This window comes from Rousettus aegyptiacus, unplaced genomic scaffold (assembly GCF_014176215.1).
Source record: "Rousettus aegyptiacus isolate mRouAeg1 unplaced genomic scaffold, mRouAeg1.p scaffold_m13_p_15, whole genome shotgun sequence".
NCBI classification, from domain to species: domain Eukaryota; kingdom Metazoa; phylum Chordata; class Mammalia; order Chiroptera; family Pteropodidae; genus Rousettus; species Rousettus aegyptiacus.
This window is the reverse complement of record NW_023416290.1, coordinates 19947984-20020072: the sequence shown is the minus strand read 5'-3', so window position 1 is coordinate 20020072 and position 72089 is coordinate 19947984. Positions and strand designations below refer to the sequence as shown.

Below are 72089 nucleotides of genomic sequence, written 5' to 3'. Positions count from 1 at the left end.
GTCTCTTTTCTTTCTGATTTTTTTCATCTTTTTACCTCTCCGAGCTGGATTTTTAAATAATTTCTTTCTACTTGTTTTGAGTTCAGTAATTTTCTTTTTATCTGTGTCTAATTTACTGTTATATCCATTCATTTGGTTTTTGTATTTTTCAGTCTAGAAGTTTATTAATTGAGGGATTGATTTTTAAAATGTAGTTTCTTATTCCCTTTTTTAGTTTAATAGTATTCTTATTTATTTCTTTAAACATAGCAAGTATAGCTAATCTGTTGCCTGTCTGATTATTTAAATATTTTAAGTCTTTGCAGGTCTATTTTTGTGTGTTGTTTCTCCTGGTTCTTCTAAAAGTGTGCATGTGTATCTTTAGGTAATATTTGAGGGGAGAAACATGTGAATAATTTGAAATCTAGAGTGATACCACCTTTGTCTAGGAAACTACTTTTGTTTCCTTCTGGGTACTATCTATTCTTACTCAAGATCAAGGCTTGAAGTTTCTTAAATTATGTAGGCAACATGAACATAAGTTGCAAGTTCAGGAGGTTAGGTTACTTCACATTCACTCATATTTCGGTGATATAGCCCTTTACATTCCAACTTTAATTTGAGAATTATCCATTTCTCAATTTCGACTTAGCACCAGTTTGATTTTTCTGCCTTTTTTCTATAAAGCTACCATAGTCTTAATTCCGTTTTGCAGCTATTTATTTAACACTTTGGATTCTCACACTTTCCTAGAGTTTAGCTTAATAATGTCTCATCAAGTTGTTAGTTTTTTTGATACTTTTAAGAAGCTTTGTTTATATTATCAACTATTTGACCCCGAAACGCAAGAAAAGTAAATAAAATTGTCATAGGTACAAGGAAAGAATATGTGTGGAAAACTTCAGGCTAACTTCACATTCTCTCATGTAGCCTAAATCTACTTCCCCTTCTACCAACTTAAGGTGTAAGACCTAAAATCTGAGTAAGATGCTCCTATAATTTAATTACTTGAACATTTTGTATATGTGGATCTAGAATGAAGGCATCCCATATTAGGTGGAGAACAAGGAGAAGAATCAGAAGACACTGGTAGTAATTTGTTTTCCTAAATAATCTAGAAATAGTTTAGTCTTTCATGAATATAATATAGTTAGTTAAGTTGACATAACAGTGGAGAAATATGCTTCTAGTAACAAAAGGCCTAGTAATTGTGGATAACTCACTTTTTTTTTTCATTTCTTTCACATGTAAAATTGTGGAATTTCCTGTTCTTTTTTTTTAATTAAATTTTTTGGTTAATAAAATTGTATGGGTTTCAAATCTACAACACAGTAATACATCATCTGCATATTTCATTTTGTGTTTACCACCCAAAGTCAAATCTCCATTTTTTTACCTTGTTTTTGACCCCCTTTACCCATCTACCTATTTCCTCCCCGCTTTCCCTCTGAAAACAACTAAACCGTTGTCTATGTTTCTGAGTTTTTGTTTGTTCGTCTTGTTTGTTTGTTACTTTCAGTTTTGTATCCCACTTATGAGGATAACTTTTTTATTTATAAAATTGCAGTTACAAGAATCATTGCTTATAAAAGCATAGCATAGATTTTGCCCTCTTAACTATCTTAAAGCATCTATTTTTAAACTTCCAAGTAAATTTTTTTTCAAACTATAGAAATGGTAAGACTCTCTTGAGCATTACTCTTTTGCAATATGATAGTCGTTAACAAAGAAATTTTTCTATAGTCTTCCTTCGAACATTGTTATCAAAATTAACAACAATATCTACTCCAAAGACTTCAGTGGGAATTCTTTAAAACAATTGGAAGGCTATCATAATTTCATTATTATGAATAGATGAACAAGTTAAGTAGAAATGAAGATGATTTTAAAGCTGAACAATTTTTGAAGCTCCAAAAATTATTGAGTTTATATAGTTTTGATTTTTAATTATCATATTCCACTACTCTTTCTCTATTATATGCCTATTCTCAAGCAATGTTATTGCTATGGAGGCACACAACAGTATGAGAAGAATTTCATCTCATATACTTTAAATCTAAATGAAATTATGAAAAGCATTATTGAAGAAGAAGAGCCTAAAGAAAGCTAAACTATCAGTTATCTAGAATCTTCATTTATTTCAGCTCACTTGAGAGTATATTTGATGCTAACATATTAATTTGTGACTATTCAATACACAGCACAATTTCTGTTCTTCCACATCCAAAGTGAGCAGTGGGTTTTTTATTTAAATAGGTTAAAACAAAAATTTAACATATTCACTCGATGTAATTTATATTAAAACTGGCATTCCAGAAAGATATTTTCCAAAATGGCTATGTAGACTGGGTTGTCAGGGCTAATAATTAACTTTACAAGTAAATGGTTATAGCTTCAGAAACCTAGGTGTGCCTGCTCCATTAATTTTTCTCATTCCTCTACTGATAATATAAAAAGACATTTTTAATGGAATCCACTTTGATATTGCAATAGAAAAGTTAATTTTATGTCATCCATATGATTTCAGGCAGGAATTCCTTTTAGTACTTATGTGCTGTTACCCTGCAACAGACCTTAAGCAAGGCATTGAGGTAACCTCTAAATTAAGGGTCTAGATAACCATGGGCCCAGAGCTACATGTTCCAGGTCCCGATTGCTCCTCTGTGGCATTGAACTCACTGTTTTACAATATCAGCAAGATATTCCTTGGTATAGGGCTTCATGAGTCTACATCACACTTCAACTTAATGTGCAGAATTTATGTCAAATAGCATATTCAGATTCCTGGTCTCAGAACGTAGAAGGAACAAAATAATTTCACTTTACTTAGGAACTACTTTCAGTTGTTTTAAGATATTTTCCCTTTTTGTCTCTGTCATTAAGAAAACTGTCTTTATGTACACTAGCAAATACAAATCTAATTAGCAACCATGTTTATCTTCACTATTTAAAGGCTCATTAGTATCTAAGTTTTTCAGAAATACGAGTTCCAGTGCTGTTGGAACATTTCAATAAAATCAGCAGTCTTAGTAAAAATAAAGTTGTAGACAGATGTTAAGAGTCATACTACATCTGTTATAACTGGAGGAAATAAGAATCAGGAGGAGATATTATATTACTGGAATATTTACAAGGAAATGCATAAACTAAACATTTATATCCCAAAATTAAGTTTTTCCTTCATGGTAAAAGAAAATTTCTCATACTCAAAATAGTTTGAAGAGAAATCCATTCCACCGAAAACTGGTGACGTAATTATTAAAATAATAATTACTTTGTTTCTAAATTAATATAAATGTAAACTAACAAAGAGCTCTTTCTCTTATTTGTCTAGCAGTTTTGAAACTGCTGTTATTAACCTAATAGAATTAGTAAAGAGAAGATATTAAAATAATTGATTCAAATAGCTGGCTTTCACCTTGAATAATTATCTTGATGTGTTTTTTAAATGTTTGTTTTGGCAAAGGTATTTTTAAGCTTTCTATAATTAATCAGGAATACAGACTTTAGGACAATCATTTTTATTATATAAACATTTAGATTGCAACATTCACTTTGTTTTGCTAAGGCATATTTTAATGAGGCATTAATCTAATATAATATATAACTTCTTCCAAATTATTACAAGTTAATGCAAATTTTTCTATGAGATTTCTAAATATCTGAAAGAAACTGGATTTTAAAAAGGCCCTCAGAATAAAAGTAAAAAGTTGTTATCGTACAAAGAACATTGGATTTGGAATCAGATGATTCAGGCTTAAATTTTGGCTTTTGGGAAAAGTTGTTTAGCAAGTTAGTCTGTTCACTCTCCCATTTATGAACTCTTGTTTCTCTATCTGCCCCTTGAGAGTGATACCCAAAACTGCATGGTCTGAGAGCACCTTTCAGGGCCACAAACGTCATATGAAGCTTGAAAGACAGCATCATCCAATGTTACAAGATTAATTTCACTTATGAAATTGAAATTCATCAGTTCTATACTTAACTCATAAACAATAACTTCCGGGCCTCAAAATGTTTCCCTTATACTACATCTATTGATCTCTTTTATTCTGTTAAATCCCTGGAGTAAAGCATAGATTTATCACAAATGAATGTTTGATAAATTTTTGTTAATGTTTGTTACAATTAACACAATCATCAGGAAAAAGAAATTGTGTCAGAATAAAATTCAAAATTCTCTATTAAAATTCTCTATTTGAATCCCACCTCATCGCTTCTTCTGATTCTAAGTACAATTTATAAGAATTTATATGACTTCTGATATTTTTACATAGATAATACTGAGCATATCACTATCATGTTTGTTACTAGTTTTTTTTTTTTAAAGGCACCCCAAGAACCTCAGTTCGGGGAAAGAAAACAAAAGGCCATTAGAATTCTTACACAAAATATCTGCTTTACTTGGGTTTGTACCTCAAAGACCTTGTACTTGGTGTCCCTCTTCTTAGAAGATTTTCTGCAGGTCTCCATATGGATGCTCCTTCTGTGCCTTCATATCTCTATTCAAATCCCACCTCATCGCTGACATCTTCTTGAGGTCCTAAAAAGTATTCCCATTCATCTTTTTTTCTCCACATTGATTTCTTTACTCTATAGCACATATCCCTCTCTTATATTATATTATGTATCAATTTTTGTGTGTTTATTGTCTATTTCCCTCACTAGAATGGAAGTCACATGAAGTCAGAGAATTTTTTCTTTCATTTTTTGAATTAATTACTAATTAGTGATAAGACCAGCACATATATTTGTACTCATATTTAAGAAATTAAAGGCTTTGGATTTTGTAATTCTATTTAGAAATAACAAAAACTATAGCTTTAAATATCACGTGTTTGCTCAGATAGTGGCCATTCAGGTCTCTTAGTTTTAAAACTTCATGTTGTAAGAACTGGGTACAATGAAAAACATTCAATTCATTGCTATTTATAGTCAAAACTTCCTAGAAATTTCACTTTTATATATTTATTTTATATTATTTTATGTAATTATATAATTTTATTATGTATGTTCATTTCATTTTACTTATATATTTTTAATATGTGTACGTATATAGAAATATCTCCTGGATATGTTGGTATTTTATTATAAATCCTTGAGCACATTTGTGAGATGTCTAATTGCAGTTTTGAAGTTCTTGCCTGATAGTTCCATCATTTCTGGCTAATTTTTCTACTGCTGTGAGTCAGAATTTGCTAATTCTTTGCATAGCTAGTATATTTTGATTGAATTCCAGACACTGTATGAGTTACGTTATTAATTTTTTTTTGTTTTTTTTTTTACTTTAAAAATATCAGTTTTCATTTGGGGTAGCTATTGATTTTCCTCTGGATTATGCCAACATTTTCGAGGAATTATTTTAAAATCTGTTTAGACAGTCCTAGAGTATCCTATTTCTAGAGCTACTTTAACCATTCTAATACCATTACTGATTTCCCAAAGTTTACAATGTATTTGTACTTTGGTTGGGCAGAATTCAAATGACTATGTGAACTGTAGGAACCATTCACCTTACAGCTGCTAGAAGTTGCTCTGTGGATGGACTTGTAAAATTTTACCCTTACACTTGTGGATTAATACTCTACCAAAGGCTCAAGAGGACACCTTTGCAAATTTCTGGACCAAGTTTTCTGTGTAGTTTTCTATTATCTGATGATTTGCCCTGATTATTTCTGCTACACGTACCTCTCTGAGTTCCCATTTGTCTCTTCAAATCAAGGTCATGACCGTGCTCTGCTTGTGATTCCCCTCCTTACTCTGGTCCAGACTTTTGCCTTCAGGCAGAAATCACTGCCAACTGCAGAGCTCATGTAACCATTTTTCTTGCCTCTCAGGGATCATTGTACTATGCTGCCTGATTTTCAATGTTTTGAGATAATCGTTTTACATATTTTGGTTAGTTTTTAACTTTTTATAATGGGAACATAAATCTGGTAACAGTCACCTTAGCAGAAATATAAGTCAAATTTTAGCAATAGTTGAATGCCATCAACAAAATGGAAAGAATGTGAGAGAAAAATAAGAGGCAAGTATGTCTCCTACATTTTTATGCTGAGAAAATGGAAGGATGAAGGTACCCTCAACTGAGGTAGGAGTTTGTGGAAGAAGGAGGTTTTTAGAAAAAAAACCCCTCATTTTGGCTATGTTAATTATGAGGTAATTATTAGCTAGTCAAATAAAAATATTGAGCAATCCATTAGATGTACAGTCTACTGAGTTCAAGAGAGACATTGGCTGCAGATATATTTGGGGCTATCAGTCCAGATGGTACTAATGTACTCTTTAAAACTCTATGTGGTTACAAGGGGAATCGGAATAGATGGCAAAGGGTAGAAGTTCCATGACCAAGCCCAGGGCACTCCATCGTGAAAAGAAAACATGGCCTGGGAGCACCCTGGTGGGTGAGGCAACTAGTGTGAGGAAGACGAGCAGCCATGGTGGGTGAGGAGCCAGGCCGGAGCTGGAGCTGGGTTGCTAAGCTGCCATGTCCTTCATGATGAGAAATTTGGAACTCTTCTCTCTCCTTTACGTAGTTGATAGTTTGAATGTTGACGAGGTGGCTGAAAATTCTCCAGGATCTTGCCAAGGGAATCGAGGAGTCTATCTGGGATATTTGTCTGCGCCACTCAAAACAAATCCTCAAATCCAGGGAAGAAGGGAGGAGCAGCATTGGAGAATAGGAAGTGGAGTTCTGGCGCACCAGAGAGACTGTAGTATGGAGCAGAAGCATGAGAATGACCCCATATTGTCACTGGAATTTTCCAGTGCTGCACTTGGAATGACAGTGTATTCTGGGTCAGTCTCTTTTTGTTTCATCGAATATTTCTTCCTGTGCTTCAGTCAGTAACAGCACAAGTGATAGGTGATACAACACCACATGGAGATGTTTGGCCATGGTAGGAATTCTTCCTTACTTTGATTCTCAGGGTTCATTGGAGCTCCCCCTGTCTTGCTTAACAAAGTTGTCCATGCTGTTTGGTTTGAAGATACAGCTGATATGGCATTTGAAATATCAGGAAGGAAGCCTCATCCACTCTTCACTGTCAGCAAAACAATTGTTCATGTGCTCTTCAGCTGTTTGCTGCAGGCTCTTTTCTTCATGCAAGGGATATTCGTAAGTTTCTTTCCCATCTCTTTTTGGCCATCTAGTTGGTCTTTTGCATATGTCTCTGCTCACTATACTGCTTTGAATATCTCTAGTTCAATAATGGAATCAAAATACACCAGTGGTTGTCACACCTAGCTTTACTAGCTTGGATTTGGTTTGCCCTTTGGATTTGGTTTGCCCTTGGCATTCCTCATAGCAGTGCAGTCCTCACAAATTGTTGGTGGCTATCCCTTCTTTACCCTCTTTCCTTTCTTTATGATTAGCTTAAAAAAAATGGCAAAGAGCCAGTGGTAAGGAGCCAGTCACACCTCTTCTTAGGTAAGAGACTCTTATACAAGACTACCTACAGTGTGCCCTGAGCTCAGCCTTCACAGATGAGTTCCATCTGTGTCCTGTTAACTGAAGGCTGTTGCAGGCTGCTGAGTCACCTGCACTCCAGGAGGGATGATGACATAAAAGACTCTGTGGCAGCTCTTCTCTCCTCTTCACCCCTCCCCACCCTCGGAGAGGCAGGACCCATTCTGCCAAGGACCCTCTCGATATTCCCTTCTCACCAGGGAACTGGGATTTTTGTTTCTAGTGCATGCAGAGAAGAATCTTTCCGACATCAGTCTGTGACGGCTCCTCCCACAGGTGAGCCAGACAGGACAGGACCACAGGTTTTTCTACAGCTCTTCTTTAGCATTTGTCAGACCAGTGCCTGGACCGATATTTTGGTTTGCCTCTCTGTGCCATTTACCCTCCAACCTCTCCTCCTGCCTTCCATGACCCTTGAATGAATGGATTTTGTAATTCTAGCTGTTATATTTTTGTAATATAACGGAATTTGTAATTTTATTTTTCTATGGAGCACATTCGTGGGGGTGAAGGAATGTCTCAGCTGTTTCATGTCACACCCTTTACAACCACCACTGTCTTATATCCTGAAACTCAGGTTAGGTTTCGGTCTCTCTTGTTCCACTGGGGGAAAAAAAGGACCAAAACATCCTGCAGAGATGGGACAGGAGGAAAAACTTCCTTGCACAAAGATCTGCTGGGTTTTGAGGAGTGTTTTTTCTTCCTTCTTCAAGGAAGACCTTTTTTTGCTGGTACATTTAATGCTCCCCAACTCTAGGGAAGTACTAATTTTGGACAAGTGTCACTATAACAGAATACTCAGAGGCCCTGAATTTTTCAACACAGGAAATCAGAAATTCACTGTTGGTCACTGCCAGGCCTGTCTGGTATTTCAAAGAAATACTGAGTACAGCAAATAGAAACTGAAGGAGTCAACTTATTAAATCCCCAAACTCTGATTGCTTAAGATTTTTCTGTCATTTTAAAAAACTAAATAGGAGGGGTTGGCACAGGTGAAAAACAATTGTACAATTTAAAAATATCATCATTAAGTCTCTTCTATGCTTCATGACCCCTATTCCATGCACACATAACAATGAACCTGCCCCAGTGATCAGCATAGCCATTGGTGATCCACTTTACCTGTGTCTCTGCTGCTTCACATGTAAGTGAACCAGGTGAACTGATAACATCCAAGTTCTCTTTTAGCTTTCTACCTTTTTAACCTGTACAGGCTATTTCAATCAGACAGAAAACTTAAAATTTAAGTTCCAAGGTCTTTCAGTAATGGTCGACAAAGGTAATTTAAATAAATTAAAAAATTGTAAAGACACATCAAATTAATGGCTCTGAGATTTCAAGATCTATTTCATTACTTGCTGGAAGGAAATTATACCAAAAAATAAAGCAGCAAAGATCAAGATTAAAAGTAGAAAAAAGAGTAGGTGATAGACTTTATAATTTTATAGAAATTTAAGAAGTACACAGATTAACAAATGAGTTTAATATCAAAATGCCAAAGAAAGAATCTGAAATGGATAATTGAAGGTCAAGAGTAAGCCAGAGAAACTTTGACTACACAGCCATACTATACAGAACAGGAAGAAATACAGGAGATATAAATCTATTAAAAATGTTTATTTAAACTAATGAAGGCTATAAAACTTGTGATGAATAAAATAAAGAGTAGAGAAGCTAACTAGCATTTACCGATACCTGTTATCTGTCAAGCATTTGACCTACATCTTCTATATAATTTGTAAATTTATTAAAGATTTAAAAAAAAAACTAAGACAGTCATTCAGGGAAGTCTTGGTTGGTGGTTCTGAATTCAGTAGGATTTATGTGTAGGCTTGTCATCTGTTTGAATTGTTTCTCAGGTGATTTTGATACATAGTCAAGCCTGAAAATCACTGGTAGAACATACATCCATCATGTTGGGAGAGCTGTGGAGAGGTGGGAAGTCCTCAGGAAAAGCTGGAAAATAGAAAGGGGAGAGGAAATAAAAGCAGTTCTGGACTGGACCAGACTTTGCCTTAGTGTGAATTTTAATTAGAGTAAAACTAGAGAGGAGGATAATGTCATAATTGACTAGTCATAACTACTGGTCAGGAAAATATCAGACCTGGCAAAGTAGGGCTAGGTGGTTAAAGGGTTCTAATGGGAGTAAGTACAAATTAGGATATACCAAAAGTTTCACCCAGGTTTATATCTGAGACTCTATGAGGTATAAGAGCAGGCACCTCAGGCAGGTACCAGAGTTAAGGTCTACAGCAGCCAGGCAGTACATAGGCCATTCTTCGAAGTGTTTTGTGGGGAGAGGGTATGGAAGTAACAAAAATTAGGCACATTAACAGGGTCCCAGACAAGGGGATGGAGTCCAGATCTCTGTGGCTTTTATAGTCACCAGGAACTAGAAAACACGAGTCAGGAGCCCGCGCCTAGTAAATGGAAAGACGGTGACATTGAGGGGGAAAACTGAAGCTTAGCAGGTATGCATCTAGGAGTAAACACCAAGACCCCAGAGTCCAGGCCACTCCTGTGTAGAAGACAAGCCCATGCATTTCAAAGGCAGGTGACCTGTTCTGAATCCCAACTTTGCCACTTATACTGGTGTAAACTTGGCCAAGTATTGTAACCTCTACAAGACCTAACTTTCTACCTGGTAGATGTGAATCAAAATAATAGTATCTTCCTCATAGGGTTTTTGTTAGGATTAATTGAAGTAAGATATGTACACCTCACAACAAAGAACGATTGAAAAGTGTTAACTGATGTTTTTGTTGCCATAAGCTGGTGAGGAAGGTTAACTTGGCAGCAGCTGTAGAATTTTTTGTGGGGAGAGGGGTAGGGAGTAGAAGTGGGAAGAGCAGGAGAAACCTAAGTTGAGAAGAAAAATAGGAAATGAGAACTTGAACTACAGAGGTGGAAGAGAAGCTTTTAAATCACATGAAAAGGACAGGTTAATAGGTCTTGGTGACGGGCTGCAGAGAAGCAACAGATATGTCGAAGCTGCAATAAGAGTTGAAGACTTAGTGACTGTAATAATTACAGTAACTGTGATAGAAATAGGAAATTTGCTAGGGAGAGAGGGTTTGGGGAAAAGAGGAAACTGAGTCAGATAGTATGATTTAAAGTTAAAATATAGAGACTAGGTCCAAGCCCAAGAGTGTTGAGATCTATCCCTAAAGAGCTGGGAGGGATAATAAGTTCATGAGGGGAGACAGAAACACAGAGAGGAGCCTTGAGAGGAAGGCCCATAAAGTGGTTGCAGTGAAGTAGAGATACATGGAGGGAGAGCAAAACTCCAGCAGCATGCAGTGCAGTGAAAACCAAAGAAGAAATAAACAACAGTGTTACAGCTAGAAGTTGGTGGACCTTCCAGAAGGAACCCTGATGAGGTGTGCAGACACATACACTGAGTGCATATGGAAGAAACAGCCCCACTCAGGTCTCAGCCTTCCTCTTTGCTGAAACAAGAGTTAGCAAGTGATCTCTTAGTTCCTTTCCACCTGTGAAATGCTATGCAGAATCAGAGTGCTGGGGCAGAAACCAGGTTGTGTACAATTAGAGACACAGTGCTTTTAAAAGGAGAAAGTGAGTGAAGACTGTATTTCTCAGAATTTTAAAGGTAAAAGGAACTTGTATAACGGTTTTAAGGACTAGCAAAGTCAAAGAAAAGTGATTCAGTAACCATGGGTGTAGAGCACTACACTGTGTTCCAGTGGAAAAATAGAGCAGGCTAAAAAAATGGGCACAGTAGAAAAAGTCAGCTAAATCTTATGAGAGATGCCCTTTCCTTCAGATAGTCTCTGTGAAACTCTAGTTCTTACAAATTGAATTGAATCCACAAAAGGCTACAGAGGTAAGAGAGCCAGGATCATGGAGTGCCATGGAAACCAAGCAAGTTCTTTTTGGAGAATATAAATACACATTTAAATATCTTAGGATTTGGGTTAACTGCTTATGATTTCCCATGGACTAGTTTTAAAACTACGTTCTCACTTTTATATACTATATTCACCTTGTAAATTATAGGACATTAAGTTTGTTCCTTGCCACTAAAGAGTTCAGTCTGCAACTCTTTCTATATGTAAAGTGTGCTTGAGACTTCATATTCAGGAAGTGGAATTATTGTGGTGTGTTGACAATGACAAAACTAACAGTTTTATTGTTATAGCAATTTACTTCACTATAAAATTTTCCATATAAAAGTAATCTTAGTTTAAGGCCTCTGCAATACATGAAAGTGCATTTAAAGGAAAATAGTTTAGAAAAATCTCTCAGCAGATAGTCATTCAGATCATTTAGTGGGCTTGGACCTATAACAACAAACAGAAGATTTCTTCAAAGAAAAATTTTTCTCAGGAAAAGATTGCTTTTTCATGGATGATGATATTATTCAGAAAATGTTTTGTGTTCAAGAACGAAAACCTTGGACTTAACAAAAACCCATTGAATTCTAGCCCCAATGATCTGTCTGGATTTTGATTTAACATTTACCAAGTTATCTGATATACAGATCTAGGTAGGGGTTGCCAGACATACCTCAATATTGTGAGATTAGAGTTTCGGAATTTATTTCTTCCTTTAGGTCACACCGACTTTAGTTTAAGCATAGTTTTATTCCAAAAGGCAAAATTGACTCTAGTCAGATTACTTAATTTACTATAGAAAAAAGACAATAGGAAGTCTTAATTTTGATATTCAGAAAAGTTGCTTGGTAGCTAACCCACAGATCTTTATTTAGTAGGTTAATAATAACTTTTTTGTAGAGAGTTTGAACATTTACAAATCATTTCAATGTAAATCATCTTATTATCTCTTAATAACCATCCTCAGAGGAGGTTATTACTCTCACTTTCTAGATGGGGAAAACAGAGCTCACCTGAGGCTGTTCACTTAGTAAATGATTCAGAATATAATTCTGCTGTTGCCGTAGCACCATGCATTTTCTACTTTACATAATCCATTCATTTGTTCATTCATTTATTAAACAAACACTTATTGAGTGCAAGAGAGAGAGAAGACACTGAAAGGCAAGTCTTCCTCACAACTCCATGAGTTTCTTCTATACAGATAGTTTGAAGTTCAGTCATAATCTTCCAAAAATGACCCCTAATATTTCTAGCAAATTAAACGATAGAGATGGTTTTACTAAGAACCAGTATGAAAATAAATACAAGTAAGTGTTATTTTCTGGATTCCTAAGGTGACTTTGTGTGGGAGATGGAGTCAAAAGAGTCCTAGTTGCTGATAAATTTGCACAGAAGACAAGAGAGGAGCAAGAGACAGGTGAGAATCTGATGATTTGCTGCTGCACCTGATTCTTTCTTCCTGGATCCACGTCTGGTCAGGAAAAGGGGTGACCACCTTCTTTGAATCTATAAGCATGATACCTAATCTGAAAATTAAAACGGAAACTGTCAAGGAAATATCCAGGACATGTCGTTGACATAGACATATAGTTGACGCTCTGGAGCTGAATTAAACATTGAACCCACGGACTTTTAGTTGTTTTGACCTTTAGAATTTCCCCCATGGTTTTTAGACTTGCAAGCGTTAATATAATAAAGCATGGATCTTTTTTTTTTTGGTGGGGCGGGGGGATATGATTTTAATATAGTTAAAGTTAAAACCGTGCTAATGTTCTAGAAAACCTATGGTTCTCAAAATTTAAGTGTGCCTTCTCCATGATAAGATTATTGTAATAAGAACCAGTCCATTTTATCGTTTTTTGTTTTTTGTTTTGTTGTTGTTTTGTTTTTTTTTTTTTTTACTTGCTAGATAAGTCTTCTTTGAGCATCTGCTAAGTGCAGGGCATTTTGCTGGGTTCTATGGGGAATATAAAGATGGATATTACCTAAGTTTTTAATGGTCATTTCTTTATCTCCGAAAATATTAATGTGAAGCACTTGTGAAACACAACAGTCTTAATTGAAATTACTTGAGTGTTTAGATTTCTTTACCTAATATTTGATGTATTCATTAAGGCAAAGTAAGCACATTTAATATTAAAGCCACAGTGTTTAACATCTCAGTTCAATAAGTACTGTCTCACATATTCCCTGGATTCCACACTATTATTTGAGAATAAGCAGATAGGTAAAACCTCCTTTTGTCATTAATCTCATTTGAGACTCAGGGTCATGGCTATTAATACCAACTACTTGCAGAATTTTCTGTGATGCTTTAGAAGAACAAGGACCTCCCCCTGGACCCCTCAGTGTTGGCTTGGGACAGGGCTTGGTAGCCACTGTTTTTATGCTCTACAGAGGATTTTAATGCTCAGCCAGTGAAAAAATTACTAGCCTCATGAAAATTATTTTGCTTATGACCTCTTCTTTTGCATTTCAAAATATTGTTTCTATGCAGTTTCTCATAAAACTAAAACAGACCTTCCTTACCGCCTAGCAATTTTACTCCTAGTTACTCAAAACAAATAAGTATATTTGTCCACAAAAGGACATGAACAAGAATGTTTATGAGACTTTGTTAATAATAGCTCAATAAAAAAAATTGGAAAAAACATATGGTATACTCATACAATGGAATTAAAAGGAATAGACTACTGATAGATCAACAAGAATATTCAAAAATGTTAAATAAAAGAAGCATTACACACACAAGAAAAACCCAAAATGCATGCAGGATCATCCTATTCTTCCTAAGTTCTAGAACAGACAAAAGTAATTTATGGTGGAAAATAATCAGAACAATGATTTACTTGGAGAGGTTGGTGGTTGGGAAAGGCCAAGCAGATGCTTTACAAGGTAATAGCAGTATTCCGTTTATTAATAGAGATTTGGTTATACGGGTGCATGCATTTATCAAAATTTATAACATGCTACACTTAAGATTTATGCATTGGGTTTTATTTAACATTTACCTTAAAGGAAAAAAATATATATTTAACTCTGATGATATGTATGTTGAAGTATTTAGGGAGGTAATGTACTGATATTGATGGATGTGAAAATGAGGTAGATTGATGGATATAGAACACGATAGATAGGAATGTAATAAAGTAAATAAAATAAAACATTATTGTGGAATCTAGATGATGGGTATATTTTTGTTCACTATAAAAAATTGGTTCAACTTTTTTGTATATTTTGAAATTAACATGATTAAATATAAATTTAGGAAAGCATTTGAAAGCATTTCTATCATCCTTAAGGTGGCTAGTATTATTCTAAGTGCTTTATACATGTTAACTCGTTTATTTGGCATAAGTCTTATGACAAAGAGTGTCTAGTTGTTCACCAAATTCACTTCCTCCTCCCTCTCTGGTCACACAACTATTTTCTAACCAGTTATATGCTTAAATGTGGCCACATGACTGAGTTTTGGCCAATGGAAGGGGCGTGGAAGAGATGTGTACCATTATCAGGCCTGACTCATAAAAACTTTTCCTGTCTGAGACCAAATGAAATGTCAAAACCTTGGTGCCTCGCATTGAAGGCAGTAGAACTACAACACGGAGAGGCCTTGACTCACTGAAGCAGTAATGCTTGCCTATAAGAAATATCTGTTTTGGACTTTCTGTTAGAAATGTACTTCTCCTAGTTAATATAGACATTTGTAGTTTTATCTATTATACTAGCCAGTTCCAATCTAGCTTGTACATAATTCTACATGATAGGAACTATTAGTATCTTCATTTAACACATAAGCACACAGTCCAGAAGTCAGACACACAGCTCAGCAGACATCATGGATTCAAACCCAGCAATTTGGCTCCTGACCCCTGGCCTAGACTCCTAAGTATTACATTACTGTGCCTCTTTCTTCCTTGCCAGTACAGGTATAAAATAAATGATTATTTGTTTGTTTCTTCTTCAAGCAAATGATGTAACTCAGTGGCAGTGGATCACCTTTCAAAATACAAATTTGTATTCTCAGAAGCAGACTTTTCTTAATAATGACCTAGCATGCTGGTCAGCTAATTCTTTCCATGTCAGTCAGGACATTTCAGCCAGCTGGAAGCTGCCAGCTATACAGTGTCTGAGGAAGGCAGGAAGGAAGAAGAGGACATAAATATCAGCATCATGGACCTTGGAAGATACTTTATTTCCACTGTTAGTTTAAATAATTTTCAAAAGGGAAGAGTCTTTACCCATTGTATTTACCTTTATTGGCATCTTTTTGGTTGTTATATTCTGTGGCCTTCAAGAAGTCATTTCAAATTAGGGAGGATTGGGCTCTCTTCTTTGACCCCCCCACTGAGTATGCCTCATCAGGAGTGATAATAGCAGAAAAGGGAATTTATTCTCTCCAGATCAATAATAATCATGTATATTGATTTACCGAACTCCCGGTGATTAATCAGATGCCTGCAGGACCCAAAACATAAAAGGGAGTGGCCAGAAGAGACCACTGATATTTTGCTGAACTGAGTTTTGATGGGTTCACTGTATCCCAAAGAAATAGAGTTAATGCCTAAAATACAGCATATGATTCTCCAATATGCAGATACAGGAAGAAAAAAAAAATTATGTACAGACCTGTTACTCTAGTGTCTCCGGAACCTGTGCTAAACATCAGGCTCCTAATTACCAAATGCCATGTAGCTCTGAGTGACATTTAGGAAATTACCAAAGTCCCCAAATTCACATTTAAAGAGAATAACAAGGTATACAGCAATATCAAATAAGCTTGTGAATCAAACATAGAAACCAATAAAATCTGCCCATGGCTCATCTGTTTTCATGTTTGTGATGCATTATCCAGTCACTGAATGTGAAAATAAATCCATATAGATCCTTTAATTTTTTTATGTGTAGTCATAGGATGCAAGGCAGCAAACAGTTGACAAGAGAACTATTGCCAATCATTTTAAATACTAATAGTTAAAAATTTGTGAGTATCTAGATGATATGAAATAGATTAGATTTCAAAATAAAACCTTCAGCTTTCTCAAGATAACTAGCATCAGAATAGACATTAACCAATCTTACACTTTAAACTTTAACTTTAAAAAACTTTTACAACCTGAGTCTGAGTAAAACAATGGCATTTTGTGAAGATGTTGACACTGCTCGCAGTTTTTTCCTTTTGTGTCAGAGGTTGGGGTTTGGTTTGCAAGCATATATCAGTTGGGTCCCCAGAGATCACTATGCTGATGTGTGGCCCTCTGGAGCTGCTCTGTTGGTCACTGTGATGAAGAAGTATTGGATTCCAGACTCTCGGCTCTGCTCTACCACAGAATTTCTGAGGGGCAATATTTACTTAACTACCCAACTCCTAAATAGTGTCCCCACCAAAAATCATGTCTACCCAGAAACCCAGAATATGACTTATTTGGAAATAGGGCTTCTGCAGATATAATCAAGTTAAGAGAAGGCAATATTGAATTAGAGGGGCCCCTAAACCTAGTATGCATCGTCTCCTTAAAATAGGAGAAAACAGAGACAAAAAGACCCATGGAAAGAAGGCCACCCATGAGAGAGGCAGAGATTGAAGAGGTGTGTCTTCAATTTAAGGAACACTAAAGATTGCCAGCAACCACCAAAAAAGCTAGGAAGAGGCAGGGAAGGAGCCTCCCCTGGAACCTTTAGAGAGAGCATGGTCTGGCAACACCTCGATTTCAGACTGCTAGCCTCTAAAACCGTAAGACAAAAAAGTCTGTTGTTTTAAGCTACTCAGTATGTGGTACTTTGTATGACAAGCCTAGGATCGAATACAGGAAATATATGGTAAAGAGATAATGTTTTCAAAGATTTATTACTAAATATTTGAAATAAAATCAATATGAAATACACAATGAGGTTTTCTTCTTGCTCTCAAGCCATCCTCCAAAAGTAAAAAAAAATAAATGTATTTTTTTTCTGAGTCTGTAGCTACAGATATCATCTAGCCGATTGTAGGCCATTGCTCATTCTATTATTGTGTCTTAAGTAATAAAGGTCTTCCCATGGTAAAGGGTAGGCAGAGGGTAGAAGAGGCCCTTTGTGACCAGCAGTGGCTTCTGAGATTGTGCCTGTGAGACTCTGAATATGAGATCACCCTCAAAGGTTAAAATCTCAAAGAACAGAGGCATCTCTTTGCAAAAAACATTTAGCACCTGACTCCAGAACATGAGTTTGTCATGCCACTTGTTATATAAGGGGTGGTTAGTGCTTTGTGAGTTTTACCTCTAGTTTCTCATGGTGAAGATCAGGGAACAGGCCCTGCTTGCTTCAAGAAGGAGGGGGAAATGTAACCATTTTGAAATAGATCCAGAGCATCTGTTCTTATTAACAAAGGCCTGAGTTTTAAAGAGGTAACTTTATCTCTTGCTTCTGCTGCCTGGCCTTCTTATTCTGTAGAGCTTTAATAAACTTGCTCCTGTATATGATTATATAATATCATATACCAAGCTACCATTAATTCAAATAGGATAAACTAGTCATTACTCTGACAGCAAAGCTCTCTGATGCTTTGTTCGGTCTATTAAACTTTATATAATTTGCCTTTGGAAATATATTCAATATTGTACCAAAATGTACATATTTACTTGTATTCCTGACGTCAGATAATGTAATTTGATAGCAAACTATCAAAGTATATATTATCTTTCTTTTTTTAGTACATCTAGGACTGAGAACTGTCAATTAACACGTTTAAAGTCACAAAGCCAGTAACTGGAAGTGATTCCAAATCCAAATGACTGACTCCCGAAACCATGATCTTTCAACTTTCCCCCACATTGTCAGTGATTACAATTGCATAATTTGATAAAATAATGTTTAGGCTTTGCATATTATATGCTATAATAAACTTATTTTTAACTACCCATATCTAAGAGAAACTTATTTTCTGTCACCTTTTAAAATGTCTACATTCATTGCTTATTTCCATTGTTAATAAATTAATTGCAGGGTTATTTCCCACTACTCAGCTGTTTATGGTTCAGTTTATGGTTCAGCAGGAAGGAAGGGGATTTCATGTGAGTTTCTTAGAAGCCTTAGTATTTATTTCTGTTCCTTGGAAAGGATGAGAATTAGTGCATTAATAAGATTGGGAAGAAGAACTAAATCTGCTCAAGATGCTTCTTATCACTAAGAAGTAGTTTTTCCCATCTGCTGTGTGGAGAGGTCAACTGGGAAGTTTTGAGTAGAGGAAGGTGGGGGTGAAACTGCTCTGTGTTCCAATCGTTGTTGCTACGTAACAAAGTGTCACAGAACATGGAGGTGTAAAACAGCCATTTTATTATGCTCATTGATTTGTGGGTGAGAAATTTGGAAACAGTAAAGATAGTTGGCTCTGTTTCACAATGTCTGGGTTCTCAGTTGGGACTGGAATCACATGGAGGTACCTTTAAGCACTTGCGTTGCAGTCAATGCCATCTGTTGGCTGGGGCATCAGCTGGACTCTTACACCTACCCTCAGCTTCTCCATGAAGTCTCTCGGCAAAGGCTTGTTTGAGCTTCCTCATAAGATGGCAGCTGGTTCCAAGAGCAAGTATCCCAGGAAATAAAGGCAGAAGTATATGGTGTTTTATGATTTAGTCTCAAAAGTCACATGGCATCATTTTCACAATATCAATATTAGTACAATATTGAAACAGTAACACTGGTTAATCCATGTTCAAGGGAGAGAGACTCAGAACTATATGAGAAGACTGCCAAGATCACATTGTATGATGATCACTTAGAATAAGAGATATTGTCATGTCATTTTGGAAACTGTAGTCTACGACAATGAGTCAGATCTTAACAATATGCTTTTAATAGTTTATAAGCCATGTGATTCTCTAATAGCAGAAGCATGAAAGGAATCAGTGATCTAGAATTATTTGTCAGTTAAACTATTCAAATGATGCATGGGCCTCACTGTAGAGACCATGAAACTTGGTTGTACTGTATATCAATTTTTTATGGCTGGATCTTTGTTCTTTCTGTATTACTATGACATAGAAAGTATGATATAAGATGGTGAATACTTTACTCCTTTATTGCCAACCATTAGTAATGGAAAGAAAGAAACTAGTAAAGCCTGGTCAAGTAGATGTAGCCAAGAAAACTCAGTTTAACATGCAGCTGAATCACTAAATATGAAACCCTAACAATTCCTGAAAGTGATTCATCAATAAAGAGAACTTTGACCTGCAATTTTTTTTATTGCTTGACATATAGTTCTTTGGTTGGGGAAGGTGTTGTATAAGTTCTTAATTGTATTCGAAGTGATATTCGACTGACATAATCAAGAAATTTTCCATAAGTTAAATAAATTTTGTATGAGTACTGAGCTAAATGAAAATACCCTCTATTTCTTAAAAAGTAGTCCTGAGAAACAAATACTTATGTACAGGGAATGATTTCAAAATATAACCTAGAACACTGAGATCTATTTTTAAATCTGAAAATAAAGTTGGGGGTAAAAATATCATAGAATAAAGAAAGCATAAGGGACAAAGGACCTTGAGAAGATTATCTTATTAAAATGTGTTCATCTAAGTAGAATTCCAAAGTGAAAACAGGCTATGACAAAATACCTTCCAGTTTTTTAAAAAATGATGGGCACTAAGAAAATAATCTATTCACTTTTTATTGGTGCACTATTCTCCAAATTACCTCGAAATATAAACATTTCTAATTTTCACCTAAGTGAAAGCATGCTCCAGCTAGCAGTTGTCATAGTTTTGTGTGGGGTTATAAGGAAGAATAGGAGAAGCCTATCTCTGTATACAGAGTGAAGACACATTATTTTATCTGTTCACATCTCTGTCTATGCATCATTTCTTCTCCATGACAGTAAAATGCCTAGATCTATCCTCCACAAAATGATGTCTAATTTAGACCTGGTAGTTACAGGATAAACTTAGGTACAAATAGCCACTGTATGACAGAGTCTCATCTTTATGAAAAATGCAAAATGTTTGAGAGGTGGAAGATACAGGAGGTATAAGAAAATAATTTAGTCAGCGGAAGTAAGCAATTACACATTGTGTTTTGTATTAACAGTGAAATTTTTAGTATTATTCCAAATATCTTCAAATATTAATTTTATTCCAACAGATGTCACCTTGTATTATTTATAAAATATTGTCAGTGTTAGAACTCTTTATAACTATTACTTTGATGCTTATGTGTTTAATTGTACTTACTAATTTTAAGAATATTCTATTCTCTTTTATTATTAGAAAATTTATAAATTTGGATACTAATCGATATTTAGAATTAATAATTAGGAATATAAATATTGTTAGTGTGGGTTTTCTTCTTGGCGATACGTAAATCTGGAGCCCATTCTCAGAACAGGAGGTGAGAAGTGACTGAGTTGTCAGAATGCTTGTCCCTCAACCTTGTGGAAGCCTATGCTAATGATACTACTGCTCTGATTCTCCACTCATCCTAGACCTCAGCTCACCTCCACCTGCAAATACTTTTTACATGCATATTATTTTCAAAGGTACTGTCCCTATTTTTCTATTCCCACCAGATTTTCCCCCTTTCTTTCTGTAGAATCATTGAGTAAAGTATAAACATTTGACTAGATGGATGCCGTGATAGATAGCTGTTGTATTTTTCTTTCCAGAGTCCCTTTTCCCTTTTCTGGTAATAGAGACCCTCTTTCTAATGGAAATCTATTCTGTGAGGTTCAGGGAAAACTAACTTTTCCTGACTTCTCCCAGCTAGTAGACACATGGGGCTAGGGAGAACACATAACCAAGGGCTGGCCAATCGTGTAACTTCATCACCCACCCCTATCTAGTGATAATAACTAATGTAGGTATAGGAAAATTAAAATCCCCTCTTTTAGATATATGGGTTCTTGAAATGAGAGTGTCTCTATGTTCCTCAGATATCATGAGCTATATGGACCATATGAATCTGGAGCTTGCCAAAAAATGAAGTCAACATAGAAGGTGCTAGAACAAAGAAATGAGGAAACAGGGCCCTGACAACATCATTTAGGCATCGAATCCATCCACATCCATCATCTGAGACACTCAGTGTCCCTGAACTACACCACAGGTGGACTCCCCACACCTTGTGAGCCAGCATCTGGGTACTCCCCTTCCAGTGAGAAAGTGAGGTCAATCCTTCCAGTGAGGTCAGTCCTTCATGGTCCCAGTACAAACCATTACTTACAGGAGAGAGCAACAGATGATGATAAGGCAGTCTGTCAGAAATTAATAACTTTTAGGTTTGAGGAAGGAAAGAAAGCCCTTGGACTAGTCTTCTCACCATGTTAGAAGACCAAACCTGTATGTCTCATATGCTAGAACACTAGGCCCTCTTCCCAGGACATGGTAGTATCCAGATTTTATTTTGTAGCTGCTGGTTGTACAACCACAAAATGAGTTATATCCTCACTACCCATTAGACCTCATGTGCCCATCATATGTCAGGTGGCTCTGGGAAGCATCCCACAGGGAATAATGTAATTTTAGTATGAGAAGAAATCATAGAAATAACTGAATCCATTATTTTTGCAGAATAATAAGTATTATATTAACTAATACTTAATCATTGCTAATTATAGTTATATGAGCCCAATGACTCTATGTAGCAGATATTTTATTTTTGGTCAATATTTACAGAGGAGACTATTGCACAGAAGAGATAATACATTGCATAAGACCATACAAATCTCAACTAGAGCTAGGATTTAAAACCAGTCAGTCTAATTCCCAAGTCTAGATTTTATCCTCCCAGTCTCATCTATTACAACTCACCAACCTCCCTTGAACACGACTCTGAGAGGTCCCAACATTTTGCATGTAATAATCACATTTTTTTCCACCTCTGCCAGTTCATATGAGTCCCTGGCAAGTTTACTTGGCATCTCCATTTCATACAACTAACTCAGAGCCTTGTTGAGAGGATTAACTTAGGACATGTAAAATAGTATAGCAATAAATATAAGGTATTACAATTATTTGTACTAGCTATAGCAGCACTGCTATTTTTAAATCAAAGCCTAACTGATATTTTCCTCTAAGAAAATAACTCTCAGATTAGAACAGCATATTTTTAGCCCGAATTTCTGGTTGCAGTCCATTAGGACTTGGAAATATCCAGTTTTATTGGAAGTTTCAAGGATATGAAGTAGAGACCTCTGAGACTTTAGGGCTGGTTCTCTGATCCTTCTTTGCCATATCAGACATGGATTCTCTTCCTCTAAATAATAGTTGAAGTTTCTCATGAAATTGCAAGTCACCTCCAAAATCAAAAAGAACATTTAAATTATGAAACACATCCATCTTATACCTCCCAAACCATAAACCTGCATAATAAAATATAGACTTATTACAAATAATCCCCTAGTGAAGGGCATCCTGCTAAGAGCATACTGTAGGTAATATCTCTTCTACCTAGCAAAAATCATTATTTATCAGAGTTCAGTTGAGAAGGATATTAGACAATCACCTGTCTTCTTTCTTCTCAACACCTGGTTGAGGAGACTCATCCACAAGGGGAGTATATTGGTTTCAGACCAGCTACTTCAACTCTATCTTCCCAGTTCCACTAAAAATAAATAAAAGCAACTACACTGGACCCTGTAGTTCAGTCTGTTTTACACACACCTTTATGGCATAGCTCATAATTAGCAATGTCTCATGCTCTGGTATAACTTAAAGCTTTGTTGTTTTCTAAGTTATTTGGCTTCCAACATATTGGTTTCCTTGACCATTTCAACTCAAGCCACTTAAATTATTTACTATTTAATTGACATTTTAACTATCTCCAAATATTGGAATACTGTTACTTTCACTTTTCTAGTAGTTTCAAGTGTAACAAAGAAATAATAAAAATATATCAAGTAGACAGGTAGATCATCCTTTTAGAAGTTTGCATTCCACTAATGTGTGCCTCCATTGCCATACATTGTAATTACTTTCTTAATTGCTTAGCTTTCTTAGATTGTAAACATCTAAAGTTTATCTGTTTTGTTTACCTGTCTATCCAGAATCTAGCATAGTTTCTGGCATAAATAAGTTAACATCTTCTTAAGCACCAATTATTGAAAAGATTTAATTATAATACATTTATAATTATAATTACAATTAATTATAATACACTACTATCACTAGTTCCCACAAGCATGGAGACCATCGGCAGGAATGTTTAATGCTGCAAACTAATTACAGAGAGGAAAAGATATCATATTTCCTAAAACTCGCTGCATATTGTTTTCTCTCAAGTCAAATATATTGACCATTTCCATCAAAAATAAATTTCTACATACATCATATTCCACACACTCAGATATTTTTACAATGAAATACATAGCATCTAGCTCAAGGAAAGTTTCTTGTTTTAAATTAAAAACTATTTCTTCCTTAGACTTTTTCTAATATATTTTTGTTCCTCTTTTATTAAATAAGCCAAATAATCCATAAAATGGAAGTTTATAACACCCTTGAGCTTTAATCACATCTAAAGTTATCAATTAAAGATAAACAGCAATAAGAAATTTGTTTTTTAAATGGGAATAGGATCTGCTAGTGTGTTCTTGCCAGTTATCAAGAGGAGTCCCTTTACTTACCTTCCCTAAGTTTTTGCTTCTACTTGTAAAAAACAACTCTTTTGTCAGGATACTGGTTTTTATTTATTTTATTTTATTATTGATGTTTTATTAAATTTATTGGTGGTAGCATCAGTTAATAATGTCAAATATATTTCAAGTGTACAACTTTATAATATGACATCTGTATACTGTATTGTATGCTCACCACTGAAGTCTAGTTTCCTAAGGTCACCATGTATTTGACCACTGTCACCTCTTCATCTTTTGCCCACCCCTTTCATCTCTGATATTTATGTCTGTATCTATGATTTTGGTTTTTTGTTTGTTTTATTTGTTCATTTGTTGTTCTCTTTGCTTTATGTCCCACATATAAGTGAAGTTATATGGTTCTTGTCCTTTTCCATCTCAGTTATTTCACTTAGCACAATACTCTTAACACCCATTCATGTTGTTGCAAATGGCAATATTTCATCTACTTTATGGCTGAGTAGTATTTCATTGTATATATGTACCACATTTTCTTTATCCAATCATCCATAGAAGAACGCTTAGGTTGGTTCCATGTCTTGGCTATTGTGAACAATGCTGCAATGAACACAGGGGTATCTATATCTTTACAAATAAGTGTTTTCCAATTCGGGGGAATAGATATCCAGAAGAGAAATTGCTGGGTCATGTAGTAGCTCTATTCTTAATATTTAATGGAAACTTCATAAAGTTTTCCATAATTGCTGCACCAATTTACATTCCCACCAGTAGGGTGCAAGGGTTCCCTTTTCTTCATATCCTCTCCAACGCTTCATATATCTTGTCTTACCGATACCTATTCTAACAAGTGTGAGGTGGTATTTCATTGTATTTCTAATTTGCATTTTCCTTATTACTAGTTATGATGTCCTCTGTATGTTCTCCTTGGAAAATTATATTTTCAACTCCTCTGTCCACTTTTTAAATTGAATTTTTTAATTATTAACTTACATGAGTTCTTTATGTATTATGGTATTAGTCCCTTATCGGAGATATCATTTGCAAATATCTTCTCACATTAATTTAGCTCCCTTTTGTTTTTTTCTCTTTTTATTAATTTTTTATTTTTTTAAAATTAAGTTTATTGGGGCAACATTGGCTAATATAATCATATAATTTTCAGGTATACGTTATCATTTGACATCTGTAAATTCTATTGTGTATTCACCACCCAATGACCAGTTTCCTTCAGCTACCATATATTTGATTCACTTTACCCCGTCTACTGCTCCCCGCCCCCATCCCACCTCCCCCACCCCCTGATATTTGATCCCCTTTACCCTATCTACTTCCCCCCTCCTCCACCACCCCACTAGTAACTACTACTCTATAGTCCTTTGGTAACCACTAGTCTATAGGCCATGTTCATGAGTCTCTGTTTGTTCTGTTCATTTGTTGCTTTTAGGTTTATATCCCACATATAAGTGATATCACGTGATTTTCTACTTTTTTCAATCTGACTTATTTCGTTTAGCATGATTATCTTGAGATCCATTCATGTTGTCGTAAATTGCAGTATTTCATCTCTTTTTATGGTTGAGTAATATTCCTTTGGATATATGTACCACAGCTTCTTTATCCAATCATCTATCAAAGGGCACTTCAATTGATTCTGTGTCTTGGCCACTGTGAATAATGCTGCTATGAACATAGGTGTGCAAATATCTTTTTGGATATGGGTTTTCAAGTCTTTAGAACAAATACCCAGTAGTGGGATTGTTGGGTCATATGGTAGATCAATTCTTAGTTTTTTAAGGAAACTCTTTCCATAGTGGCTGTACTATTTTGCAATCCCACCAGCAATGTATGAGAGTTCCTATTTCTCCACATTCTAACATTTGTTATTGCTTGTCCTATTGATTATAGCCATTCTAACAGGTACGAGATGGTATCACATTGTGGTTTTGATTTGCATTTCCCTAATAGCTAGTGATGTTGAACATCTTTTCATATGTTTGTTGCCCATTTGTATGTGCTCTGGGGAGAAGTGTCTGTTCAGGTCCTCTCCCCATTTTTTGATTGGATCATTTGGATTTTTGTTGTTGTTATCGAGTTGTATGAGTTCTTTGTATATAGTGGATATTAGGTCCTTATTGGAGGTGTTGCTTGCAAACATTTTCACATTCGGATGGTTGTTTCTTTACCTCATTGATGGTTTCTTTTGCTGAGCAGAAGCATTTTAGTTTGATGTGTTCCATTCACTTATTTTTGCTTTTACTTCCCTTGCCTTTGAGGTCAAACTCATAAAATCCTCTTTAAGTCCAAGGTACCTGAGTTTAGTTCCTGTTTTCTTCTATGCATTTTATTGTTTCAGGTCTTATATCCAGATCCTTAATCCATTTTGAGTTAATTTTGGTGTGTGGTGATAGACAGCAGTCTAGTTTCATTCATTTGCAGGTGGCTTTCCAGTTTTCCCCGCACCATTTATTGAAGAGACTTTCCTTTCCTGTTTTTGGCTTTTTTGTCAAAAATTATTTGCCCATGTAAATATGGGTTTACTTCTGGACTCTCAATTGTGTTCCACTGGTCCATGTGTCTGTTTTGCTGCTAATACATGCTTTTTCAATTACTGGCACTTTGTAGTATAATTTGAAGTCAGGTCCAGTGATTTCTCCAGCCTTGTTTTATTTTCCTCAGGATGGCTTTGATGATTCAGGGTCTTTTGTGCTTTCATACAAATCTGATGATTTTTTGTTCTATTTCATTAAAAATGCAAATGGGATTTTGATGGGGATTGCATTAAATCTGTATAATGTTTTAGGTAATATGGTCATTTAAACTATGTTGATTCATCCAATCCAAGGAAATGGAATATCTTTCCATTTTTTTTGTATCTTCTTCAATTTCTTTTAATAGGATCTTGTAGTTATCATTATATCAATCCTTCACATGCTTTATTAAATTTCTTCCTAGGTATTTTATTCTTTTTGTTGCAATTGCAAAAGGAATTATTCTTTCAACTTCTGTTTTTGACACTTCATTGTTAGAGCATAAAAACAGTATGGATTTTTGAACATTGATTTTGTATCTAGAGACTTTACTGTATTTGCTAATTGTTTCTCGTAGGGTTCTTGTGGAGTCTTTAGGGTTTTCTGTATAGAGAATCATGTCATCCAAAATAGTAATAATATGACTTCTTTGTTTCTTATTTGGATGCCTTTTATATCTTTATCTTGCCTGATTGCACTTGCCAGGACCTGTTATGTTGAATAACAGTGGAGATAGTGGACAGCCTTGCCTTGGTCCTGATCTTAGAGATAAAATTTTTAGTTTTCACCATTAAGTATAATGTTGGCTGAGAGTTTGTCATAGATGGCTTTTATTATGTTAAGGTACTTCCCTTCTATACCAACTCCGTGAAGTGTTTTAATCATAAATGGATCCTGGATCTTGTCGACGGCTTTTTCTGCATCTATTGATATGATCAAATGACTCTTATTTTTTAATTTATTTCTGTTGCGTATCAATTAATTGATTTACATACGTCGAACCATCCCTGTGCCCCTGGGATGAAGCTCACTTGATCATGGCGTATAATATTTTTAATATGTTGCTGTATTTGGTTCACTAGTATCCAATTTATGATTTTTGGATCTGTGTTCATGAGAGACATTACTCTGTAGCTTTCTTTCTTTGTGTTATCTTTACCAGGAATTGAGAAGTATTGCCTCCTCTTTGATTTTTTGGAAGATTTTGAGGAAAACAGGTATTAAATCTTTGAATGTTGGTAGAATCCACTGGTAAAGCCATCTGGTCCTGGACTTTTACTTTTTGGTAGGTTTTTGATGACTGTTTCAATTTCATACTGCTGATTGTCTATTTAGATTTTCCAGTTCTTCTTGATTTAGTCTAGGAAGGTCGTATTTGTCTAAGTAGTGGTCCATTTCTTCGAGTTTATTAAATTTGGCGTTATATACTTTTTTGTAGTATTCTTGTATGATTCTTTGTATTTCTGCAAGATCAGTCACAATTTCTCCTCTTTCATCCCTGATTTTCTTTATTTGTGTCCTTTCTCTTTTTTCTTTATTGAGTTTAGCCAGGGGGTTGTCAATTTTATTAACCTTCTTGATGAACCAGCTCTTCGTTGCATTTATTTTTTCTATTGTTTATTGTTTTCAAATTCATTGATTTCTGCTCTAATTTTGATTATTTCTCTCCTTTTGCTGACTTTAGGCTTCCTTTGTTCTTCCATTTTAGTGAGTGTTTTAATCACAAATGGATATTATAGCTTGCCAAATGCTTCTCTGCATCTATTTATATAATCATAATGATTTTTATTTTTTATTTTGTTAATATGGTGTATCACATTGATTAATTTGTGGGTATTGCTCCATCCTTGCCTCATTGGAATGAACCCCACTTGATTATGATGTATAATCCATTTAATGTATTGTTGCATCCTATTTGATCATATTTTACTCAGATTCCTTTTTTTTTTTTTTTACATCTATGTTCATCAGAGACATTGGCCTGTAATTTTCTTTTTGTTGTTGCTGTTCTTGCCTAGTTTTGGAGTTTTGGTATCAGAGTAATGTTGACCTTGTAAAATGAGTTAAGAAGCATATCTTCTTTTAAAGTTTTGGAAGAGTTTGAGGATAGGTATTAAATATTCTCTGAATTTTTGGTGAATTCACCAGTGAAGCCATCTGGTCCTGGACTTTTGTTTTTCAGGAGATTTTGATTACTATTTAAATCTCCTTACTAGTGATCAGTACATAGGTTTTGCAATTCTTCACAGTTTAGTCTAGGAAGGTTATATATTTCTAGGAATTTGTCTATTTCTTCAGTTATAAAATTTGGTGGCATATAGCCTTTCATAATGTTCTTGTATAATCCTTTGTATTTCTGTGGTGTCCATTATAACTTTTCCTCTCTCATTGCTGATTTTGAGTCTTTTTTCTGTTTTCCTTAGTGAGTTTAGCCAGAGGTTTGTCAATTTTATTAAACTTTTCAAAGAACCAGATCTATATTTCTTTTTCAATTTATTTCTATTATCTTTTGTTTTCTATTTTATTTATTTCTGCTCTGATTTTTATTCTTTTCTTCCTTCTACTGACTTTGGGCTTTTATTTGTTCTTGTTTTTCTAGTTCTTTAAGGTATAATGTTACATTGTTTAATTGAGATTTTTGCTGTTTCCTGAGGTAGTCCTGGGATACCATCAACTTCCCTCTTAGTACTGTTTTTGTTGCACCCACCCCCCCAAAATTTTGATATGTCATATTTTTATTTGCATTTGTCTCTATGTATCTTTTGACCTCTTTTATTTCTTCTTTGACCAAATAGCTGTTCAGTAGCATGTTGGTTAATGTTCACATATTTGTGGTTTTTCCAGCTTTCTTATAATTTCTTATAATTTATAATTTTCGGTTTCATACCATTATATTTGGAAAATATTCTTGGTATGATTTCACTTTTTTTTTTTAATTTGTAAGGACTCATTTTGTCCCCCAACATATGATCTTTTCTTAAGAATGTTCCATGTGTGTTGGAGAATAAAGTATATTCTGGTGAGTTTGGGAATGGAAAGTTTTAAAAATATCAATTAAGTCTATTTCATCTAATGTATCATTTAAGGTTAATATTTTCTTATTAACTTTCTGTCTGGATGATTTATCCATATTGCCACTGGGGTAGTCAAGTCCTCTATTACAATTGTATTTTTGTCAGTTTATCCCTTTAGGTATGTTAGTAATTGCTTTACATATTTTGGTGCTCCCAGGTTGGGCGCATATATATTAATACCTATTACGTCTTTTTGCTGAATTGTCTGCTTTATTATTATAAAATGTCAATCTTTGTCTCTTGTTACCTTTCTTATTTTGAGACCTATCTTGTCTGATACAAGTATTGCTATACCTTCTTTTCTCTGGATGCCACTTGCTTTCACTATAATTTTTCACCCTTTCACTTTGAGCCTATGTTTGTCTTTAGAGCTGTCTCCTGCAGGCAACATATTGTTGGGTCTTGTTTTTGTTGTTGTTGTTGTTAGTTTCAAGTATACCATATATTGGTTAGACATTTATAGAGTTTATGAGACGATCCTCCCAATTACTCTGGCTCTCTATATAGCCATAACATTACTACTGACTGCATTCTCTATGCCGCGCTCCCCATCCCTGTGAACATGTACCAACTACTAATTTGTACTTCTTTACCTCTTCGCACCTTTCTCCTAGCCCCCTAAACCCTTCCCCTCTGGCCATCATCAAATTGTCCTCTACATTGTGAGTCTGTTTTTGATTAGCTTGGTTTTTTTGTTTCTTAGATTCTACATATAAGTAAAATCATATGGTATTTATACCTTTCTCTGTCTAACTTATTTCACTCAGCATAATAACCTCTAGGTACATCCTTGTCAGATTTCATTTATTTATGGCTGAGTAATATTCCATTGTATATATGAACCATAACTTCTTTATCCAATCATCTGTTAATGGGCATTTAGTTTATTTTTCTTGCATGTATCTATCCGATTTTCCCAACACCGTTGATTGAAGAGACTGTCTTTACCCCATTGTATATTTTTGCCTCCTTTGTCATATACTAAATGAACATATAGACATGGATTTATTTCTGGGCTCTCTATTCTGTTCCATTGATCGCTGTATCTGTTTTTATACCATAACCATGCTGTTTTGGTTACTGTAGCCTTATAATATAGTCTAATATCAGGTAGTGGGATATCTCCAAATTTGTCCTTCTTTCTCAAGATTGTCATGGCTATTTGGGATTTTTTATGGTTCCATATAAATTTTTGGATTATTTGTTCTAGTTCTCTGAAGAGTTCCATTGGTATTTTGATAGGGATTGCACTGAATCTATAGATTGATTTGGGTAATATGACCACTTTAATGATGTTGATTATTCCTACCCATCAGCACGGTATATGCTTCCATTTATTTATATCTTCTTCAATTTCTTTTTTCAATGACTTATAATATTCTGAGAACAGGGCTTTACCTCCTTGGTTAATTTCATTCCCAGGTATTTTATTGTTTTTAATGCAATTGTAAATAGGATTGTTTTCTTAATTTCTCTTTCCAAAAGTCCATCATTAGTGTATAAAAAAGCCACTGACTTCTGAATATGAATTTCGTACCCATCGACTTTACTAAATTCATTGATCAGTTCTAACAATTTTTTAGTGTATCTTTGTGTCATCTGCAAATAATGACAGTTTTACTTTTTCCTTTCCAATTTGGATACCTTCTATTTCTCTTTCTTGTCTGATTGAAATATCTAGGAGTTCCAATATATTGGTGAACAGAAGTGGTGAAAATGGGCATTCTTGTCTTGTTCCTGATCTTAAGAAAAATGCTTTTAGCTTTTCCTCATTGAGTATTTTTTTAGCACTAGGTTTGTCATATATGGCCTTTTATGTTGAGGTTTGTTCTCTCTATTCCCACATTGCTGAGAGTTTTTATTATATGGGTAGTTGATTTTGTCAAATATTTTTTCTGCATCTATTGACATAATAATATAATTTTTGTCTTTCTTTTTCTTAATATGCTGTATCACATTATTTGATTTGTGAATATTGTACCAACCTTGCATCCTAGGAATAAATCCAACTTGATCACAGTGTTTACTATATTGTTGAATTTGGTTTGCTAATATTTTGTTGAGGATTTTTGCATCAATATTCATAAGGAATAACTGGCTCCAGTTTTCTTTTTTGTAATGTCTTTGTCTAGTTTTGGAATCAAGGTAATGGTGGCCTCATAAAAAAAAATTAGGGAGCCTTCCCTTTACTTGAATTTTTTGAAATAGATTGAGAAGAATAGGTGTTAATTCTTCTTTGAATGTTTATTAAAATTTGCCTATGAAGCCATCCAGTCCAGGACTTTTGTTTTTTGGAAGTTTTTTTGATTACTGATTCAATTTCATTGGTAGTAACCAATCAGTTCAGATTTTCTGTTTCTTCTTGACTCAGTCTTGGGAAATTGTATGCTTCTAAGAATGTATCCATTTCTTCCAGATTGTTCAATTTGTTGGCATAAAATTGCTCATAGTATTTTCTTATGATCTTTTGTATTTCCGTGGAGTCCATAGTTCTCTTCATTTCTGTTTTTGTTTATTTGAGCCCTCTTTCTTTTTTCCATGATGAGTCTGGTTAATTATGGTCAATTATGTTTCTTTTCAAAGGCCAATTCTTGGTTTCATTAATCTTTTGTATTGTTTTTCTAGACTCCTATTTTTCTGCTCTGATCTTTATTATTTCATTCCTTCTATTCACTTCAGGTTTTGTTTGCTGTTCTTTTTCTAGTTTTTTTGCTTTAAGTGTAAGGTTAGATTATTTATTTGAACTTTTTCTTGTTTCTTGAGGTAGGCCTGTATTGCTATGAATTTCTCTCTTAGGACTGCTTTTTCTGTGTCCCTTAGATTTTGAGTTGGTTTTCATTTTCATTTGTCTCCAGGTATCTTTTGATTTCTTTCTTGATCTCATTGTTAACCCATTCATTGTTTAGTAGCATGCTATATATTCTACATGTGTATTTTCCATTTTTTTCTTGTAGTTTATTTTGTTTTAAACCATTGTAATTGAAGAAGATGGTTGATATGATTTTAATCTTTTTGAATTTATTGATACTTGTTTTGTAGCCTAACATGTGGTCTGTCCTAAAAAAATGTTCCATATGCAATCAATAAGAATGTATATTTTGCTACTTTGGGGTAGAATACTCTGAGAATATCTATTAAATCCATCTTGTCTAATGTGTCTGTTAGGCCCATTGTTTCCTTGTTGATTTTTTTGTCTGGAAGACCTGTCCATTGGTGTAAATGGGGTATTAAAGTCCCCTACTATGAGTGTATTACTATTGATCTCTCCTTTTATGTCAGTCAATAATTGCTTTATTATTTAGGTGCTCCTGTGTTACGTGTGTATATGTTTACTAGGGTTATGTCCTCTTGATGTAGTGATCCCTTTATCATTATATAATGCCCTTCTTTGTCTCTTTTTGGAGCCCTTGTTTTAAAGTCTGTTTTATCTGATATAAGTATGTCTATCTCAGCTTTTTTTTTTTTTTCGTTTCCATTTAACACGAACTATCTTTCTCCATCCTTTTACTTTCACACTGTGTGTATGTCATTGGATCTGAAGTGACTCTCTTATAGAAGGTCTATGCATGGGTCTTGTTTTCTTATCCGTTCGGCTATCCTATATCTTTTGATTGGAGCATTTAATCCATGTACATTTAAAGTGATTATTGATAGGCACATAGTTTTTGCCAATTTATTATTTGTATTTGTCTCCCCCCCCCCTTTTTTTTTTTTTTACAGAAGTCCCTTTAACGTTTCTTGTAATACTGGCTGCTGGTAATGAATTCCTTAAGCTTTTTTCCTGTCTAGGAAATTCTCTATCTCACCTCCCATTTTAATTGAAAGCCTTGTTGAGTAGAGTATTCATGGTTGTAGATTCTTGATTTTCATAACTTTTAATATTTCTTGCCAGTCCCTTCTGGCCTGCAAAGTTTCTGTTGTAAAATCAACAGACATTCTTTTGAGGGTACCCTTGTAACTAGCTGTCATTCTCTTGTGCTTTGACCTTTGACATTTTAATTGTGATATGTCTTGGTGTGAGTTCCTTTTGTTTGAGATTCTTTGTGCTTCCTGGACTTGTGTGCTAATTCCTTTGCCAGGTTAGAAAAGTTTTCTGTCATTATTTCTTCAAGTAGATTCTCAATTTCTTGCTCTCTCTTTTTCTTCTGGTGCTCTTATGACGCAGATATTGTTATGCTTTATGTTATCCCAGATGTCTTTAACAGTATCCAATTTTTTTAATTCTTTTTTTCCTTCGTGCTGTTCCAACTGGGTGTTTTCTGCCACCTTGTCTTCCAGTTTGCTAATTTGATTTTCTGCTTCATCCAGTCTACTGTTGAATCTTTCTAATATATTCTTCATTTCAGTTATTGTATTCTTTATTTCTATCTGGTTATTTTTTATGGTTTTGATGTTCTGTTCTTTCTTATGCTCTGTTGAGGTTCTCATTAACGCCTCCATTTTGTTTAGGTTATTTTCTAGAGTTTTCTCCTGTTGTTTCTTTAGTGGTGTATTTCTTTCTTTTCTAATTTTATTAACCTCTCTGTGCTCCTTTCTTTGTGTTAGGAAGATTGGTTTCATCTCTCAGCCTTTGTCAGATGGTCTTATATGTAAGGTGTTCTGTGTGGTCCAGTGGCACACTCTCCCTAATAACCTGTGCTGGGGGGCTCTGGATGTGGTCTTTCTGTGGGTTTTTTGTGTTCTTCTGTTGTAGCTAAGCCATTATTGGTGTTAGTGCCTTAGTAGATGGGATTAATACTCAGGTTGACAAATGCTATGCCCACAGGGTATGAGTTGCTACGTGGGGGCTGATGCCACTGAGTGAATTTGCCCCAACAGGCTTGCATACTTGTTGAGACCATCCTTTTTGTGTACCTATGATGGAGCTAGTCAGGAGTTGCTCTGTTGTGTCTAGCGTCAGCCTCTGTAGTTCTTTAGGAGGGGCTTCCCAGTAGACCAAGGTCAGCCACTGCCTTTGATTGCTGAGTGCTACCTGGTATAAATTGGACATAAAAGAAGAGTTATAAAGTGATCTTCAGACAGTTTCTGCCTATGCTGGATCTATAAGTGAGTGGAAGAGACAATGCTGTATGCTGCGGTCACGTTATCTCCAGTACTGGGCCTGGGGTGGCTTAGCAAAAGGACCAGTGCACCTCAAGGCCTGAGGCTGCCTGTCAATTGCCCATAAGACTCAGCAACTGGAAGAGCCTCTGCAGTGTCAGTTTACATGCCAGTGCTGTCTCCGTGGTTCCCTGTAAAAGTCTCAGATTGCAGCAATATCAGCCACTGCCCTCCTCAAACCTGCAAACACCTGAGATCTGTTCAAGGATTACTGAAGCTCATGGGCCTAAGCTTGTGGCCTGCCACCAAAAGTCTCTCCTGGGATGCACGGGCTTTGTGTGGGCTGCACAAACTGAGTGCTGTTGTTTGCTATTGAATTTGTTTCCCACAGAAAGCACAGGATGGGGATGAGTTGCCTGAGGCTGGCTTGCTACAGGTAATTTATAGGTTAGGTGGGGCAGCATCTCAGTTTGTGGGTCCACAGCATCCCGCAAAAGTCATAGATCACAGTGAGACCCACTACCATCTGGGACAGGCATATTGTATCTTATGCTAGCAGGAGTGATCCATCTACCACTGTTTCCCCCCAAATTTGTGTGCTATTCTAACCAAGGTCTGTTGCCTGCACAGAATGTGCAATCCCAGAGAGGGATGAGGAAGACATCTGCCTGTCAGTGGGCCCTGGGCAATTTGTATGTTGGGCGGAGCGGGACAACAAGGCCAATACAGCCTCAGTTTTGCTGCAAACTCTATGTCCATGAGTTCTCGCAAAATCACAGATTACACCAAGACCAGCTACTACCTGGGACTGGCCCACAGACCCCAACAATAAACCATGCTCATCTTGGCAGCAGTGATATGTCTACAACTGTTTTCCCTGAAATGTGCTCACAGCGCTGGCTGAGGTATAATGCCTGTGCCAGAATGGGGCAGGGCAGGGGCAGCCAGCCAGCATCAAGCCACCCCAGATAATTTGTGGGTTGGGTAGGGTTGGCCAATCTCCCTAGGCCAGTGCAGCTTCAGAATTGCCATGTGGTGCAGAGAGGGTTCCACACAGGCAAGCTGGCACCTGTCTGTAGACTGCCCCTTAGGAGGCCCCAACAAAGGCACAATGGCTACTGTCTCTCCAGTCCTCATTCTGATGCCACATAATGCAGGCTTTTCCCATACGACTCTTGCCCAGGGTATGTGCCTGCAGGCAAGAGAGCCTGTGCAGGTGCCCTTTAAAGGAGCGTCTGGGATTTCACTCTCCTACTGTCTTGGATAGCCAGAATCCCCACTGATTTTTACAGTCAGATTTTTTGGGAACACCTCTTCCTTGGGCTGGGACCCTGGGGCTAGGACCCCTCTCTTCTTCAAGGGGACCTATGCAGCCATGCTCTTTTTCCCAGTGTTCCACTGCCACTGGAGGATGTAGGCCCAGCCCAATTTATGACTTTTCTCTTCCTACTGGCTTCTCTGTGGCTCCTTCTTTATATCATCAGATGTATATGTTATGACAAGCTGGACTTCAGGTGATTCTCCACATTATTTTACAATTTGGTTGTAATTTTAATGTGGTCCTGAGAGGAGGTGAATCTTTCTAATATACTTTCTAATATATTCTTTTACCTAGTCTGCCATCTTGACTTACTTTCAGTTGGGTCTTACTTTTTAATTTATTCCACTACTCTGTGCCTTTTGATTGGTGATTCTGGTCCATTTATATTTAGGGCAATTACTAATTATAAGGACCTACTACAGCCATGTTATCTTTTGTTTTCTGGTTTCTCTATTCCCATTGTTTCTTTTCCCTTGTGATTCTGTCTGCTATTTTAGTTTTGCAGTGTTCTATGAATTTTTTCTTTGCGCGCGCGCTCTCTCTCCCCCCCCCCCCCTTTTGCTTGTTTTTGTTTTTTACTTCAGCTGTGGACTTTCGTAGTTGCCTTTAGGATTGTGTAAAATATCTCATACACATAATAGTTGATTTTCTTCTGATTGCATCTTATTTTCATTCACTTGTACATATTTAGTCCTTTCCTCCTACTCTTTATTTTATGATTTTGTTGTCATAGATTACTTATTTTCATGTTGTGCATTCATTACCATATTGCTATAGATATAGTTATTTTAATGCCCTTTTGTCCCCTTTACACTTTCTGTTATAATTAACTGTTTAATAACTTATTCTAAGTAGATTTGCAGGTTCGTGCTTCTGTCTGTTAGTCATCTTACTCAAAGGATTTGTTTGTTTGTTTGTTTTTGTTTTTGTTTTTTACTTTTGTATCTTTGTTTCTGGTAAAAGCTCTTTTCAGCATTTCTTGTAATGTAGGTCTTATGGTGGCAAGTTCTCTCAGCTTCTGTTTGTATAGAAAAGTTTTTATTTCTCCCTCATATCTAAAGAATAATTGCCAGATATATATTAGCCTTGGCTATTTTTTCCTCTCTTTAAATATTTGGAATAATTTCTTCCCTCTTTCTGTTTTTTTAATGTTTCTACTGAAAAATCTGATGATAATCCAGTGGGATTTCCTTTGTACATTACGGTCTTCCCCCATCCCCACCACTGGCTTCCTTAAAAATTGTCATTGATTTTTCAGTTTGAAAAAAATGTGTCTTTGACAAGGTGTTTTGGCATTGATATAATTAAGTGTTCTGTTAGCTTCCCCTATTCTAAAGTCTACTTATTTCCATAGACTTGGGAAGTTCTCATCAATTATTTCTTTGACTAGACTCTCTGTTCATTCTCCCTCTCTTCTCTTTAGGGTATACTTATTATGCCTAATCTGATCTTTCTCATGTAGTCAGATAGCTACTGAATTTTTTTTTTTACTTTTTAAAACTATTAATTAAGAAAAATATTTATTCTCAATCATTTCTAGATTTCTATCTTTGAGTTCATTAAGTCTCTCTTCTACCTGGGCAGTTCTATTTCCACTGACCTCTAATGCATTTCTCATCTCATTTATTGAGTTATTCAGCTTCAGAATTTGTTGTTGTTGTTTTATAGTTTACATCTCTTTGGTAAAGTACTCCTTTGTTCATTAATTTTATTTTTGAGTTCATTGAAAGGCTTTTCTGAGTTTTCTTGTACATCACTGAGTCTATCACTACAATTTTGAATTCTCTGTCATTTAAATGATAATCTTCCATAACTTTGAGTTCGGTTTCTGGAGATTTTTCATTATCTTTTTGTGCTCCCAAGTTAGTTTGCTTGTTCACAGTATTTGGTAAATTGTTTCTCTGTCTGCACATTTGAGGTAATAATTTGTTTTATTGCACAGATACTGTTTTGCTCTCAATTCAGCAGGTTAATAGGTAGAATACTTTCTTTTGTTTTCCAGTAGATAGTGCTATAGCACACATTTTTGTTTTCTCTTACCTGCACTCTTAGCACCTCTGGAATAGGTACAGAGCAATGTCATTTTGGTTAAGGGATGTGCGATATCCACTGGGATGGTGGGTATCCTCTCTGTAGTCAGCTCACCTTGGTTACAGGAAGTCTTCACTCTGCTGGGGAATGTGGAAGGTAATGGAGAATCAGTTTTGCAAGCTCTCAGAACTACCCCTTCCCCACTGTTTTTGGCTTTATCAGGCTGTATAGGGGCATGTAGAGGAGAAGAGGCAAATTTATGATCTCATGGCTCCACACCCTGCCAGTTACAGCTGTTGGCTGCACTGTTTTTTGTTTGTTATTTGTTTGTTTGTTTTAAAGATCCCAGCCACCTGTACAGGCTCTTCTGTGATGGGGAGAGGAGAAAAGAAGGGCAGTATGTAACACTGATTTGGGGATCTTGGCAGTATTTCTGTGAAAACAGGTGAATTTTCCTAAGCAATTGATAGGTTTGGGAATTTAAAATCCTAGTTTAGATTCCTACATGTTTTAATCCTTTCCATTAATCATCCACAGTATTGTCATGGATGTAAAGTTAAATAAATTGTTTGTAGTTTAGAACCATTAACATTGTCTTTGCTTAAGTGCAGCATCATCAAAACCATTAAAGAATAAATGATTTATCACACTAATCATCTGCTGTGATTTTTAGCAGGTACAATTTTATTTTATTGCAAGGCACACAATGATATACACAATGCCTAATTATCTTTTAAAAGTACAAGATATAAGAAGTATACATTATGTAAAGGATACATGAATATATTTTTCTTTCAGAGAAGAAAATTACCTAGGGCAAACATTTTAATGCCTTTTTAGGATGGGATTTTCAAATTTATACTGAATCTTCCAAATAACTCTTGCTTAGAAAATAAATTTCATCGAATGGACATACAACATGTAATACATTTCTCTTTTAAAAAGCTCTCATTTAAAGCCAGCTCATGTATTTATTTTATTTCAGTAATTCATCTCATTATGTCCCAATACTAGATGAAACATCTATAAAATGTCTGTAATGGTTATACAAATTTAAGAACTTTTATTTCTCAGTAGTACACCACAAAATAGAGCCATTTTCTTGAGATCTTCATGAATATTCCTTGGTTTTTCAAAACTATATTTCCAAACAATGCTTTCTTTTTTAGTATAAAGCCTGGAGTTTTGACCTGAACCTTTTGCATAGCAGATGCTCCTAGATTCATAAGAGAATAATCTAATGGTGGTTCCAATCTCCTCCCAGTTAGAATCATGTTTTGTTGTTGCTGTTGTTGTTGTTGTTTTTATCTGCATGCTTCCTGAATGTCTATTTCACTTCCCTGCATTTTCTCTGACCCCTCATTAGATCATACCTTCCAGAAGTTGTCACCCAGGTTGGAAGATGGAGTTCATGTAGAGAGTTGATCTCAAGTTTAGATACATGCAGTTCTGGTCTCAGAGAGATATAACAGACAGCACACCTCTTGTTATGATGGAGAACAAGGACATCAAGAGATGGGTCATATCTGACAGAGAGTGAGGCTAGAACAAATGCATTTTCTAGAATGATGAAGGAATTGCAATATGGCTGCCACTTCATGACAGTACACACACACTCACAGACAGACATGCACACACATTTACACAGGACCGCATGCTCACACTATTACAGACACGTACATAGTCCATAATCACATGCATGCATGTATACACATTTATGCACATACTCACTTTTAACAAAGAAACACATTTGTGTAAGTGGCATTTCTCCTAACATACATGATTCATTTTATCTTTCTTTAACGTAGTGCCCTAAAATTATATAGCCATCTTCTCTCCTCTTTTAGTTTGGGAAAATTGGTGTCAACAATAATGGAGAAGCTTATGACATTCCTCATGAGCACATAGATCTACTCCTTTCTCTCTTTGGGCTGCAAACTTAGATATGAAAAGGTGCAGGATGATTAGGCTAAAGCTCAGGCTGCAATAGTGGCAACTGATGCTATAAAGGCATATAGGGTACTAAGTTAAAGAGAACACATTAATATAAGTCTATTCTAAGATTTTATCTCTGTTACAGTTTTGCACTGTGTAAGAATCCTTAAAGAAAATTTCTTGGGTTTTATTGTTGTAAAGAGGCTTCTATATTTTCCATTTCAGTAGGACTTATTTCTGAAACTATTCACTACATAGCTATCTCTCCTGTATGATAGCTAAGATTTTTAACCATGGGTGAATATCACCCAATATTTAAGCCATTCCTATTTACAATTATTATAAGAATAGAAGGACACTTAAGAAAAATCAATAAAATTTAATAAATGCTCAAAGAACACTTTGTTTTCATCAGGAAAAGCCCTGCTTTGCAGCCATAAGGCATCCGTATTAGGTGCTATGAAAATCTGGAATCGATAAATATCACCAAACTAAAATTCTGAAGCCACATATAAAACCTTCGATCTAAAAGGAGAGAGTATATACACAAAAGAAAGCACACAGTGAAAAAAAGTTATAGAGTATGATATCTATAGTTATGTAGCCCTCTACATTTGATTTTCCTATAAAATTCCAGAGGATGTTGTTTAAATACCTTATTGGATAAAAAAAAGATGGATGTTATTTCTAAATTATCCCTTTATTCTATCCAGGCAAATTACCTTGAAAAAAAGCCATTACCTCCAAAATAGTAAGCTTCAGGGAAAGGAAGTGGGAATTTATATATCATCTGCAAGTTTTAGCAAAATTTCCCTAAATGTGCTGCTCATGGCATTATCTTCAGCAGGTGTGCTCTTCACAGAATGCCGTGCAAGGCATGTCCAAGCTCCACGAGTGGCATTATGTCTTCATTCAGCCCACAAGTAGGAACAATTCTACTTTCTTCTGAAAGCCATAAAATAATCTCTCAAGATTTACATGAGCAAAATGCTCTCCCCCCATGGGCAGAGAGAATATGATAATAGGTATATATTCCTAATGAGATATTGTGTATAAACTAGATTCTGCAAAGGCTACAACCTAAGAGTGAGTTAAATATTTTGTGATTGATTGACACAGGAGTTATGGGCAATGTTAAAGGACTAATTGGTGCTCAGAGAGTCTGAAAGAGATGGTGCCACTGACTGATTCACAAAGAGCAGCTTACGTTGCAGCAAAACGTCTCAATATCAGCTCTAAGTAACTCGGGGGACATCATAGGCATGCCCTCAAGAAACTGCCCGGCTGGAAGGCAAACCCATTCCTTGTTTACACATGTACTATTATTTACAGATAAAAACTATATATACTTTTGGTGGTATTTAAACTACTCTATGTTTATTCACATCAAGACATACTTTTTTTGTGAGATTATCTGAATAGCATGCTAAAAATATAGTTTTCAAGAAATTAAACTATGTTGGAAACCACCTTTTGCATATTTAAATATCAAGATAATTTTCTACTGCATATGAACATCAGACACTTCAGGTGTGGGTCCAGATCAGACTTAAGCCAGATTCCTCACCGCTCAGCCACATGCAATGCATGTGCATGCAGTATTAAGTGAGCCGGACATGGGCCCTGGAAATGGTTGTCGTTCTTATGAGGTTACTTCTGTCAATGTTAAGTGTTGGGGTCAGATACTCACTAAGGTCTGAAATCAGTGGGTTTTTCTTCTTCTTTTTTTTTTTTTAAACAGAGCTTTTGAAATCACATCGCATAAGAAGGCCACAGCAGCTGAGTCCTGAAGTAAATCTAGGTAACTAGAAGAAAAAGGTGTGTTTCTTGTTTGTCAAAGGAGCTGGGAGTCAGCCTTGCTTCCCTGCCCTAGAGAGAGGTGTTGGGTTTCCCCACTGGGACCTTTTGTACTCCACTGACCCGGGTCGTTAATGCAGCCTGCATCTTATGACTTTATACTATGAGGTTCCTAAAAGTTTGTTAGACATTCTACTTTTCCATCTCAGACTGCAGTACTAATCTGAGTTAAACCTAGATCATTGAACTCTTCTCCTCCTGGAGAACTATAAGAAGACATCTCCACGACTAGTCATACTGGTTTATTTATCCCATCAACATCCCTCATGTAAGCAGCAGCCTCAACTGTATTTCTGACTCTACTAGTGCTTTGGCGCTCCATTCTCATCTTAATTGGAAAGCAGAAGTCCCTGAAACACCTCTTGAAGTTTTCATCGAGAAAGGCATAGAGAATGGGGTTCAGGCTGCTGTTGGTGTAACCTAAGGCGATGCAAAAGTAATAGCTGGAGAGGGCAGCTGTGCTGTGAGAGGTGCTCCCCAGAGCCTCCACCAGGATGAAAATGTGAATGGGAGTCCAGCAGATGACGAAGACCGCCACCACCACCAGGACAAGCCGTGTGATCCGGCGGAGGTTGCGATCTTTCTCTCGGGAGCCAGAAAGGAGTCGGACGCTCTTTAAGCGCAGGATCATCAAGGTGTAGCAGATGATGATGATGATGACAGGAATCACAAAGGCAAATACAAAGACGCAGATCTTCATGAAGAGGTCCCACCAAGAGTAATCATCATCTGGGAATTGCAAGGAACACTCGATGACATCTATGTCTGGAGGAAGTGAACAGAACAAACCAAACCACAAAAAGAAAATTATTACTGTGGCTGCAAAGTGTTTTAAACGTGAATTTTAATACCCTTGGTTGCAAAGGTCCAATTATGGTGAGATGATATTACCCAAAGCAGATCACTAATTAGTAATGAATGCCATACATATTGACCAACCTGTTCTTGCACATGGAATGATGAACGCAGAAAGTTATCATTTATTAGTAACAGATATGAAACTACAGAATAAATTAAATTAGCTAGCAATATGAATTGTCTAGTTGTGGAAACTAGTTTGACACTGATGACTTTCAGAACAGCTGATGTTCATTTATAGCATTAGCACTTATTTGGATTTCCATTTATTAATACTTCTCCCAGATCCAAGTCTCTGGGAATAAAAGCTAGAATCTATTTGTAATAAATGACAAAATATTGCAAATCTAGCCATTTAATTTAACAAAAGCCAACTTGTCTGGAAAGCATTAATTTGTTTATAAGAAACTATTATATAGGCCAATAAAAATGTATGTGAAATTTGTTTAGCTATGACCCAGGTATTGCAATTTAATGGAAGCAGTGATGATCCTTTTGATAAAGAGCGCTGCTGAAACATGAGTAAACTTTTGGAGAAGGAGAAGGAGAAAGAGGAGGGGTAGAAGAAAGAAAATGGAAGGAGGAGGAAGAGAAGGAAGAGAATCATCATCATCACCAAGGAAGTTCATAAATCAGATACGTTTTCCTTTTTATCAACACTGACTAAGTAACGGAGACATATTTTTACATGATTACTTAGAAAACCGATTTATTTGCTCTGCTTCTCTTTGATGGAGAGTATTTTCTTTGGAATGACCTTACTATTAGAAAGAGCAGAGGCCAAGGACAAGTACCTTTTATAATACATTCATTGGGAATCTGCTTTTCCTCAAGCATCTCTTTTTTCCTCCCCTTTTCCTCAAGCATCAACCAGCCCACGTTTTTTTTCTTCTTGCCCTTGAGCTGTCATGGAGCACAGAGCAGATAAAACTGTGCCGATCTTTCCTTATGGATAAAATAATCATGAGCAATACTGAGTGTAATTTTTATAATAAAATATTTTCTTCCGACATTAGAAAAATCTGCTTGAAAAATACCATATTTTTTAAATAGTGAAACAGCTCTTTTAACAATGTTTTCTAAAACATTGTAATGTGATCTTAATTAAATATTCCTTAATAAAACAAAATGTACCTTCTTAGAATCGCAATTGGATATACTTTAAAATACAAAAAAATAACCTCTTTGGCCATTTAATAAAGATATTTTGGAGACATACCTGTTATCAACTAAATACCAGATCAAGCCTTTCAGTAGTAAATGAAAGCTCCCAGTAAAACTTATAATTTTTTTATTCTCTACAAAAATCATTGTCCAAAATACTATTACTATGAAGCCTGTTAGAAATGAACAAGCATCTCTTTTAATTTTTGCTTTAGTGTTTATGAGACTAAGAATAATCAAAATGGTTTTGTAAAAAATCATTGCTATTATCATAGAAAAAAAAGTATTTATTACATAACTTTTGATGGGTGGCACATTGCAAAAATATGAGTTTAAAAAAATATTTTACCATGGGTTTAATTTGTCTGTTCAATATAGCTTCTTTAAAGGTAGAGAATACTTTTTTCCCCCACTTAACTTCTGTGTGTTCCAACATTGTCTCTTTCTTGCGGTTCGTCTCAGATTAAATGTTACTTCAGAGACATTTATATAGAGGCTGAAATATTTGAATAGCCCTCTCCTTGAAACATATATTATCTCTATATTTTATGCTCATCTTATTTTTTTTACTTTAAACAATGACAGAAGCTAGATAGAAGCTCTTCTGTAATAATGTGTTACCTTTCTTAATGTTCACATCCAGGATGTGAACTATCTTAGAATAGGTGCCCAGCCTGCCTTATTCAATATTTAATTCCTGCACATAGGGTGTCAGAAACATATGGTGCTTAAGGAGAATAAATTGTGAAATAAATGAATGCCACAAGGAAACCCTTAAAAATATGAACTGATTACAGTAGTTATTGTGGAAGAGTAACCTGTAGTTTTTATGTAAGTGTAACCTGCTAAAATAAATAAAACACCATCAGGGCTGTTTAATGTGGATACATCCTCTTGAACAAATTGTCATACACGTAGTAGAAACTCAAAACTATTCGATGCGTGAGTTAAATAATAGCTTCTTTTATAAGAATTTGAAAACGAAAAACAATTATAAGTTTGAAAATATCCCCCAGAACTGTTAATGAAGCTCGATTTATATCAAAAAAAGAAAGGGGGGGGGAGGAGTTCTGGAGCAATCATCAAGGAAATTCAAGTCCAAACACACTATTTTTATTAAATTTTTTGTTTTAGGAAAAAAGAGTGCATCTTTACTTTCAAAGACATAGGTAGGCTAAAAATAAAGGACTAGAAAAAGACAATCCATGTGAATGGTAAGCAAAAGAGAGCAGGATTAACTATACTTACATCAGACAAAAAAAGACTTTAAGGTAAAAACTGTCACAAGAGGCAAAGAAGGTTATTATATAATGACAAATATTTTAAATCATTAAGAGGATATAAAAATTGTAAATATATATGCCTCAACATCGGAGCACCTAAATATATAAAACATGTTAACAGAACTGAAAGGAGACATAGAAAGTAATACAATAATAGGGAACTTTAGTACCCCACTTCTTGACAGATCATCAAGAAATTAAAAATAAAACTACCATATGATCTAGTGATCTCACTTCTGGGTATTTATCCAAAAGACCTGAAATCAGGATCTCAAAAGATACACGCACTTCCACATTCATTGTAACATTATTTATAATAGCTAAGATGTAGAAACAACATAAATATCTATCAATGGATGAATGGATAAAGAAAATTGGAAATATTTATATTTATGGTACATATATATGGTATATATATGGTGTATACACTATACACATCCATATATAATGAAATATTATTCAGCCTTAAAAAAAAAAGAAAATCCTACCATTTTCAATGACATGGATATTCCTGGTGCACATTATGTTAAATGAAATAAGCCAGACACAGCAAGACAAATACTATATGATCTCATTTATACGTAGAATCTAAAATAGCCAAACTCACAGAAGCATAGAGCAGAACTGTGTTTTTCAGAGGCTGGTGTGGAAGGGACAAGCAATGGTCAAAGGTATAAAGTTTCAGTTATTCAAGTAAATAAGTTCTGGATTTGCTATGCAGCAAAGGCCCGATAGTTAACAATATTGTACTATAAGTAAAATTTGTTAAGAAGGTATATCTTATGTTAAATGTTCTTATCACACACACACACAAATAATAATAAAGAGGATAGGAGAAAACTTTGGAAGGTGACAGATATATCTAAGGTCTTGATGGGGTGATGTTTTCACAGGTATATATTTATTCCCAAACTTATAGAGTTGTAAAATATGCACAGCTTTTCGCATGTCAATCGTAACAAAGTGTTTTTTTTTTTTTTAAAGCACTTTCTTTTCCTTTTAAATTAATATTAGAATGTCATAGCCTTCTTTGGTATATGTTCAAGTGTGTCATGCCTGTTATAATTTTACTTAATTCTAATATCTAAAGAATTAAAGAATAATTCTATTTGTAGCTATTACCATAACTTAGCTATTACAATAACAATAATAATAGGCAGACTATGAATTCCCAAAATATATAGTATACATGTTAAAATGTTATATTTAACATATTAAGCCCATAAAGTAGAAATTTTTTTTTTGTACAAAAGAGCCCACAATATAGAATGAATACTCTATAGATGTTAATAAACATAAACAATAAGGCAGGACCTAATAACTCATAATGTCAGATGATGATGATGCTAGTAGCTAACATTTATCAAGTGCTCACTGGACACTAGGTACTGCTTTATCAGCTTTCCATTCATTGACTCATTAGACCTAGAAAACACCCTAGAATGTAGGCACTATTATTAGCCCTATTTTGCAGATGGGGAAATTTAAGCACAGAGGTCTAAGTAATGTCTCTAAAGTGATGGAATCAATCTCAAACAATTTGCTTCCAGAATCCATGCTCCTAACCAAAAAGAACTACTGTAAACTTAGAAGGATTAGCTGAGATTTCTTGTATAAGTGGATGTGTTCTAATGATATTCCTTGCAGTGAGCATCCTCTCTACAAACATAACACCAAGAGCATTCAGCTCCAATTCAGGGCATAGAGAGTATCTAAAACACTCCTCTTGGTCATCCAAGGCTCTTGACATGCAGTACAATGCAACACTCTAAAATGAGCACATGAGATGCTCTGGAGACAATCTGTCATCATGTAAACAAAATCCACTTCCAAAAATAAAGGACAAAAGAAGAATGGAGCCCTCTTACAAGATTACTTTAATTTTCTCCCATTTTCTCCTTATTTGCTGCGCAAATTAATCCCTTCTTATGTTGGTGGATGTTTACTTCCGTTGCATCTGCACACATTTATCTACTGCAACTCCTTCCTGAAAAACCCACATCTATCTTCATTTTCTTTTTCCAAAACCTAATTGAAATCCATTTCTTCTAGGATGTCATTTTCTGACAATGACTAGGGGAGTGTAGTGGTTAAGTTCATAAGCATAACATGAAATGTAAAAATCGGTTCTTTTTATTTGCCCTGGAAAAAAAATTATCTTCTTTTACTATTTAGCCCATTTTTTTTTCAATCTCATAAAGCATATGCAGCATCTCCTCTCAAATCTGAGTTATTATGCATGAACCCCTTAGGCTAAATATTATTGCAACTTTACTTTTACTTGTTTTATGTTTGAAGAAAAAAAATCTTGTGTGTAGTTAATCATTTTTAAAAATGCTTCTCTGCTAAAGTAAATTTCTTAAAATTTACCAAGTATTACAGCTTAACACCTCCAGTGTGTATGCTGGAAATTCATTTTATAGTTTCAGAAGAAAAAAAAAAATGCTCTATTAAAAAATGTGTACCATGCAAGATAAGCTATGATTTTAGCATCTTTCACTATGACCTGGTAAGTCCCTGCTAAACATATTCAATTATCTGTACCCACCACTTTCATGAACCTCTCTAATAAACTGGAGCATTTAGACAACTGCTAAGGCAACAAATAACATTTATAAAGTCCAAAATAATTGTTCTACTTCCCTCTCCCCATAAGTTCCTATTAAGACCAAAGATATATTCACATCTTAATCTTTTACTAGTAAAGCAAAATTCTTGGAACAGTAGTTCTCACCTTGACTATAGGTCACTGTCAGACTGAGGAGATTTTAAAAATCTTGACACCTAGAATGTGCCTCAGGTCAACTAAACCAGACCCTCCAGGCTGGGACACAGGCAGCAATATTTTCTAAAGTACTCAGATGACTCCAATGTGCAGTCCAGGGTGAGAACCACTGTCCTACAGGGAAATACATGGAAAACATCAAGTCTCCTGTTGGCATGGGGTAAGAACTAATATATCCAAAATCTAACAGTTTTGGTCATCTGTATAACCATACATCTACGGACCTGATTTTGAATGGCCTACAGTCACATGTAGCTGTTATGATGAAGAAGTGGAGATTAACCCCTGAGGAGAAGAGAGTAAAGAACAATACATCTCTAATGATTCAGGGCCCTTTTGAGGGAGAAAAAAGAGAAAAGGTGAATCTCAGAATTGCCAGAAGACAATGGAATCATATTTCAAAAATCCACATGCCTGTGGTACCTTACTTCATGCCCACCCCTCAGATTCCGGTAACGACTTTCAGAGTAGGAGATAGGTTGAGTCTCTGTGTTCAGATAATGTCATTATCTTATCTTGTATTTAGATATGGAAACACAAAATTGTTTTATTTCTCGTCTTACATGGATTTAGGCATTATATTTCCATTGTCTTTTGGCCTTTCCTCTAGATGTGTATCCTACCAAATTAAGAGCTTGTTTAATTAGAAGTTAATTTTTAAAAAACAAAATGAAAATGACTGCTCTTACCTTCCCTGACTTTCGTTCCTCCAAGGACTATCGCGGATATGCCAACAGATGAAGACAGAAGCCAAATACAGATATTGATGATCTTTGCCTTCAAGGGCGTGCGAAAGTCCAACGCCTTGACAGGGTGGCATACAGCAATGTATCGGTCCACACTCATCATGGTCAAGGTGAATATGCTGGTGAACATGTTGTAGTAGTCAATGGAAATGACTATCTTGCACAGTATATCCCCAAATGGCCAGGAATTCATTAGGTAGACTGTGCTCTGGAAGGGCATGGTTGTAGTAACTAAAGCATCTGCCAAAGCCAGGTTAAATATATAAATGTTGGTCGCTGTCTTCATCTTAGTGTATCTAAAAGACAAGAACCAAGATTATTTCCCTCCATCTTCATATCAAATCCATGAAGTGAATGTGTTTGCAACAGTCTTTGGCTTATTGAATTTGTTTTTCATTCACTTATTCTTTACATGTTTATTGAGTGTATAATATGTGAAAGAACTGTTCTAGACGTTAGGGGTTCTATTAAAAATAAGGAAAAACCTCTGACTTTATTTAGCTTTGCATAGAAATATATTTAAATTAAAAAATTAAAAGATAAAGAAAACCACGTAAGTAGATAAATAAAAATACATAGTATAGAGCTTTTCAATAGATTTGCATATAATACAGGTCTTTTCAGTTTCACTGGCTAAAATAAAACTAAGTTTTTCATTTTAAATGCTCTATGTAAGTAGAGCTGGCCGAGTTCTTCCCTTATACCTTTCACAGCATTAAATGTAATTTGGTACAGTAGGTGAGAAAGAATTCTGGTTTTCTCTCCTCTCATCTTGAGAGAGTTTTAAAGCACATAATTTGTTTCATCTTCCAATTGAGGAGAGAGTAATTTTCAAAGTAGGTCAGAATGATTGCCTTTAAGCCCAAATTATTCTTTCCATTATAACATGAATTTTTTTTCAATTAATTTATTGGGGTGACTTTGGTTAATAAAATTATATGTTTCAAGTATACAATTCAATAGTACATCATATGTATATTGCATTGTGTGTTTGTCACCCAAAGTTAAATTTCTGTCCATCATCATAGTTTAGAACAACTCCATTTTCAACTAAAACTGAATTAAGAGGATTTTTTTACTTAGAGAATACTTCCTCGGGGATCTGTAGTGCATAAAACGTTCCAAACTAGATCAGAGACCAAATACTAATATATGTTGGGGAAATCCATATTATATTACTTACTACACACCTCAGATTTGTAGACCTTATCACAATTAATTCATCCATGCCCCATGTACCTTCGAGGAGCTAGATTTCTTCAATATTATGACCATGACTTTTATTAAAGTCATTTAAAAGGAGCTGCCTTATGGAAACCCACTTCTGTTTTGGCTATAAAATCAATATCAATGGTATTCATTGATCATTGCGTTCGTGTTGATTCAAGACAAAAATTTCCACATGAGAAACTTCTTCAACATGAAATAATGGAACAGTCTTAGCTCCCTCTGGAAAGTGTGGTCTAATGTGAAGTCCTGAGTCTAAACTCAGTATGAAATTTTCCCAAGTTTCAGTTCCTGTTAATTGAGGATAGTAAAACTGAGCTGGCAGTACATGAGATGAAGGCAGTGGATGGCCTGACTCAGAATCTCTGACACACATCACTCTTAGTTTTGCACTGCCCTTGTCCCCCATCCCACCCCCAATGGTCCTTTTTCTCCTCTCTTCTTATTAGGAAACAGATTTGTTTGTGCTTAGATGAAGGCATTGTAAGGACTGGTACTAGAGTCAATACCCTTTGGTTTCCAATTCGATGCTATATTAACTAAACGGTGTTTTAATTTGGAGAGTTATTTAAAAATATGTTTTTCCTTTACAGTTTTCAGTCAAATAGTAAATGGTCCATGAGCTTTAGAAAGTGATTAAATGTGTAAAGCTAATGCACAGAGCATAGTCTTTATAGAGGCATAGATAACTAAGCGAGTATACTTACTGAGACAGAGCCATATGTTTCCATTGAGCAAGACTGAAATGCTATGTTACCTACTGTCTTCTTAAAAATACGAGTTGATGTTTGAAAAATGCATTTTGCAAACTGACCTCTTACTCTTTCAGCTTTTTCCCTCCAAATCCTTGATATTAGCAAAGATTTTAGACTTCTTTGATTTCTCATATTTTGTAACCCTCATATTCTCCACTTTATGAAGTCAGATTAATTTTCTCTGCCTTACACAGTTAGGTAGACCTGGGTTCTAGTCATTTTTCCTTCCAACTGATAAACTTTGGAGAGGTCACTAAAAATGCTGATCTTCAGTTTTCCAACTATAAATTGGGGAATATAATATCAATCTCATAAAGTTCCTGAGATAATAAAATTCACATGATCTAGAGACTATATCTCATTTATCTCATGCTCCCTAACTCCTCTTTCCTCTCTTATAAAGCAAGACCCTCACCCTCAAAGACAGGCTGGTTGAGCTATTGTGTATTGTTTATATTTAACCAAAATGAAATAGTAATTACTCTTTCTTGTGACTGTGGGTGGAGGCCACAAATTGGCACCAGAAGCAGAGAAGAACATAGTTTCTAGTTAATGCCCAGGGATGCATTTACCTGATTTAGCTTGAATATACTTTTTCAACTTTCTCCCACCAAACATAAGAGTAAAAAATGAAACCTGAGGCCTAACACACTACAAGTATATGAATGGAATGATACATGAGTTACAATATAACATAATATGCATCTTTAAGTAATCATAAAATATTGCATGGTAACCTGCTCTTAGCTTATAAAAAAATATTTGTAACAAATGGATGCATGAAATTGCTTAAACACTTGTAATTAAAATCCTGTCATCAGATCTTAGAATAAGAGAGCTGAGCACCCACAACAAAAATGTCTACAAATTGCACTATTTGTAGCAAAGTCCCTGCTCCCAGGGAAACAAGCTCTGTCCCCATCACTCATGTGGGAGCTACAGCTGTTACCATCCCCAAAAGCTGGGAACATTTACCAGGGACCTAGAACAGAGCCTGCATTCTCCTGCTACGGAAACCCCTGGATCTAAGAACATCCCAATGTCATGGCATCATCTCCCTATTTTGAGAAGGTTCATATTAAAGACAATAACAATAATTATTTATTTCAAAACACACCCCCCGTCAGGCACTCTGATGTACATTCCACATGCTTTATCCCATTTAGTCTTCAAAGCAATTCTATGTGATATTAGTACCTATTCTATAAAGGAGGTCACCAAAATCACAGGAGGTTACAAAAATCACAGGAATTATATAAATTCGTCAAAGTAATACAGTTATGAAGGGTATGGCAGGAATTCAAACCCCAGTTTGATCCCAGTTCCTGCATTCTTATACCTCCCCAGTACTGTATAATTTACAAAGCTCAACTTTGGCTTCTGTGTATCTTATTTGATCTCACAACGACTGCCCTTCAAGTTTACCTTGCAGATTTATGTCTTTTCCCTAATACAGTTGGAGGAAGTTACACTTGAGTAAATTAAGTAATTTGTCTAGTGTTAGCAGAGGCAGGAGCTCAGTGGGAGGATGCGGAAAAGGCAGCAGGGCAAGGACCTTCTCTCAGAGTTCTGGAAGACACACGCTTATAAGCCTACAACACTGAAAAGGAGAACTAAGCAGGTGTAATTAAAAGTAATAAGTAAAATATGAGTTGAACATATATCGAGTCTTTCATGTACTACACTGGATTGGATTCTAGGAACACATGATTATAAAGCAAGACCCTCACCCTCCAAGACAAGCTGGTTGAGCTGTTGTGTATTGTTTGTATTTAACCAAAATGAAATAGTAGTTATCCTTTCCTGTCATTGCGTGTCCACTGATGGGAAAAGAAAGTAAACTTTCTTACTATAGTTGGATATGGAATTATTTTCCATTTCATCCACATGGCTTTAAAAAATTCACAAGTATTTCCAATAAAATGGTGCCATCTGGGTGGGAAGTTCGGGTTTATGTGGAGAAACTGGAGGTGGGCTGGCAGCAAGTGGTTGCACTTTTTAGCATACGCACCACAGGAGCATATGGCACTAAAAGAGCAAAGTCCGTGGGCTGTCCTCACTAAACCTGACAATGTTACAAACCTGGAAACAACAGTACAGTGTGCAAGGAGAAATCCATGGAGCAGTCGAGAAAGAGGGGTCAACTATGGAATTGAGAGCGCTCGCTGTGAATTGGTCATCACTGGACATGGCAGAGGCTGTCTGCGGGAGTTAAAAATGCTCTCCGTAACACCTTAGCTCAAGATCAGCTCAGTGTAGTTCTCTTTAGATAATAAGAGGTGGCTTCTAAATTGGCAGCTGTAGACATTTGTGTGATGGTGAGGGGAACAAAGTTAACTGCTGAGCTACCAGGAACTAATGTCACCAGGCTCAGGTGCTGGCAGAGTGTGACACTTAACACACAAGAAATGAGGTACAAGAAGGAAGAATGTTGATCTTGTGCCACAGTGGTCTCAGGGATTCTTCTCCTTTCCATGTGCTTCCTGTGCTCAGAGAGCATGAGGTAGAAGAAATCATTCTTCAATTAGCGTGCCTTGCTGTTGAGGCTCATTGCCCAAGTGGGTTTTTATAAAAATTTAAATGATGATTCATAAATCAGAAGCCCCATTTTAGCTTTAACACAGTATGATGAATACATAATCTTCGTGGGTAAGCACCATACATCTTTAAACACAAATACGTTTTCAGTTTTATTGGTCTATGTTATTTTTAGCTCTTACCTGCAATTGTTTCCCATGTAGACACACACACAGCCTCTCTTCTCTCTCCAGTTATATTCATGTTCCCTCCCCTGTCTTCGTCCTTTCATTATTTCAACACATTAAGTTCACATTTCATACACAGCAATATCCTGGACATGGAGGATGACTGAAAAATAAATTCAGTATACAGACCCTGCTCCTAGAATCTTTTAAACTAACCGAGTCAAAATTATAATGTGAACTAGAGGAATAGGCAGAAGGGAAAGAGCTGTGTGTAATGAGGAGATCTTGAAGAAGGGAAAACATGGACAGTATCTTGATCATCGAGAAGAATTTGGATAGACAGGCTTGATGGCTAGTCTTTTTCAGGGGTTAAGGTCCTGTTGGGGGTAATGAGAGGCTGGCTGTGTTGGAAAATGAAGTGTCAGGCCACAGATGATCTTGAACACCAGGAGGAAGAACTATTTTAGAGCATTTATTGAGGAATAATTATGTGACAGACACTTTTAGAAACTTTACATTATCTAACAAAGTTGTAATGATGATTAAGTGAGATAATGTCTCAAATTACTTAGCACAGGACTTGGTACTTGATGATTGCTCAGTAAATACCAGCGCTCTCCTTGTCATCGTTGCTGCTCCTGCTGTCATTATTGTTACTGTTATTGTTAGTTACCTACTACAGTCCTAATAACCCATATTGCAATGCTGTAAGATACGAATGCCTCCATTTTTTTTTTAATTCTGATTCTCAGGAGTCCTCAGAGTCAATATTTAATATGTAAAGGAATTCAATATTCCAAAGCTTCTTAAGGGAAGTCAGATTTTTATCAGAGAAATAGCATGATTCTGTGAATTCTGCCACTTCCAGCAGCTAAAGATGGAAAAACATTCTGATTAGGGCTGTCGAGTATGTATCATGAGGGGAGAAAACATTTGACCTGAGGAACCAGGTCACGGCCTGATGTCGAACATTAGCATACTAATACTAGCCCTCGATGGACGCATGCTGTCATGTACATTATGGTGTTTGAGTTTTCCCAAAGGCAGTACCCATTTTTCAGGTGAGGAAACTAGGTAAAGCAGAAGTAAGTGACTTGCCTAAAACTATTTATTAGTGAGACAATGGGAAAGTTTGAGTAGCTTTCAAACTACAGCTTCAATATAGTGAAAACAAACACCTGGTGGCCATTTTTTTAAATAGACTTCTTTAATGCATCAAATACCACCGGAATAAATGTTTGGTCTGGTGAAAGAAAAGTGTGATCAAACGTCGCTGATGCACAAGAAGCTAGCCTCTATCCTACAATGCTAAAGCTGCACTAGGAGTCTGAAGACCCCGCACACCACACTCAATAGATGAAAATTCTGCAGCCCGAGATATATAATCCTTTTTGACCAACAGTGGAAGACTAGCGTAGAGAAATAAAAATTTCGGCACTCTTTTCTCTGTATTGTCAAAAAAGCATGATTTATTCATTTTCCTGGGTATGTTTTCCAGACACATAACATTCTAGATTTTAGATTTTATTTTTAAAGCAATAAAAAACAATGATAGCTATACTGATGTGAAATCTCAGAAGAATTTATTTGAAAACATAATGAGTTTGCTTCATTAAATCCTATAGATACTGTCAGTTCATCTCAATGAAATTAACTTGCAATATTTCCTTTCGGACTATTTACTATTGAAATTATGGCTATTTACTAAAGGAAAGTAGCTTATTAATTTTAGAAAAAGGTAAATTTAGTTATTGTTTCTCCATTAACTGACTGTGAAATTGCTTAAAACTATAGTATTCTGAAGGAGTCATATTCCCATAGGCATTAGGCTCCTTTATTTCCCCAACATTACTCTTCCATGCAAAGAGCAAAAGCTATAAAGAGAACTAAGGAGAAGCTGAGTGTGTCTCTCTGAGTCCTACAACTACGGAGACTATAGTCACCACTCAAGTAGTAACACAGAGCCAGAATGGACATGTATTGCACCACACCCCCAGCAGGCTCTCCATGAGGGGCGATGGTGAGAAGGGAAGAACAGGAATGTCAAAGTGATGATTTCACTGGAATAGCCCGTGCCCTAGGAAGTGCTCATCTTGTCTACAGTTGGGGTGAACTACAGACAGTGACTCTGAGAACAGTGACTCTGAGAACAGTATTCTAGTTTACTGAACTGTGTACTCAGAGTGAGTGCTTATCATATCCAACAACACCCACTGGAAAATTACAAATCTCAAATGACTAAAGTGTTGTTTCCTAGTGTATGACTATTTGGATATGTATGTAGATATCGGAAATTAATTTTCCATTTTTATACTGAAAACTAACCTAGCTAAATAAGCTACAAAATGCTGGTAGAGAAAGATAAGATACCCTCCTGTACTGTCATCTGGCAGAAGAAGTAGGCCCTTCACTAGATAGAAAGCAACAAAGTAAGGCACAGAAAGTTTAGAGTTTTGTTGTAACGTTAAATTAAGTAAATAATGAGTTAATGAGCCCAATGGGAGCTCAGAAAATTGTTCCTATTTTTATAGTTTATCTCTAAATGATCATAACTCTAACCATTCTTAATCTGATGGCATTTTTTCCCACCTTTAGACCAATTCCTTTGAGATCTCTCAATTCATCATGTTCAATGTTTTTCTCATCTTTCATTTAAATTCTGACTTGCTTGGTCAGCAGAGAAATGTCTATAAACATACACACACACAAGCCTTTTGCAATATTATTCTCACTCCTAAAATCTATTCTTCTTACGTAAGTCTTCCTTATCTGAGACATAAACCAGCATCTCATCCAAAGAAAGAAAGAAAAAAAATCTAATGACTAATTTTCTGTTGAGGAGTAAATAAATGTTATTCTGAAACCTTTTGTTAAGTAGTTCTAAGCTTGTATTACCTGCACCATTAAAACCATGTAAGTTAAATTTTAGAAAGAAAATTGTCCTGCAGCCATACGATTTTAAGTTTTTAGCTGAGCACAGAGCCTCCTAGGGTAACAGTTGAGTGTATCTGCCAATTAATCTGGAGAAAAGGAGGTGCCAAATGCACAATTTGCATGAAGATACTGCTTCCCAAAAGATGAAGCTGAATGATTACTGGAGAGAAGCTATCATTTCCCAGTGAGAAATAAGTTCCTCCTGGAACTCACTGTAAGACATGCACCAGGAAAAACTGTAGTCTTATAAAGTCAACACAATCAGGAAGTGATTTTGAAGACTATCATTTTGCCTGGAGTCTGTTAGAGTTTAAGGGTTATATATTTATCACTGAATTGGTTTCCTTTTCCTTTTCACCGTTTTTTTTGGGGGCGGGGGGGAGGGTGGGACTGTTTAGTCTCTGATCTCTGAAATAGTTCCACAAAGATTAGGACTTCATCTGCAATCACATGTCCCACAGGGAAGAAAATAACTCTATTTAGCTAATCCACATAAATAGTTGCAATAAAACCAATTCTCGCTTTTAAGAGCTTGCCAAATGATAAAATTACTTTGACAAATGCAAGATAGGCTCTTTTGAAAATAATTTGCGAAATTATCTTTGCTGTTCTTGCTTTAAAGAAAATGTTTAATATTGACTCCAAGAGAGGATTCAGGATAATTTAGAACATATATTTTTACTCAAAGTCTAAAGTAAGATTGATGTTAGATAGGGATCAGCACATGGTTAATTACACCAATATACCTTTGCCTTTTCTATAATGCCTCTCTTGGAGAAGTTTGGTGATATTACCTAAAGTAGGCTATGTTGATATTTGAGAGAATATGTAATATATGTATGCATAAACTGCAATAATTACAATGAGCACTTCGAGGAGTAGGAATAAAACATCTGGGATGGAAAAGAGGCAGGCACTGTAGCAGACACTCTGATTGGAATAACCAATTCCTCCCATACTTCCCAATTTGGTTACAGCTACACAGTTTTGGTTGGATGGCACAAATTCAACCATGAGGCCCAGAATGAGTCAGGGGTGATCTCAGTGAGTCGTTATATATACTGTGTAACCTAGAGATGGTCTCAGCTAAGTGGGGCATGGAACTGCTGTTAGTTGCTTGGGAGGAAACGCTCTGTCCTTTATTTACAAGCAAGAAAACAGGAGAGACACAGAAAGCTTGAGTGGGTTGACTGCCTTTGGAGAAGAAATTTGCATTTAAGAAATAAAACTGTTTCCAGAGTATTTTCTTGCTATGTTTTGTTTTGTTTTTGTTCTAAGGCCCTTATAAAATTACCTCTTATAGGAAATTTCAACACTACCCATTGAGAATACGATGGTCAGTTTGATGTCATTTTGGACAAGCTACAGTCCCTGAATATTCAGTCATCGCTCACCTAAGTGCTGCTGTGAAGGTGTTTATATATGTTGTTGAAGTCCATAATCAGTTGACTTTGAACAAGGGAGATAATCCTAGATAATCCGGTGGACCTGACCCAATCAGTTGAAAGACCTTTAGAGCAGAGCTGAGTCTTCCCTGAAAAAATGAAATTTCACCTGGGGAAGGCAGCCTGCCTTTCCTTATGCCTGCCCGTCCCACAATTGTGTAAACCAATCTCGTAATGTGTACATGCCTGGCTTGTTCTGCTTCTCTAGTGGAGTCCTGACTAGTAAGAAGAGTATGCAAAGTAAAGACAGAAGATTGCTGAGAAGGTTCTGAAAAATATGACCTTTAAGAAACGCCGATTCAGGAGGAAACATAAAGGAGTGAGAGACGTCCCCAGATCTCTCCCCTTGAAACAACAATAAGCTGAACACCTAAAACTCAACAAAAACACCCAAACTGCACCCTAGCATGTCTGAGCATGGGATCTACGCCTAAGAGCTATCACAGGTCAGAACCCTGGGTGTTGGGCAGTGGACTGAGAGAAATAAAGAAGCAGCCTCTTGCGGCCACCGGAACTCCCTGCAGGAGGAGCGGGAGGAGTGAAGATGCGATAAGTTCTCTGAACAGTCCTTCCTGGGACTGCCTGGTGGGAGGGCCCAGTCATCAGGGCAGAATATATATAAGGAGGACAGGACCACAGAGAACCAACAGTTAGTTATTACTGGCCCTGGCTGCAAAACTGAGGCTGAGCCACAGCCCCCAACTGTCAACCCAGAGGGCCTCTCCGTCCATACCCTCCAAGACCAATCACTGCGGAGCCCCAGGGGAATCTGAGCAAACACTACCAAAACTGTTGCCAACATGGATAGGGACTGAAATTGAGAGGAGTGAGGGTGATTAAAATCCACAAGAAAAAATTTTTAAAAGGTGTTTTAAGGCTTTATATAAAGCAGGGATCCAAGAGGCTTAGACACCACTTACTAGAAACCAAAAGAAAAGTGCTTTCTTTACAACACACTAAAGAGAGACCTTTATATTATAAACATTCTTTCTGGAGAAAGCAAAATACACTTCCATTAATGCCCAGGTGGAAAAATAGTCCATTAAACACCATGAACAACCAAGGTGAAGGCAGAACAGAGAAACTGAAGAATAAAAAATAATGAAAGAGAAATTCAAGAACTAGCTGATACAATCAGGAGAGGCAAGAACTAGCTGATACAATCAGGAGAGGAAACATAAAATAATGAGCATTACCAAAGGCGAATAAAAAGAGCAGAGACTAGAAAGCATTTTCAGACAAATAGTAAATGAGAATGTCCCAAATCTAAGGAATGAGCTGGAGCTTGGAATTCAAGAAGTCAACAGAACACCCAATTATCTCAAACCAAAAAGGCCTTCACCAAGACACATTGTATTAAAGTTATCAAAAATCAATGATAAAGGTAGAATTCTCAAGACATTCAGGGAGAATAAAAGGGTGACTTATAAAGGTAAACCCATTAGATTATCCTTGGACTTCTCAGTCCAAACCTTACAAGCCAGAAAGAAATGGAATCATATATTTAACTATTAAGTAAAAGGAACTACCAGCCTATAATAATGTATCCAGTTCTCCTTTAGATATGAAGAAGAAATTAAGATCTTTCCAGACATACAAAAACTGAGGCAATTGTCCACTACAAGGCCTACACTACAGGAAATACTGAAAAGGGTCAGCTCACTTAAAACAAATGACAAAAAAAAACCCTACATAATTAGGAATAAAGTGACTGTCGGGCAAATAGAAGTAGAGGAGTGAAACTCTTACTAAGAACAGGGCATTATACACTTAAATAATAAGAAGAGAATAGTTAAAACAAGATAATAATGAACATTCAGCATACATACGAAAAAATTGAGATAATAATTACTGAAAGATCCAACATCGTGAAGGGGAAAGGAGATAAGGCATGTGCAGAAGAAAATGGATGACTGTATATATAACTCTATCCTTTTCATATTGGTAAAGGTAACCACACACCAAAGATTCAGAACTGAAGCATACAAAATAAAACAAGAAGAACTAGAGAGAAAACCCACAAAACCAACCAAAATAAAGAAAACAGAAATGCAAGGACAAGGAAGCAACGGAAAGACTGAGCTACCAGAAAGCAAAAGATAAAATGGCTATAGGAAGACATCATACTTCAATAATCACCCTAAATGTAAATGGACTGAACTCACCAGTAAAAAGGCACAGAGTTGCAGAATAGATAAACACAAAAAACAAACAAACAAACAAACAAAAAACAACAACCATATGCTGCCTCCAGGAGATACATCTCAGCTCCAAAGACAAATATAGACTCAAAGTGAAAGGGCGGAAAATGATATTTCAAGCAAATAGCATTCAGAGAAAAGCGGGAGTAGAAGTATTAATATCAGATGAAATAGACTTCAAAATAAAAAAAGGTAAAGAAAGATACTGAGGGACACTTCATAGTGATAAAGGGAACCATGCACCAAGAAGACATAATATTAATATCTATGCTCCCAATCAGGAAGCCCCGAAATATGTAAAGCAATTACTAACAGAACTAAAGCGAGAAATGGACCAAAACACCCCTAAATACCCCTCTGTTGGATATGGACAGATCATCCAAACAGAAAATCAATAAGGAAATAACATCCTTAAATGACACTTTAGTCCAACTGAACATAATTGACATTTACAGAGCCTTCCATCCCCAAACAGCTGCTTATTCATTCTTCTGTAGTGCACCTGGAACATTCTCAAGAATCGACCACATACTGGGACACAGACATAGCCTCAACAAATATAAGAGGGTTGAAATCATACCAACTATATTCTCTGATGATAATGCTTTGACACTAGAGATCAACTACAAAAAGAAAGCAGGAAAAACCATAAATACATGATAAATACATGGAGATTAAACAACATGTTACTGAAGAATAACTATGTCAGAGAAGAAATAAAAAGAGATATCAAGAGATACATAGAAATGAATGATAATGATAGTACAACATATCGAAACTTTTGGGACATGGCTAAACCTGCCATAAGAGGAAAGTTCATATCATTACAGGCCTATTTCCAAAAATAAGAATGAGTCCAAATATCTAATGCTTCATTTTAAAATACTAGAAAAGGAAGAACAAAGGAAGCCTAAAGTCAGCAGAAGGAGAGAAATAATCAAAATTAGAGCAGAAATCAATGAAAGTGAAAACAATAAACAATAGAAAAAATAAATGCAACGAAGAGCTGGTTCATCAAGAAGGTTAATAAAATTGACATCCCCCTGGCTAAACTCAATAAAGAAAAAAGAGAAAGGACACAAATAAACAAAATCAGGGATGAAAGAGGAGAAATTGTGACTGATATTACAGAAATACAAATAACCTTGAAGAAATGGACCACTACTTAGAAAAATACAACCTTCCCAGACTGAATTACAGAGAATGGAAAATCTAAATAGACCAATCAGCAGTATGGAAATTGAAACAACCATCAAAACCTACCAAAAATAAAAGTCCAGGACCAGATGGCTTCGCCGGTGAATTCTACCAACATTTAAAGAAGATTTAATATCTATTCTCCTCAAAATCTTCCAAAAAATCAAAGAGGAGGCAATACTTCCCAATTCCTTTTATGAGGTCAATATTACTCTCATACCAAAACCTGGTAAAGATTACACAAAGAAAGAAAACTATGGACTAATATCTCTCACGAACACAGATGCAAAAATCCTAAATAGTATACTAGCGAACCAAATACAGCAACATATTAAAAAGATTATACACCACGATCAAGTGGGCTTCATCCCAGGGGTACAGGGATGGTTCAACATACGCAAATTGATTAATGTGATATACCACATAAACAAATTGAAAAAGAAGAGTCATATGATCATATCAATAGATACAGAAAAAGTCTTTGACAAGATGCAGCATCCATTTATGATCAAAACATTTAACAAAATCAGTATAAAAGGGAAGTATCTTGATATAACAAAGCCCATACATGACAAGCCCTCAGCCAATATTATATTTAATGGTGAAAAACTAAACATCTTCCCTCTAAGATCAGGAACAAGGCAAACCTGTCCACTATCGCCACTATTATTCAATGTAACATTGGAGGTCCTAGCAACTGCAATCAGACAAGAGAAAGGTATAAAAGGCATTCAAATAAGAAAGGAAGAAGTCAAACTGTCACTATTTGCAGATGACATGACTCCCTATATAGAAAACCCTAAAGACTCCACAAGAACACTACTAGAAACAATAAGCAAATACAGTAAAGTCTCAGGCTACAAAATCAATGTTCAAAAATCCATAGCTTTCCTATACTCTAATAATGAAGTGTCAAAAACAGAAATTGAAAGAATCCCTTTTGCAATTGCAACAAAAAGAATAAAATACCTAAGAATAAATTTAATGAAACAAGTGCAGGACCTATATTATGAAAACTATAAGACTCTATTAAAATAAATCAAAAAATATACAAAGAAATGGAAAGATATTCTGTGTTCTTGGATTGAAAGAACCTACATAGTTAAAATGACCATGTTACCTAAAGCATGATACAGATTGAAAGCAATCCCCATCAAAATCCCATCAGCATTTTTTAATGAAATAGAACACAAATCATTAGATTTGTATCGAAGCACAAAAGACCCTGAAAGCCACCCTGAGAAAAAAGAATGAGGCTGCCTGACTTCAAATTATACTACAAAGCGACAGTAATCAAGACAGCATGGTATTGGCAGCAAAAGAGACACACAGACCAGTGGAACAGAATTGAGAGTACAGAAGTTAACCTATATTTATATGAGCAAATAATTTCTGACCAAAAAAAAAAAAAACCATACAGTGGAGAAAGGAAAGCCTCTTCAATAAATGGTGCTAGGAAAACTGGAAAGGCACCTGCAAAAGAATGAAACTAGACTGTTGTCTATCACCACACACCAAAATTAACTCGACATGGATTAAGGACCTAAATATGAAATAATAAAATGCATAGAAGAAAACATAGTAACAAAACTGAAGGACCTTGGACTCAAAGAAAATTTTATGAATTTGGCCTCAAAAGCAAAGGAAGTAAAAGCTAAAATAAATGATTGGGTTTATATCAAACTAAAAAGCTTCTGCTCAGTAAAAGAAATCGTCGACAAGGTAAAGAAAGAACCATCCGAATGGGAAAATGTATTTGCAAGTAATGCCTCCGATAATGGCTTAATATCCAAAATATATAAAGAACTCATACAACTCAATATCAACAACAACAAAAAAACAAATGATCCAATCAAAAAATGGGGAGAGGACCTGAACAGACACTTCTCCCCGGAGGACATACAGATGGCCAACAAATATGTGAAAAGATGCTCAACATCGCTAGCTATTGGGGAAATGTAAATCAAAACCACAATGATACCATCTCACACCTGTTAGAATAGCTGCAATCAACAGAACAAGTAATAACAAATGTTGTAGAGGATACAGAGAAAAAAGAACCCTCATACACTGCATGTGGGACTGCAAATTGGTACAACCAATATGAAAAGCAATATAGAGGTTCGTCGAAACACTAAGAATTGATTTACCATATGATCCAGCAATCCCTCTACTGGGTATTTACCCCAAAGACTTGAAAACCCATATTTAAAAAGATATTTGCACACCTATGTTCATATTAGCATTATTCGCAGTGGCCAGGACAGGGAAGCAACTGAAGTGTCCTATGAGAGATGATTGGATAAAGAAGCTGTGGTACATATATGCAATGGAATATTAGTCAGCCATAAGAAGAGATAAAATACTGCCATTTGTGACAACATGGATGGACCTCGAGATAATCATGCTAAGCAAAATAAGCCAGATTAGAAAAGTAGAAAATCACATGATATCACTTATATGTGGGATATAAACCTAAAAGCAATAAATGAACAGAACAAACAAAGAGAGACTCATGGACATGGACTATAGACTAGTGGTTACCAAAGGACTATAGAGTAGTGGTTACTAGTGAGGTGGGGGAGGAGGCGAAGGTAGACGAGGTAAGAGGGGTCAAATATAGCGGGGTAGGAGAAGGGTGACATGGGTAAAGTGGATCAAATATATGGTAGCAGAAGGAAACTGGACTTTGGGTGGTAAACACACAGTAGAATATGCAGATGTCAAATGAGAATGTACACCTGAAAACTATATAATTGTATTAACCAATGTTACCTCAATAAACTTAAAACAATTTAAAAAATCAAAAGGTAAAGGAAAAAAAAGAAACACTAGAGGAAGAGGAGTCTATGATGGAGATTTAAGAGAAACTCAGATGTGGAAGTAAAGAACGGGATGCTGTTAGAGAATGTGAGGGACATGTGATTGATCAAGCACGCCAAATCTCCCTAGGAGTCAAGTGACAGCCAATCTAACATGAGCATCTGAAGCATGAGAGCTATAACTTTGGTAAAGGAACATCTGAGAGGGAACCCAAGTGCACTGGGCTGAGGAACAGGTGGAAGACAAGGAAATGGAGAAGAGGGATTATACCTCCAAGAAGCTTACCTATAAGAGACAAGAAGAAGCTAAGGGAACTTGGAAAAATGAAAGGTTCATATTACTGATTATTTTTAAGATGACAGATACTTGACTATGTACATGTTCTTGAGAACAAAAGCAATGGAGGAGAGAATACAGGTAACGTAGGAAGAAGATAACTGATATAGCAAAGATGCAGGAAAGCAGGAGGCAACGAGATTCAAAACACAGGAGCAAGGATTTGCCTTGGATAAAAGGAAGGGACTCTTTGATGCAGATGGAAGAGAATGAGGGGAGTGTGGCTGCCAGTGCACATATGTAGGAAAAAGAGCGTCCCTGGCAGCTGGACGCTAGTATGGCAGTGAAAAACTGGGTGAGACCATTCACTGACCATCTAGGGGATGGGGTTAGATTAGAGGGCGTCGGAATTAGGACTAATTAAATTAGTTTTTTTTTTTTAATGGGAAATGGGAAAATGAATTGGTTCTTTCTGAAAAACAGGAAAGACACAGAAAAACTAGAATGGGCGTGAGATACATTTGAAGTCAGTAGTGTTGTATTGGCGTGAGATACATTTGAAGTCAGTAGTATTGTATTGACAAAGATGAAATTTATTGTATTCAATAGCATTCTATTAGCTGGATATAGAACCAAAGGAAATAGGTTACTTTCTGGATTGATCCAGGATTAAAGTTTGATGGAAGACACTGGCAAAAGGCCAAGAAGGCAAGGTATTTGAGTGAATTATCAAGAGAAGCTGAAGTTATGGCTCATGGAGTCTCAGTTAGGTAAGAAAAGAAGAAATAGTATGGGAGAAAATAAAGGACTGCGAGGTAAAAAGGTATCCAAATTTTTGCAGAAGCAGTATAGTGGAAATGAATACTAGGATGGACCGGAGCACATGGTCTGAGATCAGGGTGCTGAGCTCATTCTACCCCCCAAGTTAGTAAGGTCAGACTTTAATTAGTTTATTTAATCTTTCTTTGCCTTTGTTTCATCTCCTGTTAAATGTGCATGGTACTATACCTATGGCTGTGAAGATTAAACAAAGTAACTCATATAAAGTAGATAGCTTTATGAGTCTGGCATATATAAAGTGTTCAGTAAATTTATTTTTTCTAAGGGAAGAGACAGCCGTTTGTGTGGGAAGCTGTAATAAGACTGGAAGAATGGATTTTTAAGATGGTAGGGGTGGGGCTGCCTGGCAAGGTCTGGGGTATGGGTGGGGCAGACCTCACGGCATTCATTGCAGGTGACCTCTGCAAGAAGAAATGAAGAGAACGTAGGGTTAGGATCTTGAGTATTATACTCACAGTGTTGGTAGGACCCAAAGACATAGATCAAAGTTTGAAGTAAGCACTTCCCATCCCAGGTCCACAGGCCCCAAAGCCTGGTGAGAGGGGAGGCTGGACTACATAAATTTTAATGTTTGCATAATGAAAAGTTAATGTGTCCTAATACTAAGAAATTATGGCAATTGGTAGACATTAAATGATGCAAACCTTTGAAACTTTAAATCTCTTCAGAAGATATTGGGCAGCATTCCAGGTACCCAAGGTGGGAAAATTTGTTTTTAAGACAGGTCTAAAAAATGTCAACACTTTTCCCACAACCCTAACTTTTTCCTCAGGTCTGAGGTGGCTGTCCTAGACCTGCACCAGCCCTGCCATTTGAGCATCCAAATTCCACCTCCAGAATGATTTACTAGATTACTGAATTACATCAGGATCGTTTTGCATATATATTAAAATAGTGTTCTCAAAAGTGAGCCTCCATATTTTCAAGTAATGATGCTCAGCCCTTAACATCGATTATAAAAACTGCATCTGAATCCTGCACTTGGGTTCTGCTCTTAGTTCTGATGAGAATCCCATAGCCCTCTTGATGTCACCCCCTCAAATCTTCCGTCCTTTCTTCTGCTGAGCCAATTAAATTCATATATGTCAACTCTTCTTCTGAGTTTTTATTTTTCAATTCTTTGCTCATGTATTAGTCTAAAGAAATTCTAAATACTCTTTAATCATCTTAGCTATAGAGTTAAGTGAGCTATCATTTCAGTAGGTTGGCATTCCAGAATGATAGTACAGCTCTTCACTTCCCATTTGTCATCAAATTTAATCTCTAACTAGTTGAGAATAGAGTTAGGGGATGGAAATGTTGGTATGTGAATTATCTAACTTTTTTTTTAGCTGAACTTTTTAGCTGAATTTATCCCCTTCTAACAAATTTAGTCCTGGATATATTTGGGAAATATACATAATATATTTTTATAATCGTTTATATTTATATTTACCATTAAAATCCCTAGTTAATCTACAATGGTTCGTTTTTCTTTCTGACATGTCTAACACTTCCCATAGAGTTGTCTCTGCACATATTTTTAGAATTCTTCATTCTTTTTAATCCTAGTCTTCAGGACCATATAAAAAGTTGTAGAGCAACTAGGAGGCTTTTCTCAAACTCAAACACTCAGGTGTTCATTCAAATGACAATAAGCTGTATCTATTTTATTCAAGCACTTAAATATGATATTAGTAGGTATAGTTTGGTTTTTCTTAGCATCCTCTTTTTGTGTAGCAACGTTTTATTACAAAACAACAGCCTCTGTACCAAACACCTCCTAAAAATTTTAATTATAATATAAAATACAGTTTTCTTTTCTCTAATGGAAAGCAGCCCTGAAATTACTAATGACTTGGAAAAATAATTTGCTTTCCAAATATTCCCCCCTTCTGTAGCCTTTACTCATCACTGAGAATTCCTGTAAAATGCAATAAGCAATTATGGAAACCAAGGGTACCAAGCTACAGACACTAATTGTAGGTAAAATGAGCTTGATAATGTATTTGGAGCCTTAAATGATGAGTTTTAGTTCTGGAGCATGGATGAGGATAAAAGACCTGACATTCGCAAGTCAAATAAAAACAGATAAAAGGCATTTTTATGATGATGATTTCCCAAGAGAATCAGACTCTGCTACTGTAGATATTGTTCTTAACATCATAATAAAGAGCCTGTTTCAAAACTAAAGCCAGAATAAAAGAAAAAAAATTAGTCCTTCATCCTTTCAAAGCTCCTAAACAGTGACTTGCATCCTTTATTTCACAGGCACTTCTCAAAGGAATGTAAGCCTTTTACTCACTCTCAAAGGTGCACCAGCAGAGCACTGTCTCCCAGAAAGTGACACATACATCTCAAAGGAAATCCATAATAAAATTGGGATTTTTAAAATTTTTTTATCTTTGTTGAAAAAGGCTAAAATAAGAATCCCTTCACTTACCAGAAAATTAGCATATATGTGGATATTTGGATATTTATTATTGAAAATTGACTTCCATGTAAGTCCACAAAAGAATAATAAAATAAAGCCTTCAATTTCTCACGGTGGAAAATAAAAAGCTAAGATATTTTTGAAAACCTCCACAACCCACACTTCAGAAGATAAATATGAGATGGCTTATTTATAAAAGTCACTGATATTTTAAACAAATAGAATGTCATTCTATTACTAAAAAGTCTCATGTATGGATGGATACCAATAACCCTAAATAGTATATTGGATTTTGCTTCATAAAGCATAATACCAATCCGATGAATCACAGGAAATTCTGAATTATATTGAGTGCATTCCGTGGGCCTGAATTTTACCTCAAGAAATATTTGCAAAGGATCGACGCAAAGTGCTCCAAACTGGAGCAGGCAACCAAGCAAAAGGCCAGACAAATAGACTAATTTTCTTTCCAAGGACACTGACCTCATTCCACACCTTAGTACTTACCCTTTTCACGGAGTTTTTAGGAGAGGCGGGGGTGAGTGTGTGGGGAGGGTAACTCTTAAACCCTCAAGAGCCTCTGGCCATTGGGATTTGTCCTGTGTGAACCTAGCAGTTCTCCAGCAAAAGCTCTCAGGAAATATTCCACTTCCTCTAAGAGGCTACCCTTGAGAATCTCCGGAGTTCTGCACAGATGGAATAGATTCCCCACCACCGACCTTGATGACCGGCTCCGACCCTCCCTCTCGGCTCCAGCTACTGCGGCGCCGGGACCCTGCGCTTACCGGATGATCACGAACATGACCAGCGAGTTCCCCACCAAGCCCACGACGAACACTACGGAGTAAACTGCCGTGATGATGACCGGGATGACCGGAGAGATGTGCGCGGGTTCCAGCTGCGCGTCCTCCGAGCCCGCGCTGTTGTTGCTGTCGGGCTCGGCCCAGCTCGGGAACCAGCCGCTGCCATTGGGGAGCAGGCAGGTGCTGGGGGCGCAGGTAGGGCCCGGCTCTCCGCGGAAGATCTGGACCGGGGACTCCATGATCGCGCGGCTGCGGCTGGAGGGCCAGGAGAAGCGGCACCGGTGGGGCTGAGGGAACGAGAGAATCAGCTGGACCCAGAGAGGCAAAGTTCGCCAGCGCCCTGGACAGTGAGCGGAGGCCCGCGGCGCTCGAGGCCCAGGGTCCTTATGCCCAGCCCACCCTGGCTATATGTCCCCGGAAGCGCGAGCGGGCAGAGGACCGCTAGCTGCCATCCTGGCCAAAAGACGCGCGGCTGGGTGCCAGGTGGGCGCTAACTCTTCTCCCCACCCTCCACCTCCCACCCCTGATCCCCGGTTCCTGAGATGCTCTCTCCATTTCCTAGGCATGGCCCTGGTAGAACTGTCCCCCAGACTGCTGCTCGGAGCCTCCGGGAACAAGAGACCTCGAGCACAGAACAGAGCCCTCGTTTCCAAGGACTGCACCTCGAAAGCCCAAAGCTCACCTCTGGCTCCTGGAGACGCGAGGAGAGGTCTAGACGGCGCCCTGGCCAGAGCTGAATCGTGCGTTCTCGGGTCCGGCTCAAACGCGGGGTCGCGGAGAACCCGCAGCCCTGGCGGGCTTTCAGATCCACGCCCTGCGCTCTGGTGAAGTCTTTTCAGACTAGCGCCTTCCCCGCCGCTCAGAGCGCGGCTCCCAGGACTGGCGGCGCTCAGCCAGGCGGGACGCGGCGAGGACCTGGCGGGCGAAAGCAGCGCGCAGACTAGGAGCTCTGCTCGGGCGCTGGCCCCATCCCGCCCCAGGCTGCGCCCCGCCCCACCCACCTGCAAGCTGCTGCGAGTTGCGGGGGCGGGCAGCTCGGAGCCCTCAACTCGCCCCGCCGGCTCAGCCTTCGCAAGAACTTTTCAGAGCCTCACGCAGCCTCTCTTGCATGGCTCTGAAGTCTTCCCAGGGCCCCAGACAGTGAGCCGCTGTGCTGTTTAGATTTAGTAGTATGGAAGCTTGTGCCTATTTGGTGTGAGTGTGCATCTGGATTATTCATAATATGCCTAGAATTTATTGTGCGCATAGTTCTCAGCACACATTTTCTTTCAGGTGAGGAGAAAAATCGTAGCTTTGTTTATTTGAATGACCCATGCCAATAAAGTAGCAAAATGATCTAATTAGATTGATAGGTAATAAAATATTAATGATTTAATCTGCATTCCTTTCAGTCTCCTCTGAGACAATGACACACAGACTGTCCCTTACAGGTATTTCTTGTACTACATGGTATTACATGCAGGAGAACAAAACACTATATATACTCAGGCCTCAATATTGGTCCAGGTAGGTGACAATGTCTTCATCTCTTACGTTAATCCCTGCAGTCATCACTTATCCCTGACTATGGCGCCTTCTCTATGAATCTGAACCTCCATGAAGAAATTCGGTCATCATTATTTCTTGCACAACCCTGCCAGTCCAAGGATTGCTGTCAGATTCTGCTGGATGATAAAGGCGGTCAGGCAAAGGAACCCATGGTTAATAGCCAAAAGATATGATAGCAAAGAGAAGGTGAGGAAGGGGAGTCAGGACTCGGCCACTGAGGTGGAGATCCTAAAGGAGAATGAGGATGTTTCCTTTCCTAATTGGATATTGGAGGCAGCACGCCTGGAGACCAAAGCAGCTGATTTTCCCCAGTGGATTCCTTGTCTAAGACTGACTGACATCCTGATACAGACAGTATCTGTACTGGGTCCCACAGCTCACATCCATGCCAACACCAAAGCTCCATAATGGCTGATACAGTCATTCCATCCATGGTTAACAGCAAAAAAGAGCTGCTTTCTCTTTCAAGATACTGATACTCCTAGAGAGGGATTTGACCAGAGTCCTATCACAGCCTGAAAATGCACAGCTCTTTTGAGCAATGGGGGTATGAAGAACAACAGGAAAGCTTCTTTTTGTCTAATAATATCCCTTCAACCCTAGACACATTAAGAGTTTTGAAAGTATTATTAAATCTTTTATGTATATGTGTATATATGTATATATACATATACACACATACATATATATATATGTATATAGTGAGAGAGAGAGAGAGAGAGAGAGAGAGAGAGAGAGAATGAGCATAGGGGTTTTGCTTGGAAAATACTTCTATTACGTAAACAGAATGCAGAATTCTGCCTGGGACTATTAAACTATAAGACATTGTTCTAATTTTGATCATTGATAGGAAAGCTCTACTAGTTGAGACACTTTTGAAGGCAAGAAAATACTAATTATGATAAAAGTATTTTTGTTTCATTTGAGTATTTATATATATATACACACACACATATATATACATATATAACATATATATTTTTTTTTTACCAAATTAATGGCCAAAATAAGGTGAAGCCAAAATGGGAAGAGCATTAAGAAGCCTTCAGGTGGCTCTGGTTGCTAGGGGAAACTGGCCTGTGTGCCTCAATGTTGGAGGACTTTCCATAAAATCGATAGGAAAAATAAACTACTAAAATGCTGTACACTACACTGATTTAAAGCACATGTTATTAAACTTGCTAGCACTTTATCTGAAATTCTGCTCAATGCAGACATTATGCTTATAGATAAAGCACATTTAAAACTGGAAAATGTGTTTTCAGTGATTTTTATTGGTTAATGCTATGAAGCATCTTGACTGGTAGGTGGTTTGTTATTTCCATCATTTATACTAAAAAACCTAGCAGTAAATAGTGATCGACTCACTTTCTTGTGGGTCTAACAACAGACATCAACCTACAATGAGTGTATAGCTGAGAGAAGTAGTTACATTTGCTTAAGACCCTGGATGCAGCCAACACAGCCATAAGAAAGCCAAAGTTCAGTCAACTCTCAATCACTTCACTCACCAGGTATTGCAAAATGTCCCCAAGTAGCAGATGAGAAGGTAAAACATTCTCTTCCCAAAGAGGATGTACAATCTGGAGTAAGAGATAGAATCTAAATTTTATAAATAATTGATTATTAACTAATACAGTTAACTCTGGTAAGTGGTATGTAAGAAAAGTGTTCAATAAAACAGAGTAACCAAAATAGCTCACCTTTTCTAAGACACTTTACTAATATCTGCCAGCAAATTGCCATAATAAATATTTAAGTCCCTTGTATGTCTTTGGCATGAAAGTATCCTGTGAACTATTGAAGGTGTGCAATCTGCACATGTTTGTAGAGGCTCTAAAGATCAAATGTCAGTGAACCTTACTCAGTACAAAAACATCAAGTAAGTCCTTCCTGATGAAGTGGCATTGAAGCTGACATTTAAAGACTGTGTGGTGGTTTTCTAAATGAATAGGCAGAAAAGGACCATTCTAGGCAAGGGACGGCATATGTGAAGGATGTGGAAAGAATAGGGCACATTTGTGGAACTGAGGGGAAGCAAAGGTACCTGAGCCTGGTGCCCAAGGGAAGCATGGCACAAGATAAAATGGCAGTCAAGGCCCAGATCACACTGGGCCCTAACAAATATGTTAAAGATTTCGGATTTCAGCCTAAGGGTAATAGAGCTCCAATGAAAATCTTGAGCAGGAGAATGGTAAGTTCTAATTTGAGATTTTTGAAACATTTATTTGTAGAATGTATTGGAGGGAAAAACAGCAGATGTGAGGAGTTCCATATTCAATCAACTTTATGCACTTTTAGAACAATGGACAAACTGTCCACACATTCATGGGGACCTTTGGTCCATGCCAAAACGTACTTGAAATTTTGTCCTGTCAAAAACATCCGTAAGCATATTTGGTCCACGTCAAATGGTCCTTGATAT

The 72089-nt window shown here is 36.5% G+C and overlaps 1 protein-coding gene and 1 pseudogene across 1 annotated transcript; one reads left to right on the top strand and one right to left on the bottom strand.

The window, feature by feature from the left end:
- Positions 1-6466: 6466 nt before the first annotated feature.
- On the top strand, positions 6467-8540 carry LOC107502093 (annotated as a pseudogene).
- A 30007-nt stretch (positions 8541-38547) lies between these two features.
- Positions 38548-68915, bottom strand: OPRK1 (opioid receptor kappa 1). Its single transcript, XM_016128929.2, has 4 exons — positions 68799-68915; positions 68099-68403; positions 48441-48793; positions 38548-42426 (listed from the first exon to the last, which is right to left on the bottom strand). Exons 2-4 carry the CDS (start codon positions 68353-68355, stop codon positions 41894-41896), a joined length of 1143 nt encoding a protein of 380 aa, XP_015984415.1. The 5' UTR covers positions 68356-68403; positions 68799-68915; the 3' UTR covers positions 38548-41893.
- Positions 68916-72089: the final 3174 nt, after the last annotated feature.

Coding starts and splice junctions, on each gene's coding strand:
- OPRK1 (XM_016128929.2), bottom strand. CDS start 68,355: ATGGAGTCCCCGGTCCAGATCTTCCGCGGAGAGCCGGGCCCTACCTGC. Junction 48,794..68,098: donor GTCATGTTCGTGATCATCCG/GTAAGCGCAGGG, acceptor CTTGTCTTTTAG/ATACACTAAGATGAAGACAG. Junction 42,427..48,440: donor AGGAACGAAAGTCAGGGAAG/GTAAGAGCAGTC, acceptor CACTTCCTCCAG/ACATAGATGTCATCGAGTGT.